The sequence below is a fragment of the Hypomesus nipponensis genome, chromosome 13, assembly GCF_054491055.1.
Source record: "Hypomesus nipponensis isolate SF chromosome 13, ASM5449105v1, whole genome shotgun sequence".
NCBI lineage: Eukaryota > Metazoa > Chordata > Actinopteri > Osmeriformes > Osmeridae > Hypomesus > Hypomesus nipponensis.
This window is the reverse complement of record NC_140373.1, coordinates 2688464-2746765: the sequence shown is the minus strand read 5'-3', so window position 1 is coordinate 2746765 and position 58302 is coordinate 2688464. Positions and strand designations below refer to the sequence as shown.

Sequence of the window (58302 nt, the reverse complement as noted above, 5' to 3'; positions counted from 1 at the left end):
CAGTGTAAATATGTTTTCAAACGTTTGGGAGAACCATATTTGCAATCACTTATTTTTTCATGCTGATATATCAGGAGAGATGAAGATTTGTTGAATAACAAGCAAAAACTACGCACACTAATACTTTTACAGTAATTTTGATATAGATTTCTTTCAATTTAGTTGAAGAAAATAGTTATGTACAATGGATTCCAAAATGGGGTTTGCCGTCTGTTGTGTTGTATCCCGTCAAGCTTTTCCTCAGCATCACTGGGCTGTACATCTGTTACCTTGGTGACCTGGGTACCCACATGTTAAGCCAGAATAACGTCAGTTTCTTGCTCATCTCTCAGATTAGTTATTAATCAAGCAAGCTTGCTTACCCTGTTCAAAGTGTGTTTAGAACTTGCAAAATGGCCGTTGATAACTGAAATTTCTGTTCCAAAAACATATCCCCTTACTGTTTACCTGGAGGTGAACCAAACAGTCTTTGTAACATTAAAAAACCTACTTTTTAAAAATCCAAGAAAATCTTAAAACAACTTAAATACAATTGTTATTTAATGATAAGTTGGAACATTTGTGCTTTGAAAGGTATTCTTTTTTGGTACAAGGAAAGAAGATACGACTGTACAAACTACTTTGATCATTGTTAGATGCAGATGTTAAGAATGTATTTTATTTGTATTTTATTTTTATTTTTAGCCTTGACCACTTAAATCATGAGTTGTGCTTAGAGAAGGTGATGCACTTTTTGGTAGATATATTTTTCCATGCCATGTAGCAAGTTTTTATCCAAATAAAATATATTTCATCAGATGTACGTATATAAAATGTATTTGCCTCAGCTTTTTGCCACCCCATCCTTGAAGTGTTACTACCTCCAATGTGCACGTGATCTCCCCCCATTTTCCTCTCATCTCGTTCTTTGACAGTTAACAGGTCAATGAGACCCCCAGCTGTTCTCAGTAGGAAGTCAAGGTATTACTGTCGACAGTTACAATTCATAACTACCTTTTTCTCGCTCCACACATGCTACCACCTGCTCCTAAGTGGACCTCCCCGGAGTCATGTTGCAAGTCCTTCCTACCAGTTTAAAACCAGGTCAGGGACTGTGAAAATGGCATGTGAAGACAAGGTGCCACGATTAGACGGATGTATCCTGTAGGGTCCAGCTAAAGTTCAGTGCATTATAGAAGTGTGATGTTCAATAGTGTTCTCTGGTGTCCTATGTCTGTTTCTTAGGTATCCGCTGGACTATTACTGCATGGAGCTGAATGAACATGGAGAGGGACTAGTGTCCTATGTCTGAGTTGTTTATGGAACTAGCTTTACAGAATACACAGCGCCTGCTTAACACCATTTGTCAGATTACGCAGGCTGTTGACTGTGGTCTTCTATAACAACCCCAGACACACTGCTAGCTTCCTGTCTTGGTGGTAAGCAAATACATTCAGTCTGGTAGGGTTCATGTTTTTGTTTTAAATAAAGTTGAATAGTGATGAATCAATAAATGGTAAGAGGACACGACATGGGTGGTTTTACATGCATTCAAAACTATGGTTTAGTATGTATGAAAAACAGCACTTTTTGAAAATAAATATGTAGGCTATGTCATAGTCATCTCGTCAACCTCAAGCCAAAGCACAGGAAGTCAGATAACAGCCAGAGGAAGGTGGAGTGTGACTTCATAATGTGAGTCTGAAGTGCGTATTCACAATAGACCAGGCAGCCAGATAGATCTGAACTGTGCTGGTTCTATGTTTAATCACCGTGGAGATGTGCGTTGGCTAGAAACCGCTGCTTTTTTTCTCAACTTCCGTGTATTATGTAGCCATAGAGAGACCAAGTAGGTAACATTGTGCACTTTCATGTCCTTTAGCAACACCTTCGTAAGAGGTCGTAAAATAGAACATCTGCTTCTGAAAACATTCCAGCTGATGAGATGATGTGATCTGCAGTATTCATCTCGCGTGGTGAGTTACCGTGATTCTAACCTAGACCTACTCTTGAGAGACTCCTCACAGAAATATGCAGGAAAGCCAGCTTGAGCTCATAGATCCTCTGTGGGAAACTGCATTTCCTTTGAATGGTTAACAGCTTGGGGTGTAATGTAGCCTACCAATCCACGCTATTCGTTCACTTCAAATTTTAGAGACGTTATTTTTTCTCTCATGTTTGTTCTGCTCGGCTGCAGGTATATGAAAAGAAATGTTTCTTTTGAATCGTTTCCCGCAATAGCTCCTTAGAAGCTCCTTGCTTTTTCCACTAGTCTCTGCCTTCTGCAGAGGTTACATGCGTAGCTTTTTACACTCCCTCTTTAACAGTTGGGACCTGGGGTAACTGAATTCACTTTTGTACCTGACAACATGGGCGTATCTAGCCCAAATGTTTCATTAGCCCCTCCAAATATATATGTATTTTTTTCTTTTATCTAAATGTGTTAATTTCTCCTCCTAAAACTCACTAGAAGACACTTTAAAAGTATATTTTCACAAATTTATTCTGGGGGAACATGCCCCCAGACCACCCTAGTTTTGCTGGTCACAGGAAAAATTATAGGTTTTGTGTAGCGGCTTAGCCCCCCCAAAAGTGGGAACCTAGATTCGCCCCTGCCTGACAATGGGAAACTTCATTTGTAAATTACCCTTTTCACCTTCTCGCATACTTTAGTTTCGGTTTTCAGTCAATTGGTCCAACAACCATTCCTGCTTATAAATGTATAGCCAAGTACATTGTTTCCCCTCTTGATGTTTGTGAGCTGTCTATTCTATGTGGTAGGCCTACGTGCAGGCCCGTAACTAGCATCTGAACTTTAGTAACCTAAGCTAAACACCAACCAAAATCATATTGTTCTGGGATGTTTTATTATTCGGAGCATGGGCAATAAATTATGTAAAGTAATGTTTTACCCATTTATTTTTAAAAGGGGTCCGACATTTTACACATGCAAAAATGTAAATGACTATTATGTTGCCTACGATGTCACAGACAGAGAATTTAGGGGGTTTCTACGGTGATAGATTCTTCTCTTTGTGAAATCTGAGCGGGAAGCTTAGCACAAGTGCTGGTTTCTGTCAGCTTCCGTTCAGCTCAGACACAACATAGCCATCACATTATACAGGAATTCCTGTATAAGGGAGCATTTGTAGCTCTGCAGACCTTTTGAAATAGATAACCCCAATATGTCATAGAGATAATGTAATTTTTCTCTCTAAGATGGAAGAAATAGCCTACACCACTTTGGTATAATATGTTTCGGGTAATTGGTAGACTGCGTTTAATAAGGTGCGTACGTTTTGTCACTCTTTCCATTAGGCGTCTATTATTCCCGCCATTTATCTCAGTTTATCATTGCAGTAAATGCTCGAATACGTATTTATATGCTGATTAGTTGACAGAGTAAACATTGGCCCAAAATATTAGTTCAAGTGCTAAATTTAAAAGCAACAATATAAAGATTCCGTCTTCCCTTGACATTTTTGGTAAACAACTTAAGGGAGTTCAATACATCTGCACTTTAGTTCATTATATTGCTTGAATGAGGCTTTGGAAAAGTATGTCTACATTTCACTAATTGCACAACCTTCTCCAGGAGTGACGGTTGTGATACTGTAGGGCTTTTGTCTCTCACCCTCTGAAAGGGCCTGTCAGAGTATGCAAACATGTAATCCACTTTCCAACCTGACATCTAACCGGAACAACTTTTTACACCTTTGCAGTCGCTCACTAACTTTCATTCACATTTCTTCAACTCACTGAAGGCACTTCAGTTTGGGATTACAGTCAGGCCTATGAGACACGTCTGCTTAGAGGAGATGGGACTGAGGTTCATTTTTTTCCACTAAGAAGGAAAAATACCAGTTTACGTATACATATATATATACAGGGAATACATTTACTGCTCATTACCCATTGCTTCAATGACATGGTCAACAATGGCTCTGTTAAGGTTTCTGCAGAATGGAGCTAATTCACATCTAATACAGTATGTAACAGATTTGCTTATCTGCTATCATGCAAGCAGGAATGGTTTCCCCTCATATAAAGTCCAGGCTTATCATTTGTATTCCAGTCTTGGGCATGGACAGGAGCAGAAGATTGGGATTTATTTGAGTAGGAACAAGTCCAGGCCTTCATGGAGAAAAGCTCACTTTGTGACTTTATCCTGGACCGAAACAAGCGCATCACATGGCAAGGGGACTGCTATGTAGACCTCCAGTCTACACACAGCAATCCCCCCAGAAAAGCAGAGATGGAAGGTAATTTCCTGACTCTGCTGTCACCATGACGCTGTGTCAAAAAATGTCAATGTAGTTGCTGTCATGGATGTGTTCACTTAAAGTCAAGCAAGGTAGTCTAAGCTTAAAAAATATGTTAACCAACTGACAAATTTAGATATAGTACCCTTGAACTATTTTTTACGGTTGTACTTTTCTGATCATCTATCTGTTAATGCCCAATGAGGCGTCCATTATTTTCTGATAATGGACGCCGGGCAGAATATTTGTGTAGTTATTAGTTACCAATAACCTTCTTCATGCTGTGACCAGATGTTGGTTGGATCAAGGAGCACAGAGGACCTCTTTGTCGTTTCACGACCAGACGTCTCTTGGACGGGGCTGTGTCCCACATGCGGATGCTGGAACTGCTCTGTGCGGACGAGGAGACCCAGATCAAGGCAGCAGACAAGCTGCAGGACCAGGTTGACACATTCACCACCATCCTAATGTGCAAGGAGCCCCAGGCTTCTGACGCCCTCAGAGCGTTCATCGAGAACTACGACTCCCGGGTGTCCCAGCTTATCACGATGCATGGTAAGCAGCTGCGTTGCATTGTAGATCGTAGGACTTTGCATCACAAGGTTTTTAGGAAATTCAAGCTGAATAAACTTTCATCTGGAAGTCTTTTAGATAACAGAAACATGTCCAAACTGCTTAGTGAAAGACCAAATAACTATTCTTGATAATGTATGTGTCAATCTCCTTCATGCACATGCAGCCAATGCCGTCTCTCCCCTCGCCTTCTTATCTACAGATGACATGGTGAAAGAGCACAAGGAGGCTCTACAGCATCGTTTTGGGCCTCAGAGTGACGGCCTTACAGCCGACCACCCCGGTCTGAACGTGGCCTCTAGAGCCCTGCTCCTGGTCGACGGCCTCTCAGACCTCCAGCAGAAGGAACACGACCTGATGCAGGTGGAAGCCACGCGTGGGACTAAGAGACACCATATACGGCAGCTGGGTCTGGCCAAGCTCTTGGAACCTCTCTCTCGGATCAGTCTTCCCCCCAGGGTCTCCCTCACGTTGGGGGTGTCTGGTATTGGAAAGAGCACCTTGGTCCGTGCATTTGTTCAGCTCTGGTGCCAAGGAGAGATCTGTACGGATGTGAGCTTCGTCTTGCCCTTGGCTTTTTGGGAGTTGAATGCTTTGGAGAAGATCTCGGCGGAAAAGCTGGTGAAGCTAGCCTTTCCTCACCTACCTGATCCTAGTCTGGTCCTGAGCGGTTCCTGTCGGACGTTGCTTATATTGGACGGTCTGGATGAGTTCCGTTGTCCACTAGACTTTTCGGAGGCAGCACCTTGCAATGACCCCAAGAAGGAAGTGCCCATTGATGACTTGGTCACTAACATCATCCGAGGCAATCTCCTTCCGGAAGCAGCAGTTTGGGTAACATCAAGACCTTCCGTTGGTTCAAATGTCCCTGGTGGACTTGTCGACAGGGTAACCGAGATTCCTGGCTTCAGCCAGAAGGACATCCAGCTTTTTCTTAACAACTGTTTTTCTGACAAGCACCTGGTGGGTCAGATATGGGCCCACTTAGTGTCCAATAAGATATTCATGGTGATGTCTTATGTGCCTGGCATCTGTTGGATATTAGCCAGTACTGCTGGGTACCTCCTTCAGAGTGGCTGTCAGGAAGGACTACCAAGGACTTGCACAGAGTTCTTTTCCCATTTCTGCTCCATGAAGGCTGAAGCGGGAGAGCCCAGAGGAAGAGAGCCTTTGAAGGCAGAACAGCTGCACGGAAACAGGAAGCTGCTAGGAGCGCTAGGCCGACTGGCCTTCTATGGACTCCTCAAGCACAAGCACACCTTCAGCGAGCAGGACATGAGGGCTTATGGAGCGGACCTGCCGTCCACGCAAAGCAGCTTGGGAAGTGGAGTTTTGGTTCGCGAGGAATCTCCCGTCTGTGTTGCCTTCCGTTTCACTCACCTGTCCATCCAGGAATTCTTGGCAGCCACGTACTATCACACCTCCTCCAAACGAGCCATCTTCGACTTGTTCACGGAGAGCGCCATGTCCTGGCCCAAGATCGGCTTCCAGAACCACTTCCGGAGCGCCCTGCAGCGCTCGCAGCAAGCTGAAGACGGCCACCTGGATGTGTTTGTACGCTTTCTGGCAGGTCTGCTGTGCCCGACGGCGGTGCGCCCACTGGCAGGACTGCTGGCACTAGGGAAGGAAGACAACGGAGGACTGAAGGGATGGGCTGCGGGACTGCTGCAGAGCCTCCTGGCCAGCGGGGGCGCTGTGGTGTCACTGCGTTCCGTAAACATCGCCTACTGCTTACAGGAACTGCAGCACACAGAGCTGCTACGGAGCGTAGAAGAAGACCTGAAGAACGGAAGTCTTGGAGGGAAGCTGACTCGGACACACTGCGTGACTCTGGCCTACCTGCTGCATGTGTCCCCAGAATGCACCGAGGAGACGAACCTCTCGTCTTGTATGGACATCGCCACCGTGAAGAGCCTGCTGCCACAGTTGCTCTACTGTAGCCATCTTAGGTAATCTCAGGAGTTTGCAATAGCGTTAAAATAAAGTCATTCATAGACATAGATCCTAATTATGAACACACATTTATTGTATCACACAAGGTTTTGTTCAGTGGTGTCATCTATGTGATTGACAGTATTGCCATTACTTCATACTAGACTACTCCCCACACTATACTGTCTTGCTTGAGCCATATGCAGTTAATATTCATCATAGTCAGAAGCACATAGTGATTATGGTCATATACCACCCCATTTAAAAAACTAAAACAATCATACTTCACAACGATACAGTTTAGTTGTCTGTTAAATCCACAGGTTGGAGAATAATCATTTCAAAGACGATGTGACGGACCTCCTGGGGAGTTTACTCAGTGCCAAGGACTGCCACATTCAGAAGCTAAGGTTAGGATGGCCTTCATGTCAGATTCACTCAATTATTCTCACATCAGACAGCTGCTTTCACTTAGTAGATAAATATACATTTTCTTTCTCTTTATATAGCTGTCTCACAGTTTTGTTAATGTTCAAACATACGTACATTAGTACTATATCAAACTAGCCTGACGTTGTCATACTCATAATTCTAGTCAGAATATGAGTCTGAAAACTCTCCGTTGGGCTGTGACTATGGGGCATGTTTCAACTGAACTCGTAAAACAAATGCCTCTTCGCTCTATTGGATAGACCTACAACCCATCATAGCAACGTAATATGTTGTTTGTTGAAAACGAATTCAACCCAAGCGCTCTTTCGTGATGTTGTTGATTACGTTACTGTTGATCATCTTTCCATCATCTTATAAAGCTGCCCTGGCAATTTCATTGGTCCTCCCAGCTCCTGGTTTTATATAGTTTGTCCCCAATACAAGCCCCTCCAGACCCAACTTCCCGACCAAATTTGTGTTGTGGGCGGGGCTAAGTTGGGCTGGAAGCCAGGCTAATATCAAACATTTGTTCAACTCCTGTAAATGTAATTTAGTTCATTTGCTTTGAGAGGTAGTGATTGGACTAATAATGAAATAATAGGTTAGATTAATTTGTGTGAAGAGACAATTTTAGTAATCACCATTCACGACTGAAGGAGAAATGTCTTGACCCCTTAGCTGTTTAATTACAGTCACAGGATTCAGGTCAGGTTTTATGTAAAGGCCAATATGGAAAACAAAGTAAGAATTAAAAAAGTTTTTTGTCTTTGCATACAGTTGGGTTAGTGTCAGTACTGCAGATGTGTAACTCTATGCATTCCATGTATTCCTCAGTCTGGCTGACAACGGTATCAGCAACAAAGGAGCCAAAGCTTTGAGTCGGGCATTGCTGGTTAACCGGACCTTGTCCACACTTGAGTGAGTCAGGAGCATTTGCGTCACCCAACCATATGGGTTCCACAATCATGTGGGTTTCCCACCATATGGGTTCTACAACTAAAGTGGAGTCAGATGGCTGAGCGGTTAGGGAATCGGGCTAGTAATCAGAAGGTTGCTGGTTCGATTCCTGGTTGTGCCAAATGACATTGTGTCCTTGGCAAAGCACTACACCCTACTTGCCTCGGGGGGAATGTCCCTGTACCTGCTGTAAGTCGCTCTGGATAAGAGCGTCTGCTAAATTACTAAATGTAAATGAGTCACATTTTTGCTGTTGATTGAGGACAGTTAGGAATGGTCTTTGTAGCATATCGTTGGTAAATCTAAGCAATTTATAAGTACAGTTTTAATTTCCCTTTGTTATGGTGTATTTTGCATCTTTTAAGTAAGAAAAATATACTCGAGATGTGAATTGGGATTGATGTGTTGACATTATACAATGTAATTGCATGTAAAAAGCACTATTTTCTGCATAACATCAGTATTTTTCAAAATGGTTCTAGTCTCCGTGGCAACAGGATTGGTGCTAAAGGTGCCAAATTTCTCGCTGAGGCCCTCAAAATGAACCAGGTTTTGGTGTCTATCAAGTGAGTCATAATCATGGAGACCTTTAATCATTTTCCAGGCATGTTTAAATTGGAAATTGTAGTTTGCGTCAGTGGATGTGTGAATTCCTGCCGTGTTCTACAGTTTTCAGAATAATCAGATCGAAGAGGAAGGAGCTCGCGCCTTGGCAGAGGTTCTGCAGTCGAACCGCAGGCTGCTCTCTCTCAAGTGAGTCTCCCTCCTGCCTCACTTTGCCTGCTTGTCACAGTTTGAGACGTTCACATTTTTCAAATTTCAAAGTTTACAGATGCGCGTGTGAGGGCAAGTGAGATGGTAAGAGAGCGAGAGTGAGATAGGAGAAAAGAGAGAAAGATATACAAGGACGGGGAGAAATAAGGAGATGGAAGAGGGAGAGAGAGGGGAAGAAACAGGGGTAGAGAGAGGGAGATGGTAGTGAGAGGGAGAAAAAGGTACATAGTTTGACAACCTGACATGAATGTGTTTTTCTTGCACATCAAGTATTTACTTCTGTGTGCCCAGCATACAGAAGAATTCAATCGGACCAGATGGAGCCAGGTGGATTGCAAATGCGCTGAAGACAAACCGGACTCTTACAGAGCTAATGTGATCATAACCAAATCTTTGGTCATCTTCTCTTTTGATTACTGATAGATTCTTTCCAAAATGTTGGTCTAAATAGAATATAATTTACACATTTTGGAGACAACCCATCAAATTTCTCCAGTTTAACTTCGACTAATAACCTGGTCAAAGCTATTGAGCTCATGCAGTATTTCAAACCGTAACTTAAATACTATTCATGTACTTAAATGTGGTGTTTATACATTTTACAAAACATTTACATTAGGTTTCTGTCCTTATGTTCTTTGTCGACAGCCTGTGTAGTAACCAGCTAGGAGACAAAGGAACTTCAGCCCTGGCCCTGGGATTGATGGTCAACCACAGCCTCCTCTCTTTGCAGTCAGTCAGCCACACAACTGGATTGCATTACAGTTCATCTATTTATAGTCATGTTAAAGCACAACAGTAGACTGTTGTTAGCACATACAATGTTGCAAGAACGGATAATGGAGTAGATTGAATTTTCCCTTTGGGGATAAACAAAGCTCCATCCAGATACAGCAGACTGGAATTTGTTCACGTGTATTATAATTAACCCCTTTATACCTCCACTAAGTGACACTGTATGTAGGGCATAGTTCAGTTAGCATAAAGTGTACCGGCTAAAACGTCTGTCCTCCGTGCTGTGCTTTTAGCCTCCAGAGTAACTCCATCAGTGACAAGGGAATGACCGCGTTGACCAAGGCACTGAGGTCCAACCACGGACTCCTTTTCCTGAAGTGAGTACGGGCGATGGGAGGCGGGGCAGGGGCGATGTTAACACATGCTTGTTGCACACCTGAAATGTTCGCGTTCAGTCTCTATCTACCATGCTGCTTTAGACCTGCTGCCACAGTAAACGTTTCTCCTTGAAAGATCACATTATGAGCTTGATTGCACCACTAGTGGGCGGGTGTATCCTGATTTCTTCCATTTCCAATCATTCTGGTGATTTTCATGGCAAGAATGAACCATAGTACAGCTGTACTATGGGGTGCAGCATCATGACAAAAAACATCAGACCAGCTGTAGTCTAACTACTCAGAAGAGGGATTTCTTGACTTTTGACCAGATGTCTCCCCTCCGTCGACACACAAGTCTTAGTTTGTCATGACACAGCAATTTCAGACGAATCTTCTGAAACTGAACACTCCTTGAACTGCAAGGACTCTTCCGAGTTTTTACTTTTGCGAGTGTACAGCATCTTCGGTTTATGTTGAAATATAAACCTCTATTTATCCCTCTGTCATTATGCCAGCCTTCGAGAGAATTCTATTGGGATGAAGGGGGCGAGAGACATGGCCAAAGCACTGCAAGAGAACAACTCTCTCCGGGATTTGGAGTGAGCACAACCCTCTTCACTGTGTTAAATAACATGCATACAAAAAGGCTGTATTAGGACAGGAGGTTGACAACATAATACAGTAAAAGTATATATACAGTATTCCTGTTTGCTCCTTCTCTTATTTTGCGTGCGTGTTTGTATGTGTGTCTGTGTGTGCATGTGGGTCAGTCTTACAGCCAACCTGCTACACGACGAAGGAGTAAAAGCCATAGCTGGAGCAATTAAGGTCAATCAAGCACTCACTTCCTTACAGTACGTACCGCTCACCCTCCCACACACACACACACACACACACACACACACATGCAGACAAACATAAACACACTAAATGAAACTTCACACTTCCAAGCTTACCTGCCATACCTTTCTTTTTATCAGCCTACAATGGAATTTCATCAAGTACACTGCCACCAAAGCTTTGGCTGATGCATTGCTAACCAACACCACTATGCAGCTCCTTGAGTGAGTGCTGTTATACAATCATATTTACATGGCCCAGGTAACTCCCCTTCATCCTTGTTCTCCGTGTCCTCATTCCCTTATCTCCTATGCCCTTATCTCCTATGCACTTATCTCCTATGCACTCGATCTGTGAACTCAAACTTTTGTTTTTTTCGAACTATTGATCATCAGACAGTTTAAATCTGGACGATTTAACAGCAGTAGCATAGATTATTTGTATTTGTGGTTAAGGTTGTGTGTGTGTAAGTGTGTGTGTATGTGTGTGTGCAGCCTACAGGAGAATGCAATAGGAGATGAAGGTGTGGAAGCTCTGGCAGGGGCCTTAAAGACCAACACATCTCTCTGTACTCTGTGGTTGGTGCCCCATGCTAATACATTCTCATTTTAAATCTGATTATCTCTGCTACCCATGGGATACCTTTCTATTGAAATGGAAAGAACCACTAAGCTCTTTCTCTGTGTGTGTGTGTGTGTGTGTGTTGTTTCATCCCTGTGAAGTCTCCAGGGTGTATCAGCAGGCAGAAGTGGAGCTATTGCGATATCTGAGGCACTTATGGTCAACAAAAGCCTGCACACTTTGGAGTGAGTATTTACAATACCACTACAAGTGTATTTCATATCTCTATGTTCCATCTTTTTGCTTTCAGTGTTGTTTGTCCCCCTTGACTTGCATTTCTGTCACTCCGACATCAAACAGAACTGACTGCCTATGTGGTTTCCAAGGTTTCCAACTTAGCCTTTTAAAGCCAGATGAAGCGAGAATGTGAGTCTGCATCTTGTTTCCTTTTCTTGACTGTCTCCTTGGTTCTCTGTTCTCAGTTTGCGTGGCAACACAATTGGCATGGAGGGAGCCAAGGCTCTGGCCAGAGCATTGAAAACCAACCAAACTCTCAAGTCTTTAAAGTGAGTTATATCGGACCAGTAGTTTGTTGTATGCACAACTGCCATCATGCATGTATCTATTCTGATATTCATATAAATGTTTACCGGTACTTCAATTCACTTAAAGCTGAAAGTTTCATCCATATGCGGTCCATCAACAGCCAATCAAACATATTATGAATCGTGACTACACTGGCTCGGTACTCAAAGTCCCTGCACGAAACAGAATAATGACTAATATTATACACAAAATGGCCCAGCAGTATCTGTAATGGTATCCTTTGTTTGGTTTACACTTTTTCACACACTTCAGAGGAACTGACGTGTAAAAAAATAAATAATAATAAAATCATACCCTCTACAGTCAGAACCCATTTAATGACATTGTTACATGTGAAATATTTGAGCTAAGCCATATGTACAGTAGACTTATATGTTACCATGGCAATGTGTGTCCATCCAATAAATGCAGATAGATTGTGTTTTTAGGTGTGTACAACAACTGTAGTGTTTATGTGCAACCCTTTGGGTAAAGCATTTGACGCCTTTCTCAATCATCCTAACACAATTAGTCTTTTATCATTTCCAATCCAGGTCTGGTAAAAGTCCAAATATACCACTGTCAATACATCACTCCAATACTATGTTTGCACTGACACAATTGTCCTTTGTCTAGTCACCTGAAACAGAAATTATGCAATGAGGATTTTTATAATTGAATGGACACAACATACTCAACACTACTAGATTGTAGAAAAATGTGCCACTCAGTCAGTCATTTTGCATGGTAGTAACTATCTTCAATTACAATTGAGTCTTAAGAGGTAAGTGTCTACCAGCAATGTATATTTTGATTTGGGCACTTTCTTCTCATCAGTATTTCTCTAACTCAGACGAATCAGATGGGCGCTGCTTGTGAGTTGTAGCAAATTTCCAGTCACAGATTTATACAAAGGTCTGGGCTACTTGGACATTCTTGTTCTTTGTTATAAACCACTTCAATCTAGCATTGACTTTGTGTTCGTGGTTGCTGGAATGTGAGACTCGAGGTCCAGCTCTCTATTTCAGTGAAACAGGTCTTCGAGAATCGCCTGCTGTTGCCTCAACCATGCTCCTTTGTGAGAAAATCATTCGATTTTCTGTTTAAAACACAATGGACAATTGTGTAGATGAGTGACTAGTCTCCACTTCACAAAAACGTGTGGGTGGAAATGGGGTACTTAGTTTCTGTATTTGTCTTTTTTTTTTTTTACCGTGTAAATCTGTCTCCATGACTGCAGTCTTCAGGAGAATTCTCTTGGTATGGATGGAGCCATATTCATCGCCACGGCTTTAAAAGGAAACAACCAACTAACTTACATAAAGTAAGTGTGTCTTTCTACACTTACCCACAAATTAAAATCCACACGTGTTTATAGTAAAACTTCCTTATTTCTTACAGCTTGCAAGGGAATGGCATTGGAGAGTCGGGGGCAAAGGTCATCGCTGACGCAATCAAAACCAGTTCCTCTGACTGCATGGTTGAGATCTAACCACTGTCTGCACATGCATCATTGGAAAGAAGCCTGCTGATTACAACCAACTTGGCCACAATCAAAATAATTGTTCAGAGGTTGCTACATAAATTATTCACCAGTTTTAAACAGATGGTAAATAAACGATTTGCATACTCAGCTAAATAATGACAGCAGCAAATGAACCCAGAAAATGAAATTATATAGATGTACACAATATTTATTTTAATAAGTTTCATTATCACTGTACAAATCTGTGTCTGTTAAATGAATATAGAGGAAATGATGTCCATGTAACCAAGTGCCTCTATCCTTACTGCCTAGAAACAATGTGTTTTGTGTATGTATTTTAATAATCAACTGCATATGTGATCAAATGTTATATTGCAGATAATGTTATCAAGGTAAAAAAGTTACAATTGATCATAACGTATTGTGGTAATAAACCATGGGCATTTCCTCAAAGAACAATTTCCCAAAACAGATACCTTTTTGTAGAGTGCAGATGTGATTGCTTATGTCCTTGATTAAAGGCTGAAATGAACTTGAAAAAAGCCATACACACACACACAAATACAGTAGTACATTTATCAATACACATATATACACAGTATAAAATATATATTTGTGTTCATGCACATGAGGTTTAGAAGTCGTTGTCACTCTCCTCCAGGAGCAGGGGCTTCAGAGCTCCTCTGGAGGCCCTCGTCGGCTTGGAAGCAGCAGCTTCCAGACTGTCGTTATCTTCCTCCAGATCGTCCTCCTCGTCCTCCTCGTCGCCTTCCTCGTCATCCTCATCTACATCAATCTCGCTGTCTTCCGTCTGCAATGAGCAAACCGGTCCCATGCGGTTAATAAAGTCTGCAGGGTCGTTAAGCCGTAAACCTCTCCCCAAACAACAGGAGGAGCCATCCAAAATATTATCTTTAATTAAACTAAGTTGAATTTACACTAAATAGGCCCAAACGTAGATGCCTACATTAACTTAGTCCAGGGTGTCTCAGTCACACCCATTGCTCACGGTTACATGTGAGCACATAGTCAGCACATGGAATTTATATGGACTTGTAAGGGATTGCATTTACTAGAAATTACAACTCTCATGCGCTTCAATAGATCCATATTCAAGCTTTAGTTAATTGCCACTGGTGCCAATCCTCCATCACATGGAAGGTTGACTGTGAAAGTACTGTACTTAAGGACTATTACATACACCCTGACCAAACCTTTTATAGAGGGCATTGGAAGTAAGCCATGGGGCGCAACTAGACCCTTACCTAAAGATTGTACTACACAATAATGACTGCTGACTCCTAAGACTCACTATGCAAGCTCACACAGGTTTACTAGTTTTTGGTGCTTACAACCATCTGAGGTTTGAACATGACGCTACATTATACTGGAGCCACAAAACTACAGGACAGCCTATAGAGACATAGTTACTAGATATTGGTTTGGGAGCTAGCTACTTACTAGACATGGGTTTAGGAGTTAGCTACTTACTATACATGGGTTTAGGAGCTAGCTACTTACTATATATTGGTGTGGGAGCTAGCTAGTTTCTGGAGAATCTAATGTCAGATCGAGGGACAATGAGATCAGTCTGCAGACTGGAATATCCTGCACAGACCTTTTTGTTGCGCCTTGTGGGGGCACGAAGGCGAGAGCTGGACAGAGTTGCTTTGGTCTTTAGTAATGCATATAATGGAAAGAAATTGGTGATTTAAGTGACTTTATGTAACAGCTTTTTAAGGAGCTCGGGAGAAAAGGGTAAAAGTAACACGGAAAAAGATGACGAGGAGGAGCAAAAACAACTTCAGATAAAACAGACAGACTCAAATCTGGTTACGTTTCAGTTCAGACCCCCGTCCTTTCTCCGAGTGCTCCTGCATGAGATTAAGTCTATTCTTCTCACACTTTTCATCATTCAATCACCCTCCCCTAGATCAGCTCTTTCTCACTCCATCACAAATCCCTTTTTATACTGCACCAGTATGTCAATCTACTTTAGATCCCCATTCACAGCCAGAACTACTTCAGCAAAAGCTATGTCCACTTAAGCAGGACAAAAGTGTATATAATGCTTACTTAGAGGTTGACACTTTGGACCTGCCAGCATCGTCATAGTTACTACTTTACTGACCTCATCGCTGTCTCCTCCCTGCATGTTGCCGATGATTTGGGTTCCACCTCTTCCTGTTTGAGAAATGTTTGTTTTGTGTTATTTTTTTTTGGGGGGGGGAACCTTAGTGTACAATGTAGTCAGGTGGGTGTTTCACTTATAAATAGACACTGGTTGGTTGAAGCTAATAAATCGGTTAAAGGTTATATTTATTTGGGTAATATATGATTAAAGGTAGTGTTTGTATGGGGGTAATGTTTGGGATGGAAGTCATGTTTAGATGGGATTATCGTTTGGTAGGAGGTACTGTCTGTGTACCCGTTATGGGGATGTTCCGGGTCGGCCTTGGCTTAGGAGGTCTGCGGTCCTCCATGTCACTGTCAGAGCCCTCGTCCTCTGGAATGTCCATGTCCGAGTCCTCATCTTTGGCTGTCGCAACAAAAGGAAAGAAATCTATGACGTTAAAGGATTGTGAAAGGAAAATTTAAGGCTTTCACTTCGTCATGACTGTTTGTGAGGGTTGAAAATAACTTGCTCATAATGCGTGAAGTTGTGTGTGTCGTACTAAAATACCATGTGTTGGATTATTAGTGTGTGTGTGTGCACAACTCACCCCCATTCTTCATCAGTCTCCTCTCCTCCTCTCGTAATTTGTGCTGCATCATTCTCAAGGTGTTTTCTGTCTCCTGTGAAGGAGAAAACCAGTAAGGAGGACAGCGTGAGCGAGAGATTTACAATATCAGCCAAGGGTTCTTCATGTTGGCTACTGTCGTGGTTTATTGATATAGGACAGGGTGGCAGGCAAGGGGGGTCTGAGCTGCATTGTCTGTACAGCAGAAACATGTCTTGAACTAGTCTCAGTAAGGAATGCTGAAGCAGGGAGGTTGTAGAATTGAACAGCCGAGAAAGGGTACCAGAGTAAAGATTGTTGTCTCCGACTATTTTTGATCTTTATCCTTCTGACGAAAAGAACGTATCCACTACCTCAAACCTCTCCTGCTCCAGTCTGTGATGGTCCTCCAGCTGCTGCTCCAGGAACCTCAGGTTACGGAACTTCTCCACGTACGTCTCGTACTGCTTCTGCAGATCCTCCTCGATCTTCTCGTACTCGTCCATGAAAGCCGGTCTGACACACAGAGAGCGAGAGAGAGACACAGATAAAAAGAGAGAGAGACAGAGAGTAAGCGAGAGGCACAGATAGAAAGACAGAGAGAAACTGTGATGAATCCCGTGGCAAACAGGTTCACTGATGAATCCCGTGGCAAACAGGTTCACTGATGAATCCCGTGGCAAACAGGTTCACTGATGAATCCCGTGGCAAACAGGTTCACTGATGAATCCCGTGGCAAACAGGTTCACAGATTAATCGTACCGCACACTCTGTAGCGTCTGGAGCCTCTTCTGGTTCCTCTCCAGCTCCTGTTTTCTCTTCTCCATCTTGGCCTCCAGACTGGCCTCATCTGAGGACACGTTGTTCAGCATGTCTTTGGTCTTCTCAACATTCTCCTGACGGGAGACAAAGCAGATTTATGTTAAAAAGAAAAAGGGAATGAGGCGTGAAGTAGAGATCTCAGAAATTGTCCTATTGTACTGGTGTGTGTATCAGTGTGTGTGTGTGTGTGTGTATCAGTGTGTTTGTTGGTGTGTGTGTGTGTGTGTCAGTGTGTGTGTGTGTCAGAGTGTGCGTTTTGTCCGAGTCTGGACGATACACACCAAAACCTCCTTAATGGCTGCTCTCAGGGCCTTTTCAGTCTCATTAATCTCCAGTGGTCTGGCGATAGCAGCCGTTCTCATTTCCTATGAGACAGACATTAGGGATCTCAATATTATAAAGCCTATAACCTTTAATTATTCTCTTATTAGAACAAAAATCGACATATAATATTGCATGTAGATAAATACTATTATTCAAGACAAAGTTTCAAGAGCCTAATTTTGAGAATGCGAAGAAGTACAGGGGTGTTTCCAAGTCTCTTTTGAGATCTCTCTATATTGAATCTGATTTAAATGAAACAGTAGCTCTCTGTTCATTCGTAGATCACTCTCTCCCCCAACTGAAGCTGTGTTGCTTGTCTCTTCCCAGGAGGCAGTCTGTCTCATTCGTATTCTCAGGCTGGCGGGGGTTTGGTGGCTGTGTGTTCCTCAATCCTTACCCTCAGATCCACTTCCTTTCCCAGCAAGTCAAACAGAGATGCACCCTTGGATGTGATCTCCGACGCTAGTTGTCTAGCTGCTTTCAGCTCTGCAATCTGAATCGGGAAGAGAGCATTGCTTGAGCCTATGGCCGTTCTTTTAGATTATTAAACAGAATGATTTAAAACCGATCTGTATTTAGATGTATTTTTGAAAGATCAACTGATTGTCCTATACTTAATATTCACTTCAATTTTTACTACCTTCTGTTGCATACATTTTGAATTGATGCTTAATACTAGCCTAAACAATAAGGCCAACATATCCAAAGGCATCTTTCTTGCTTATTATTGATTGAATGTGTCTTGTACAGGGATTTAGATAGTTACATAACCCCTCACACACACTTTTGAGTGGTCGCTATTCACATATATTAGTTGTGATTTGCAGTTGTGCTCCTGTCAAACTAAGTTGAGAAATACCTTTCAAGAATCTCACTTATTTGAATGAATTCCAATTTTTCTCTCAAATAGTTACTTCAATAAACTTAAAAGACACTCAACTTTGCATATTATCAGTAAGGAGTTTGGGGAGACCCCAAGCAATCTAAATATCGGGGTGCTTTTATGCTTGTACTGCTCAGATAGCAGTCAGGGTTTTTTGGCTGTGGGGCTGAATAGATTAAAATGACCCATGGGGCTCCAACGGGAAACAGCATGTAACCTTTGCACTGTAGGACTTTTAACTTTTTATCAACCTCTAAGCTACACGGGACCTTTGAGGTGGGCCATGTGTCAATCAAAATGGTTGTCCACTAACTACACTTTGGTCTCGTCATCTTTTGTGGTGAACATCAGTCTTGTGGGGACTGTCGACTAGCGTCAAAAAACAGCATGTGATGTTACCAGCAGTCTCTATGCACATAAAACACACAGATGTCAATCTCACCCTTGAGGCCAGGTCGAACTTGAATTTGCTGTTGTCCTCTGCTACTTTGTCCCCAGAAGCCATCTCCTTGGTGACCATGGCGCTGTACAGTACTGAGGTGATCTTTAGCATCTCTTTCACCGCATAGCCATCTCCCTGGTAGAGGCGCTTGGTGTTCACTTTGATGTGAGCTTTAGTGGCCTGCAAACAAGTGCAATCAGAGGTTGTTACATGTCAAGAGTCAATGCACGCCTCTCACAACCATGTGAAGAAATCTGTTACTACTAGTATATTACTAGTAGTAATGGAAATGACTGGTGCAAGTGGTTGTACCCACTTATGCCAAATTGTGGATACACATCAAAGGTTAACATCACCATGAATTGAGCCACTGCTTTGATGAAGAAAACTCTGTCAGATTCTGTGTCCACATCACTTGGAATGTCCATTTGGGGTTCGTATCTGTAGGAATATTAACACATAGATATTTAAGCAGTAGTACATTAAGGACAGCTTCAAGGTAGTGCCTATTTTTGTTAGTCGACTGTCAAACTTACAGTTCCATATTGCTCACCTTTTCACCAGCCATATTAGAATTTCTGCCACCAGAGAAAAGTTTGGCGTCCTAAAATTCTCCATGGATATTAAACGAGGATAGCCCAGAGCTCGCATCATTTCTGTAAAATCTAAACAGAGACCAAGTAAAGTTGACTGATCTGATTTTACTATGTTGTATAGATCGACTAGTTGGAATTGTCAGCACGAGTTACATCTGAGATAAGCTCATATCGACTTTAGAAAGTCCACACTTACTTCGCAAGTCTCTGAAGGACATCGTATTTTGTATTGTAGTACAGTAGTAGTGCTAACGTAATTACTGTGCCGTGTCTTTGCTTCCCCAGACAAGATATCTGCATTAAGACAATGGGAGTTATTTTACTTTTCCTCTTCTCTTGACTGCAAAAAATGTAATTTAATTATCATTGAATAATTAGGTGAATTTGAGCCAGCTGAGCTAGCTCGTAACGTTACCTAGCATTGCAAGCAAGCACCATACAATATTAAAACATTACATCTACCAAGCGACGTCAAATGTAAATACTTAAATACATGTATGCTAAGTATATACTCTACCCACGGTCGCGGTCACAATAACGTTAAAATATTATTTACCTCATCAAAAAACACCACAGAAACGTTGGAAATTGGAGAGCTACCTAGCTGAGTAGCTAGCTTGTTGATTACCAGTTTGTGGTTGGCATTTGCCCGTCTCTATGGAATCCGTTCACAACAACGGAACCCCGGCGGTGTCAAATGTAATTAGGCAATACAGAAACACTCGTACAGTGACACTCGAACGGCTTGAACTAGTCAAGTAGGCTAGGTCGGAAACTTTCTGTTGTACCATTCCATTTGTGTACGGGCGTTGTAGCCTACCAAAATCAGTGACCTATCGAAAACGCGATTGATAATCGCGTAAAAAATTTAATAAAAATGAAAATCATCAGAATGTATTTTGTGTGTTCAGATGCCCTATGTGGACAAAGTCATGGAACCTTGTGACTACCAGATTACACTTAAAGAGAAGATTTTTCAATCCGTTACATTTGGCCGGAACACAACAGAATCATGTTTGGCCTTCATTTCAGCGCAAAATTGCTTTTTTGAGCTTTATGTAAAATTTGGGGGATCATAAATCGATAAATAAAAGTTTTTCTTTGTACAAACACACAAAGAACCGGTGGATAACCAAGCTAAAATACTAGCCTACTGTAGCCTACTGTACTGTTAAAGTCTTACTAGCTGGTGTATCTTCTATAAAAACAATGCAGGGTTTAATATTAAACACCACGCTACACTTTACTATCCGTAGCTTTTTCATACCTTCAACATGTAAAATGTTTGGCTGAAGTCAGAAGGAGCTTGGTGGGCGCGCGGCTGAAAATGGGGGGGGGGGGGGGCACCCTTGCACCCCCCTGAAACCGACCCTGCTTCTACTGACTATTTCTCAACTCGTGGTATCACTCACGCAGTCAAAAGCGCAGACACGGTTGCATAGCCTAGGCTGTCTTGCAGCAGACAACACCTTCCACTCAGCATCTTACCAAGAACCCTGACTGTAAGTGTCTTTCTTTATTGCATGCATGTAATAAATCAACTACAAAAAATATAATATTTAGCCATCTATTGGTTATTCTGTTTCGCATCGACTACGTTGTATCAGTTGAAATTATGATAATTATTTGGTCATTTTTGTTTGCAACATTATTTTTTGTTTGCTTGCTTGTGTTTGGTTGCATTGTACATTTCCAGTGTTGGGGAATGTTTTTTTACTCTTTCTACATAAGCTTTTTTTTCTCCTCAAAATGTAACGTAGAAAAAAGTAGGCTTTGTTGGATCGTTAACATATTTATAACAAATCTTTTGCACAATCACGCTGTCAATGGCTATTTAGATGCTTGGATGTGAGTCAACACTCGATCTCCATTGACAGGTTAATTAGAAGTGGCTATACACTTTCAATGTTGGAGCAATTTGGGTTCCGTCAATTATCACAGGCTCAGACATTGTTTCTTTAATAGGAAATTGCTTTTGGCTATCGATTGTAAGTATGCGCGCGTGTGTGTTATATATATATTATGTATATATTTTTGGGTGGAGGGGATTGTTGATTTTTGTGACCCTCAAATACAGAGAGACCACTGTATCTAGGAAGTTATGTGAATTCCAAAAGTATTTGCCTTTAGATAGCACCGGGAATTGTTCAAGTAGAGTGTTAAATCGTTGGATGGTGGGCGCTGATGTGAATTCCTATATGTGCCTTAGTTGATGTGTGTATGAAGATTTATTCCTAATGCCAAATCCATGGGATCACATGCATCTATAATTCAGGAACAAAGTTCCTTTCACAAGTAACAAAATATTCACAACCAGACAATTAATGTTATAAAAGTAATTAAGTTAATCTGCTTTGAACACAGTAAATTACTTTTTGTAACTTAATCTTTTGCTCAACTATTCCCTAAATGAGGCAAGGTTCACATGAAACAAACTTTCAATATCTACCCATCATTTAGGTTAGGGAGAATTTATTATAATGATCATTATATATCAGACTTTAAAGATAAAATGTTAACAAATAAGGAATGATTCATATTCCATAAAAAAAATATATTCCTCAAACAAAGGATGCTAATATTTCAGCATATGACCTTCCTCAGAGCACAATATTTAAATATTTTATGTCTAAACTACTCTAGTATCATTATAGTTTAGTTGTATCTCTTTTATGATGCTTTATTTGTTATTTCCTTGGCAGTTTTTTGTGTATATTTGGCAGGCCGAGTATTAAACTTCTTTGAAATACCAGCAAGTGGTGGTGATGAAAATACAATCATTTTGGGGGACAATATATAGTGAATTATAGGTCTGTTTCACTGTGATCTTGAGAAAAATACACAGCACAGCAAGCCTGGTGTGTGAGCAATGCCTGTTGGACATGACTGACACAGATTTCCCTACATCTTACCCCCTGACACTCAATTATGTTGTTCTATAGACATGAACCCACCCAGATTTTCACTCCACAACATTTTTCTTTTTTCGCTGATGGTAGAGCAGGGTTATTTCCCGACCAGTGACATTTACAAGGATTTGACAGAAAAGAAAAAGCGTAACATGTTGCTGTAGCCCACATCGCTCTAGGATCATGCCAGTAGCCTCAATTTCTTGCTTGTGTGTCAGTCAGAAGACCCAATAGGATTTCTTTCCATGGGGACTCTTGCGATTGTCGGCCACAGGCAAAGACTAACCAGCAGCCTCCTGCCAGGCGAAAAAACCCCCAAGTACTTTCTGTCATTCTGATGCGTCTGTGTTTGTCAGCCCAGGAGGCACAGAGATGCTAACCTGTGGCGCAGGCTGCTCCAAAGGCCCAGGTGTCTGGCTAGCTGATTAGCATTGTAGCTGTCCTGTGTGTGTTGTTGTGGCTGCATTGGAAGGCTCATGGGGTTAGCATGAAGTGGATGAACGTGGCACAACCACAGGCTATGTTACCTGACTGTGGCCGGTTTGTGAGTTCCACACATCAAGTTTATCAACAAGAGGACACAAGTCATTTCCCCCAAAGTCCCTTGGGGTGTAACTGTGAACTCTGGCTTTGCCTACACTCTGTTTGGAGTGATAAGAACTGTTGTGCCTTGCAGGAGAGGACATTTGGCAGCATTTTACGAGATGTTCTTGGATTCAAGTCACTCCCAAATGAAAGTGGTTAAAGGTTTCCTTACTTTCCTTAGTTCTTCTCTATTGCATTCATTATTTTACGTTTTCCTAAGAATATATTGGAGCTTTCCCCATATCTTAACTTACCATACAGCTGCCCTTTCTGGGTTTATTTTTGGAGGACTGCACTGTCAATAACTATGGTGGCTTTCATCTGATACTTCATATTGGTAGAACTATGCTTGAGATGAAAAAATATATTTGCTGGCAAACTAAATGACTGTTTTGTGCCTGAGCTTGCTATGTATTGTTACAGACAGGAAGTATGAGCCTCTCATAGGGTCAGACTCCCTTCACTTTTCTACCCCCTCTGCCATCCTTCTTTGATTCTTCATTTCCCAACCTGGGAGATCCTTTAACCTCTCATCATCTCTGGCACATTACCTATCAGCCACAGCTGACTGGTTTTTTTGAGACACAGGATCAGTATTCAAACATCCCTTGTCCCTGGTTGTGGGACATTCTAAGTTCATTTGACCACCTGTCTTGGTTGCAGTTTATGTTACAGTTTGTCACATTTATAAGCAAAGCCAGAGATCCTACACTTCATCCGTCAGGTATAGGGAGGAGGTTATAGATTCAGAGTCAGCTAAGAAAGCTATTTTCACACTTGACAAGCAATCAAACAAAAAGCCTTCGTAACCAAAGCTTGCAAATAATAGTTATTTTAATGGATATTTTCTTCAGGATCTACAAAGTAAATTGGATTATGTGAGAAGGTGCCAATCAATCAGATCTCGAGGGCTGAAACTCTATATATAAAAACAGAAGATTTTGCACAGAAGCAGAGAAATTATATGATAATGTAATCTGATTCCTTAGAACACGCCATGACCTATGCATACAGGCCATCGCTAGAGATTTCAGAGTTCAGGCAGTTATTGCATACAAATGACAATTGCTAGCAACAATGGAAGAAAATTCTCTACTCTATATTTGACCTCTCAACTATGGAATACCTCAGACTTGAAAGGTTGGGGTAGATGAAGAGATCTTGTACTGTACTTACAAGCTCACAAATATAGCATTCTGATGCTGCATTATGGTATTCCATCAACAACTTAACTTCATCGGTCAGCAAGCCAAGATACCGCAACACTGTTGCCTAGCAACTAATACAGGTGCTGTATGAAGTTACAAATGTCCAATACAGCCTCAGCGAGCTCAATTAACTTTAACCCTGTGTTAAAAAATATGCAAGATTCATTTTAGTATGGATGGGACAAGATTTACATATAGACTGTTTGTGGTTCATATAGTTATTATCACACAAAGGTGTTGGCAATTAGGTGAGAAGTAGAATGCTTTTTTTGTTTTTTATTGATATGCTTAATGTGCTGATATCGTTAAAATAACATTGTTGTTTGTCCTCACAGATTGAAGCTCATCCAAAAAGAGTGATGTATTGTAATGCAGAAAAAAATGTCCTAGCCTGCCTATTGATCTTTCATGTTCTACAGGTGAGCATCTAAAACAATAATAATGTCAATGGCAGTTTGTGGAAGGATCTTGTACAAGATCTGGCGTTGAAAAAGACAATAAAATGTGCATTATTTAACATTTTTCTAATAGTATGAAATGGTCTATGGAAAGGTGCTGGAAGAAACCTACCATAAATGGATCCAGTACCGAGAGGAGTGTATACAAATGATTCAAGATCAGCCCTTTCCTCAAGGTGAAACCTCAGTCAATTTTACTTCAAGAATATGTGTTATATAATTTAAAATAGATACAAACTCTACCATGTAAACTGATGCCTTACCACAGGGGCATGGGTTCAAAACCAGCCTAGAACATTTTCTCCATGCCTCCCCAGAACCTTCTTGTCTCACTTCACTGATTTCTGTCAAACTGTGCAGAAAAGTTAGCTAATTTTGACTTCTCTTGTAGGCCTTTTCTGCAACAGGACGTTTGACCGATATGCCTGCTGGCCTGATGGGACACCAGGGGCTTTGGTCAACGTGTCCTGTCCCTCTTACCTGCCCTGGTTTGACAAGGGTGACTTTTTATATAACTCTATGCATGTGCAATGGTGTGATAACCGTGAAACTCACCCTCAAGTATGTAGCAGGCCACCCACGACAACAAAGAGATAGCTTTTGCTTGGCATAGTTGGTAGTGGTCGCGCTTGGCAAATCGGAGGTCGAGCATTTCGAATCCCGTGAGTGGTGAACAAAACCTTGTCGTGACGGAGCGTGGCCACGTCTGTTACATACCTGTCACACATGGACAAGGTTAATTCCAGTAACCATGGAATTCCAGTATCCATGGAATCCATGATGTGGTGGTCATTTGAGTTATTTCAAAAACCCTAAAGCTTTTTGTTTTTAATAAAACTGAATGTAATTCAACATTTCAAACTGAATTAATTGTATAATTTCTTGGAGAAAAGGAAAATGAAGGACACGTAACTTGTGACTGCATCTCAGCGTCAGTCTTTGTGTTCATGTGAGCAAGTGTTTTTTTGTTTTGTTGCGAGTGTCAGTGCATATCTGTGTGGCTATGTGTGTTAACATTCACTAAAATGACTCATACAGCATCTCTGCGCCTGTCCACATGGTTCTCCAGTGTCCCACGGTGTGGTGCTTCGCCAGTGTGGTGTTAACGGACGCTGGGTGCTGAATGAGGACGGGCAGGTTTGGAGAGACATGTCCCAATGCGAGGATGAGCCGGACGTCACGTCTTACGAGGTACATCGAGGGGTCAGACGGCTGAGCGGTTAGGGAGTTGGGCTATTAATCAGAAGGTTGTTGCTTCGATTCCCGGCCGTGCCAAATGACATTGTATTCTTGGGCAAGACACTTCACCCTACTTGCCTTGGGGGCAATGTCCCTGTACTTACTGTAAATCGCTCTGGATAAGAGCGTCTGCTAAATGACTAAATGAAATGAATATCACATCAAGTAACTTGCTTCTCCCAAAACTTCAGATGCATAGCACTCTGCCTTTTACCCCATATGTAACAGCAGCCTAGTTTTCGAATAGTTTGTACTTCTATTAACTAGTAATTTGTCTGATGAAATTGTGTTTTCTGATGGTGGTCTCAAAAACAGTGATGAAGGCCCAGTTCCCCAGACATGAATCAAGCCTAGTCCTAGATTAAAAACGTTTTCAATGGAGATCTTCATAAAATTTTTCTCTTACCCGAGGACTTAATCCATGTCTGGGAAACAGGATAAAAGAGTTTATTGGTAAGTGAAATGTTGGACGGAAATCTGGAAGGAAGTGTCTAGCCACACAGAGAACAGTAACACTGTATTTATTTAGAATAAAGTGATATTTTGAGGCCAAAGCACCTTGTTCGTCAATAAACAGTATTACACAGACATTTTTCATCCAACATAGAATCCTTTTTTTTTTGTTGCTGCTAATCACTTCTTTTTTTTTTATCACAACAACAACATGAGTTGCCCTGGTAACACTTTTGTCTTCACAGCTATGGTTCAAGCAGTTGATGGTGAGCTTCAAAACTCTCTACACAGTTGGGTACACCCTGTCTCTCTGCACCCTGATCTCAGCTCTTATCATTCTCCTGGGAATAAGGTAAGCACTCACCATGATAAATTGCCCCAGAAACAAATCACAGTGTGGACTTCTAAGGAAATTCTCCCAGGAAGCCCTATTACCCACAAGATAAAATAAGCAATGCGAATACTGTCAGACTAACCTAACTGAGATATTCTATACCTCATTCCATTTACATTACATTTATTCATATAGCGGACGCTTTTCTCCAAAGCGACTTCCAAGAGAGAGCTTTACAAAGCGCATAGGTCGCTGATAACAACAAGATAGCCCCAAAACATAGTACTACTCTATGTGTCACCATGTTCTGGCTGAATATTTCATTGTAAATGGATGGCCTCTTAACAAATAAAGAATACATGTGAGAGACATAATTGTGCAGTTTCAGAAAGGGGTACAAATGTGCACTGAGTAACAGTAACAGCTACTCTTTCTGGGATATTTTTCTTAAAGACTTCTTTCATTCAAGTGTGTGAAAGCAGTTCTACCCACCAAACTTGGTCTAAAACACAAACATAATGCCAATGATCAAACATTTCTTTATACAACAGACATTCAAACATAATGTTGAACTCCACGATATTATGTACTCATGTCTAAGAGTAAAACTGACTTTTCAAATGTTGTTTTGCTTCCCTGACAGGAAACTACACTGCACCAGGAACTACATCCACGCCAATCTGTTTGTGTCTTTCATCTTGCGAGCTGTGTCAGTCATCGTCAAGGATACCATGCTGGAGCGCCACTGGGGCAGAGAGATCATGAGGCAGACAGACTTAGGAGAGATGCTAAGTCACCAGGTGGGTTGGGGGTCGAAGGTCATCCCTTGATGATTTAGTTACAGCCTAGTAAAAACCCTGTGACTCTTCTCTAAAGCTTTAAGGTTACTAAGTTCAACGGGTTAACAGTAGGGCGTCAGTATAAGAAACCACCTATGGTTCATTTGCCATATGGCTTATATTTATATAATATTTAATTCTATTTTAGTGTTTTGCAGACATTTACGCAAGTGTAAGAAGATACAGTATGGAGATGGTTTTTCTAGCATTTTGTATTTGTTGATTAATCTTTTATATAATTATAAATGTTCAATCTCTCCAAGGCTGCAATTGGTTGCCGGTTAGCCCAGGTACTGATGCAGTACTGTGTTCTGGCCAATCATTATTGGTTCTTTGGAGAAGCCATCTACCTGTATTCCGTGCTCATTGCCTCAGTCTTCATTGACCACAACAAGTACCTCCCATACATCTGCCTTGGCTGGGGTAAGTGCTGCATTCTCAAACCAAGGTACATTTCTGGTAATTACTGTATTGCACGTCTATTGTATCTGCTGTTTTCATGTCTTCCCAGGGACTCCTTTATTATTTGTCATACCTTGGATGTTGGCTAAACTGTTGAAAGAGAACAATGAGTGAGTGTGTGTTCCCATGTTGTCTCAATTACTTTGTGATATTGATTCTTCTATAAAAAACCGTAGTAAACAAAAACATTTGTGTTCTCAGATGCTGGGCTGTTAATGAGAACATGAACTACTGGTGGATCATTCGTTTTCCTATCCTGTTTGCTTCCTTGGTGAGGATAGCTAGCATTCACTTGTCAAACCCCTTGGATGCTTGTGTATATGTGTGCATGCAAAATTGTGTGCGATCACACACAGAAACGTATTTCCTGTGCTTTTCGTTGCATGGCTTGTGTTGTCTCATGTTGGTCTGTTGGTTTTGAGAGGTGTTTAAAAAAAAAATATTATTCAATAACTTCAACAGATCAATTTTATGATATTCATGAAGATTGTGAAGGTTATACTCTCCAAACTGCGTGCCAGCAACCAGAATGGCTACCCTGATTACAAGTTCCGGTAAGAAATGGAAGCCATAATGATTATTATAATCTGATTTTATTTGCATACGTTTTGCTTTCTGACGAAAAGGTATTACTTTGCATTGATATGTACCTCATCCACAGCAGTTACAAAACGCCACACAAGTAATTGATTGTGACAAAAAGGGGACAAGATCAAATTAGATACCAAGTGCAATAATTGAGGTTATCTTTCCTGTGATGTTATAGGCTGGCCAAGGCTACCTTGACACTCATCCCTCTGTTTGGTATACATGAAGTCATCTTCATCTTTGCTACTGATGAACAAACCAACGATACTCTGCGTTACATCAAAGTGTTTTTCACGCTGTTTCTCAATTCATTTCAGGTAGGTGAAATGCAAGTCTCAATGATGAGGGTGTTATGTTTAGGATGTCAGCAGATTACAGCAGAATTAATTGATTAGTATGCTCAAAAACTAAACCTACTGTTTTTTAGGCCTATACACTGCAGATCATTGTCTCTTGCTAATTATGTCATCAGTACATGACAGAGAGTTAAGGTTTCTTGTGAGAATCCTACAGTTAAACATATTGCAATGGCAATTTAGAGACAACTTTTCTCTCTCCAGGGCTTTTTGGTGGCTGTGCTTTACTGTTACTCAAACAAAGAGGTATGTGTCTCTCGAAATTCTCTGATATTCTCCCTTTGCTGACGACTGAAAGTCGGTCAGATCTCTGGAGCAGTGCTGTCCATCCCTGTTCCTGACACTGTGCCATCCTGTCCCCTTTCTGCCCCACAACTCTAATCTAGTGCTTTGTGCTTCCATTGGAAGTTGCTAGAAAAGAACCTGTGTTGGTAGCTTTCCATCAACCGGTTTGGCCGGACTGCTTATGCCTCTGTCCAGATTCCATTCTGTCCAAATGTCTGTTGGTTTGAGTGGTTTATCTGTTTTGTTTGCTGTGCTGTCAGGTAAAGACAGAGCTGCGAAATAAACTACGTAACTGGAGGATGGATGTGGAGACCATGTGCTGTGGACGGTGACTAACCGGAACGGAATCTCGAGTCGAGCCCTTCTCCATCGCAACCGCCCGAGTGGATAACGTGTCTTCGGCCACGCCGACTCGAGCCATGTCGGATGATTCACTGGCTCCACATGAGCAAACTGTCAGGCAGCTACCTCTGATAATCTCCCATACGCCACGGACCTCTCTACCGCATTGCCCCTCTGAGGCAAACCACGACAACCGCGTGCCAGAATCCTTTCGCAATGAGGCTACAGGGTCGACTCTGTCAATGCAAGTGTCCTTTCTGGTTCACCTGAGAGACCCTGTGGAGCTTCCTCCAAACGTTGTAGATGTAGATTCTGATTAAGTGATGTTCTACTTGGGTTGGCCTACTTATGTCGATGTGTTCTGTTATGTGTTTATCCACATCAAGAGTGGTATATTGTGAATTCTATTATATATTGTTAATATATTTGTATTTACAAGTCGCATGTGTTTGCACATTCATTATTAAACAAAAGATTATTGGAATATGCGAAAATTATATTAAAAGAAAGAGATATTGGGAGGTGTCTTTCTGAATTATTCAGATAACATACATTTATGCTACGTGCCCCTAAGCATTACGCAATGGACTGTATCAACTCTGTAGTCAATTTGATTTACCCAGTGAGAGTGATTAATAAAATTGTCCACACTGGCCGACATCAGTTGCTTTTCAACGGCACGGCCTGGGTTTATGGACGATTTTTTCCCATTGTAAGTCAAATGAAAAATGTGATTCTGAAATTATTTATGAAAGGTTTAAATTATAAATTAAATGCTCAAATGATAAATACATGTTTTCAAAAAAATATTTGCCTACTGGACGGCATTGAAATGACAATGCTATGTAATACTTTACATTTAATTTTGCTACAATAAATGCTTTCTCATATGGAAAAAAAATTGCAAACATGATACTTAGTTTTAACAGTTTTTTTAATAGTTAATGCATCATTTGAGCATTTTGAATTATGACCGGAAAAACTTCCACAGGTGCAAGGTGCAAGTTGATCTCTCGTGAATCTCACGAACTTCATTTCCCAGAGTCATCTTGGGACGTAGTCTACCGACACTGGAAGCGGCGGTGACAGTAGCGGGAGTTCCGAGACATTCTAAAAAACCTTATGGCTTGTTTACATGGAGATGGTTGAAGAAGAGTTTCATGCACTACCCTCGCTAGAGGTTTGGAGTAAAACAAAACCTAAATCTAATGTCAGATAAAACATGCATAGCCTACTGAAGCCTGGCGATAATATTCTGTTCAAAAGCGAGTGCTAGCTAACTAGTTTGTCATATGAGTAACGTTAGCTAGCTATCTGTTTTAGCTCGTAAATAACGCCGTCCAGATCTAGTAAGTAGCTAAGCGGCCCGTTAACACTGTGGTGGCTGTACCTTGAGCTAGCTCGCAGCAACATCCGCCAGTTTATCTTCGAGTCAACAGGTGGATATTTTGAACGCTGATCTCCAACAATGGCCTCGAGAGGTAATGGATGAATATTCAAAGCAGCAGTAACCCTCAACATGTACTCAACTGCACTTGCAAAGTGACGTTTTCTAGCAATGAGTTGGTAGCACACACCTGCAATAGTGCTGCGTTGCTGGCTAAACGTTAATATATATAACTGTGTCATGATAGTGTGGCAGAACCCGTACGTCAACATCTTCAAGCACATCAAGATTGAAGAGTGGAAGAAGTCTTCAAGAGAGGGAGATGTGACTGCTTACATGGTAGCTAGCTAGATACATACTATTCCCATGTTTACAGCAATTTACCAAAGCCAATTGCAAATAATTGTATTTTTCTTGCCAGGACAAAACATTGAAATGCTCAGTGTTCAGAATTCGTGGGTCCATCCCGGCCAGCAACTACATCCTCTTACCCAAGACCAGCAGTCAATCCTTGGGGCTGACTGGACGTTTCATCTACCTCCTTTTCAGACCCAGTCCTGACAAACACTTTGTGGTACATTTGGACATAGCAGCAGAGGTATTTGTTACTGATCACATATCTTCATATTTGTTTTTGTTTTCACATATAGTACATTTAACTTTAAGCAAGTGTTTTTTTGCAGCTGTGTTGTACTGAATCTGTGGGACATAATTCAAATTGAAGGTGACATCAGATAGACTTATAGTTCCCAAGAAGTAATAGATAATTTATACAGCTGCAGTCAATTACTTAGCCTAGTTATTTTTAACAACATGTAAGAATGCAGATTACGGTTACTTGTGTCAGAAAAGATGACCATATCTTTGCCAGGTTTTAGTGATATATCCATGGATTTCAGCATCATCATAATCATGAAACAGTTTTCAGATCTTATCACAAAGGGTTAAGAATTGCAGTTAATGCCTTAATCATATTCTGCACTTGTCTTTGGAACAAATAATTTAATAAACAAAATCCTTAGCCTGTGAAGGAGGCAGCCTGTGAATGAGACAGGCTGTGGTTTGTAAAGGTGCTAAGAGACACGTTTCAAAGATCTTGAATCCACAGCTGTTTATTGTGCACTTCGAAATTACATTTAAATCATAATTGTTCTTGGAAATTAATCGTCTGTCCCTCAGAAAACGTATTTGATTTCTCTTTCGGATTACCTGAGAATGCAGCCACTAGGTAAATACCTGGCTTCTGTTCCTCCAGCAGTGATGGTCACAGAGAAGTTCTGGATTGTTCTTTTCTCCTCAGACAGAGCCTATGTGCATCTATGCTATACTATAATTTTGACATTTTAATATCGTGACATTTACCTGAGCAGGCAGGGATTCAATATTCAGCTCTAATTTCCACAAGCGGCCTGTCAAATTCACAGCTGATCCTACACTGATCCCTGGCACATTCTCACACGATAACAAGCTCTCACTTGTGTGCTCGATTTAGTTCTGCACTTGAGGTGATGCTTGGAGATGTAGATATATTATTTGGAACAAGATTTACATGGGCTTTGTATAACTCTTCTGTCTGTGAGAAGGATCTGATTGACTGATCTGATTGACAAGTATGATAAGGTGCCCTGAAAACCCTAAATGATTCTTATCTTGACAGTGATTCTACTTATCTAACTCTAAAATAGCTCTTCACTTTGGTATCCTTTAGTTTTGTTTCCCCAATAGGCTGCATTTATTATTTCACCACTATAAACTTTCTTGCACTATAAACATGAAACATTTTTGTCTCAAACCATTACATTAGGCATTCAAGACCCAATAATTTTGAACAGTAGTATTATTATTATGTATTGTGTGTGTTCCTTGGGTCCAGTCCTAAACTGAACAGATAATACTATGTGTACCCAACCTACTATACCAACTGAACAGATAACCAGACATTGTATATCTAAACATACTTCTGGCCTCTGTTCTTATTTATTAGGAGAGCCAGGTTATCCGGGTGTCTTTTTCCAACCTGTTCAAGGAGTTCAAGTCCACGGCCACTTGGCTGCAGTTCCCTTTCCTGTGTGGAGCAGCCAAAGATTCTGTGTACGACAGCACCGCCAAAACGGCGAGACACGGTAAGCAGCACACACTGTAAGCAGCGCACACAGTAAGCAACACACGGTAAGCAGCACACGGTAAGCAGCACACACGGTAAGCAGCACACACGGTAAGCAGCACACACGGTAAGCAGCACACACGGTAAGCAGCACACACGGTAAGCAGCACACGGTAAGCAGCACACGGTAAGCAGCACACGGTAAGCAGCACACACGGTAAGCAGCACACGGTAAGCAGCACACACGGTAAGCAGCACACGGTAAGCAGCACACACGGTAAGCAGCAAACTCGACTGTCTGATGGCTCTGTGAGTTGTGTGGAGTTTAACAAAGGAACCTCTGTGCTGGCGTGTTGCAGACCTTGTGGGTCCGGCCCCCCCACTGTGCGTTGGACCTGTCTCATGATGGACCTCCAGTACGTGCTGTCCGTCTACCTCAACCGCCGGCACAGCCACCTGAAGAGCATCAAGCTGTGTGCCAACATGTCCGTCAAGAACGTGTTCACTAGCGACCTGCTTTTAGACCCAGGTGAGGATTAGCAATCTCTGTTACGTATGATTATGTTGATTCTGTGGTACATGTTTATGATAACCAAGATCTTTTAGTACCTCTAAATCGTGTCCGTTCTTGTATGTTTGTGTTGTCTGTGCTAAGTAGATGCAATGGATGTTGCTGGAAATTGATTCAGTGTGAATTCAATGATGTGAGGAGTTTGTCACTAATGCATCATTTATGAAACACAGCGATGAATACAGTTTCTTTCAAATACCTTGTCCATATCTACTGAGGTATTTTTGAAACCATCCAACGAAAGTGCACTTTGGGAAGTTTATCCATGTCGTTCCTCATATGGCTAAAACGTAGTTTTAAAGAGCTTTAGGTCTTTAGGTCTTTAGGACTGCCAAGTCTCCATTGTGGGTCTTGAGACTCCTACATGGCGCCAGTACAAACTTCTCAGCATGAACCCTGAAAATCGTGTCCTCTCTGCAAAGTCTGATGGTGTTCCTCCTGTCTGTTCCTCCATCAGGATTGTCCTTCAGTGAGGCCAAGCAGGCTGGGTTGGTGTCTGCCCAGGGCACAGGCCCAATGCCCAGGGAGATGAGCTTCCCCGTGCCTAAAGGAGGCAACTGGCACGACCTCTATGACTACATAAGGTAAAAGAAGAACATGAAAATGAATTCGAAATCGTAAAGCTTCTCTGTCAAATGAGTCCGAAGGAATATAAGGCGAGCAGCCTTATCACAGTGTATGACAATATCACAATTATTTGCCAATACACAACATGCTGTGTGTGTGTATGCATATTATTATTACGGTGTTTGTTTTTAAATTGTGCAAGATCAGAAAACAAATTAATGTTTGTGTCAGATAAGATTACCAGAGAGGTTTTTAACAAGTTATTCATGGCTCGGAACCAGCATAATTATGAGTGTGATGTGGATGCAATTATGTTTATTTTGGCTCATTTGAAGACACGATCATTTATTCAATCTTTTTGTCTTTGTTTTCAGATATTATCACAAAGGTTTTAATCAGTTAACTTGTGGAAAAAAAAAAAAAAAAAAAAGTTTTACATTTCAGAAAACAGTTTGTTTTCTGAAATGTTGGGTGTGCTTTGTTCAAAAAAAGATGTTGTCCCTTTTGAACAATCCAGGTTTCCCTCCGATGGTTCCAAGATGCCCTTTGACTCAATTCAGAAAGGCCTTCCTAGCCCTATATCCAGTAAGTGACATACAAGGCATGTTACTAAACATGGTCCTTCCATGGAGCCCAACTCCGTCAATACTCATCTTGTTTTGCACTCAGTTCTGTTTACCCCTAATCAAGCACCAGGGGAGAATACATTCTACTCTACACGAAACAGGAAATCCATTCAGCAATCCCTTCAAATACCTTCACAGATGCCTCTTCATTTCTCCACAGAGTGTGCCCCCTCCAGTAAAAGCCCCAGCAGAGAAGTGTCTCGCAGGGTGAACCTCAGTAAACCAGTGCAGGACCGGGTGTCCCTCATCCAGCAGATCACCAGCCCCAAGCCTGTAAGACCGGCTGGCCCCCTGAGGTCACTGACCCCCTGGGTTATGTCATGCCCAGTGTCACGGTGTTTTGAGCATCTTCAAAGGCCCTGTATGAGGCATTTTTAGAGCATCTTTTATTAAGTTTGCTTAACTTGATGGCAGATTTCTGTGTGTGTGCTTTTTGGATCATATACATTTAGTACACAGAAAGCACAAATAAAACATGCACCAAAAACATTGTTTATTAGTAAAAAAAATGTGGGGGGTTTATTAGTTTCTCTTATTTACAGTTTTGTCGTCTGACATTGTGTTAACTGGCAGCTTCCGAAACACCGCACCTCCCTGGTGACCTCCAGCGTTCCTGAGCTGGGTGTGGTCACCTCCGGGCTGAACGCCAAACACTCTCAGGAGGACTGGGGTTCCCATGGCGACGACCCGGAGAAAGGTTGCTGGTCGCAGGCTTCCGGTTCACACCGCTCCGCGTCCCGAACGCCGTCCGCGGTTGAGGGAGGTGTGCATGTGTACGCGCGCCCAGAAGATGACTCTGCCTTCCGTGTAGAAGATGACGATGGAGAGGTTCATATCAAATCGATATTTTGTCAACACACACCACACCACTGTCAGGGTAAAATGCCCTTTTTTCATTGATCTGCTTCGACCACGACAGTTAAAGACGTCTTGTTTATTTTCTTTGATCTCCAGGTTGTGTGCACTGCTGTCTCTCGGCCCATCTCTCTTCCCTCAGTCAAGGAGTCCAGACGCAATGTAAAGAAAAGCCCACACCGAATCCAGTATCTCCTGCTTCCTTCTGCTGTCTGGTCTGATCAAACCCGTTTGTGTGTGTGTCTGTGTGTGTGTGTGTGTATGTATGTGTGTTTCCTTTTTCTATGCTAGAAGCTGTATCCTGATCCCATTCTCCGGCTGAACCGAATCATAGGTTTTGGCGGAGCCACTCTGAAGTGTGTAAGTGTCAGCAGGGATGTGCGATGTGCTTACATTCGCTTTAGTGATCACCCCAAACTTCCGAACAATCCTAATTGGCACAATGGCTGTAAATCCAGTAGTGGCTGACTTGACACTGCAGTAACCAAGACCCCCTGGAGGGTGAAGCGTGATTCGCTCATTGTGTGTTGCAAATCAGAAGTAAACTGTTCTGTCTCTGGCAGGCTTTGTGGACCAAGAGTGGGGACGAGGTGGTGTACCCATGCCACGCCATCATCGTCTCCATGAACATCTCCTCGGGACACCAGAGGTTTTTCACCGGCCACACAGACAAGGTGGGTGTGAAGGGGGACTGCTGGGCGCTACAGCCCTGTCCTGCGTTGAGCCGTGGTCCTCAAGAGGGGTAAACTTCACATCATCGTCCTGTTGTAGTGGAACACACACACGTCACGCGTGCAGTTAGTCTGGCTCGCCTAGTCTGACACTTTGTGTGAGATTTTGTCGCATGTTCAAGATCGTGTTCGATGAAAATTGTTTATCTTCGCTCTATGTCCAGGATATTGTTTTTTTTCGCCCAAGCCCATGTTGTTGTCTTGGAGATGGTCATCTGTCAAATGCTTGAAAACTAGCTACACAAATACTTCTGTCTCTCGACATCCAACAATCAATAAAATCCATCTTGTACTGATGTTCTGGGGCTCCTTTGTGGACTTCAAGGTATTGAATTGATAATTACATGGACATTGGAACCTTTGTGACAATTGAGTGATGTTCTCAACAGTGTGTGTCTGTGTGCGCACGTGTGTGTGTGTGTTCAGGTGTCTGCCCTCGCGTTCACCGGCAACACCACGCTGTTGGCGTCGGCGCAGACAGGAAGCCAGGGCGTGGTGAGAGTGTGGAGCTACGCTAAGGGCAGCTGCCTGGCCATGTTTAAGACCCACGCACACTCTCTGTCCTCAGTCAGGTATCTGCCCCTCAGACGCCCGTATGGGCATGCACTGACACACAAAACAAGTGCGCTTTCCACTACACTAATATAAGGCTCACAGGTACAATTATTACCAGCTGAGTGGGTTGCCACACACACACATACACACACACACACACACACACACACACACACACACACACATACACACACATACACACACACATACACACACATACACACACACACACACACACACATACACACACACACACACACATACACACACACACACACATACACACACACATACACACATACACACACACACACACACACACACCTTACAGTAACTCTGCTTTTGAGACACACTCTTGCACATGAACACTAATACATCATTCACTCTTTTTTTTTCTTGTGTAATCTGACCCTCCAGCTTCTCGTATGGTGGTGGGGTTCTCTGCGGGGTAGGGAAGGACAACCACAGCAAGACGGTACGAACCTCTCCAATGAGCATGGATTTCACATCTCCAACTGGCCTTTACATTTGGACAGGAAACTTCAATTTTCATGATGATGAATTGCCCAGTATGCCCAGCTGCCATTGATTTGTCTACGTGAATCAAATGAAATGAATGAAAAATTAAGGGGAGAAACGAAGGAATGGGGAAAAGCCAATATAAAATGTATCCATCCTCATCTCTCAGCATTGCAGTCATCGTTATTCATCGTTTGCCTGCCAAAATGGTGGCCTAGTTAGAAAAGGTTGTTCTGTGGTCCTTCCCTGTGGCTGTGGATGCAGTGTTTGTGCCTGCTGTCCTCTGCAGATGGTGGTGGTCTGGAGCACGCAGCACGTCAGCAAAGGAGAGGTGACCGTCTTAGCCAAAGCACACACGGACGTGGACATTCAAACCATGAAGATCGCCTTCTTTGACGATACAAGGTGACTGGAATAGTTTCCGATTTTTCCCATTTACGCGTTTAGCAGACGCTTTTATCCAGAGCGACTTCCGAGAGAGAGAGCTTTACAAAAGTGCATGGGTCTCTGATCATAACAAGGAGGTAGCCCCAAACATTGCGGGTAGCCAAAACATGAAGCATACATTGTGGAAAAAACAAATAAGTCCCAAAGGGAAGAACCATAAGATGCATGTCGTTAAACAAGTCACAACTAAAATGTGTGTTCTTAAAAACACTTGTTTGCATTTGGGTTGGTACGTGTGTGTGTGTGTGTGTGGTGTGTGCGCGCGCGCTGACTCCTTTGGGCGTCGTCTCAGGATGGTGTCGTGTGGCCGTGACAACGTGCGTCTATGGCGTGTGAGGGGCGGGGCTCTTCGCTCCTGCCCCGTCAACCTCGGAGAGTACCACTCCCTGGACTTCACCGATGTTGCCTTCGAGGAGGGACAGCGTTCCCACGGCGACCCAGAGGACCGCTCGCTGTCAGTGAACTAACACACTTCACAGAACGCCGATGCGTTTTCCCCCCTCCCTGTCACCGACACTACCTCCTAGAGACCCCTCACTGATTTGACTTTCACCATTTCTTTCGGATGAGATGAAAAGGGTGCTGTATATCTGTGTGAACTCGGTCTGCAGTTAGTGCCTGATCATTTCATGCTTACCTTAAGTAAAATGATCGTAAATAATATTTACTTATTGACAGCTAGCTTGTTTCTATGTTCCAGACCTTTTTCTTTGTGTGTCAGTCAGAGTGAGTTCTCTCTTCCACTCTCTTTCCTGCAGAGCTAATTGTAGTCTTAACAGCATCTACACCTCACACTTATCAACAGAATTATTCTCCTCACATCCCAAATCTAGAAATGTAAAAAATAAAGCACTCAAGGCATCTTCACCAACATGGCCTTTTCTAAACAAACAAAAGAAAGAAAAAAAACACCTTAGAGACCATTCTGTCTTCTTTGGCTCCTGTTTCTTGCAGGTTTGCCAGCAGCAGGAGTGGCCATATCCTCGAAATTGACTATGGGAACGTGTTGATAAGAAACGTCAGGAGACTGCTGCCCGCCCAGCAGTCCCACTCCAAGCGCAGAGAGAAACAGACGTTCAGCACGGGTGAGATGTCAAACCACAGCCAGGAAGAGTTTGAGGTGTTCATGATAAAACAGTCAAAGGCAGAGGAAGCGGGGCTGGTTAGAAACCTGTAAGAAATAGAAAGAAAGATTGAGTGAGATCCTGGCAAGAACATCTTAATTTCCAACATGACTTTTAGGGTAAATGGTCATATTTGACGTGTCGGCGTTGTGGTTTTGGCTGTGTGGATGCATGCTGCGGTCTCTCAGGTCCCGGCATTGCCGTGAGCAGCATCAGCGTGTCGTCTGCGTTCTGTGCCACCGGCTCTGAGGACGGCTACCTCCGTCTCTGGCCCTTGGACTTCTCCACAGTGTTCCTGGAAGCTGGTAGGAACACCAGGCGTCGTTTGCACACAGCTATTCTCACACACTCGTTATTATGTCACTTAGAATGGGATTCATCTCATGGTGAATGGAAATGTACGTTACTTCTCATTGTAGTATCTGGGAAATCTTTTTTTTAATTTTTATACATTGTCTTATTATGCTAGATTAATACTTTTTGCACCTCATGAGTGACAGTTAAAATAATTTACAGAACGACTAAAGCATATTCGTCCCAAAGCGTTTTTAGCAATCAACTCTCTCACAGACTTGTGAGGACGTTTTTTGGACTTTAATTTAATTGAATCCAAAGTAATATTACAATAAATTATTCCACCCATATGAACATAGTCCTTCTGATTGACTGGTTAATGCTACAAGAAATATAGCAGCCTATGCCGATATGACAAAGAGCATTGCCCCCTGTCAGTACATTTGCATAATGAGATTTAGATGTGGAATTGAGGTGCTTTGAATGGGGAAAAAGCCTTGGCTTTTTAATAAAAACTTTTAGGGAATTGTCATGTCTGCACAAACACACACTACACTTCCAGACACACACACAGATCCTCCCTGAGAAAAATATCTCAGCCAACACTGCGTTTGAATTCATATAAATTAATCAAGGTGCACACTCCCACACAGACCTATAGCCTCTCTCTCTCTCTCTCTCTCTCTCTCTCTCTCTCTCTCTCTCTCTCTGTCTCTCTGTCTCTCTCTCTGTCCCTCTCTCCCCTTCGGTCTCTCTCTCCCCCTCGGTCTCTCTTTCGGCCCCCCCCCCTCTCTCTCTATCTCTCTCTCTCTCTGTCCCTCTCTCTCGCTCTCCCTCTCTGTCTCTGTCCCTCTCTCTCTCTCTCTCTCTCCTCCCCTGTCTTTCGCTCTGTCCCTCTCTCTCTCTCTCCTCCCCTGTCTCTCGCTCTGTCCCTCTCTCTCTCTCTCTCTCTCTCTCTCTCTCTCTCTCTCTCTCTCTGTCTCTCTCTCTCTCTGTCTCTATGTCTCTCTCTCAGAACATGAAGGGCCGGTGAGCCTGGTGTCGGTGTCGGCTGACGGCCTCAGCGTCCTCTCCGCCACCTCCACCGGTAACCTTGGTTACCTGGACGTGAGCAGCCGTGGCTACGGCACCCTGATGAGGTCACACACGGACGCCGTGCTCGGCTTCAGCGTGGACGGCGTCCACCGCCGCCTTACCTCCGCCTCCCGCGACGGGACTGTGCGCGTCTGGGACATGGACTCCATGCAACAGGTCCACCAATTGGAAGCATTTAAACTCCCCCTCTGTCCTGTTGGATGGTCACCCCCTTTGCACCCTTTAGCTTTTGGAACGGCTAGCTTCTCTGGTCAAGCTGGAGAGAATGTTTTTGCAGGGAATAGCCACCATTTCTCCCAGTTCTCGGTTACAGGGACGTCACATCATGAGCAGTATCTAGAACACTTCCTGTCGAGAACACTTCCTGTCGAGAACACTTCCTGTCGAGAACACTTCCTGTCGAGAACACTTCCTGTCGAGAACACTTCCTGTCTAGAACACTTCCTGTCGAGAACACTTCCTGTCTAGAACACTTCCTGTCTAGAACACTTCCTGTCGAGAACACCTCCTGTCTAGAACACTTCCTGTCGAGAACACCTCCTGTCTAGAACACCTCCTGTCTAGAACACTTCCTGTCTAGAACACTTCCTGTCTAGAACACCTCCTGTCGAGAACACCTCCTGTCTAGAACACTTCCTGTCTAGAACACTTCCTGTCTAGAACACCTCCTGTCTAGAACACCTCCTGTCTAGAACACTTCCTGTCTAGAACACTTCCTGTCGAGAACACTTCCTGTCGAGAACACTTCCTGTCTTGAAGAGCCTTTAGAGTGGAGCATCAGATCTGGATGGGTTAGTAAGACGATTAGCTCTCAGATGATCTTACTGTTGATTGCCTGATAGGACAATAAAGTGTAATTACATCTTATTTTAGAGCTATTCTCTGTTAGGCAATTAGTGTACCCTGAGAAGATGGGTGGGGGGTGGCTGAGCCATTGGGATTTCAGTCTAATCAGCAGTAGGAATAACTGTCTTTATGGCATTCAACTCCCAGCTGCAAAATCAGTTTTCATTAAAAAAAAGATTCAATAGCTCTCCCTACAAGTTCTTGATTTTGAATCACTGTCACATCAATGACTTTAATATCTCTCTTTCAAACTCTCTCTTTTCTCTCATTCTAACTCTTTAAATTATTTGCGGTCTTCAATGTCATTTCTCAGAAACATGTAGTTGAGTGACATTATATAAAACAAAGACAACCTTGTACGTACAACCAAAAAACCTAGTTCTCCAACCCTCAGTGACCCCCTCTGCCATTGTATCTGTTGTTTTCCAGCTGTTTGACTTTGTGTCGGAGGACACCCCCTGCTCGGTGGCTTTCCACCCCAGCCTCCAGGTCTTCTCTTGTGGATCCAGCTCTGGGACCGTCAGGGTCTTTGACATCGCCAGCTCCAAGCTGTTGGCAGAGCACAGGTAAGGATAAAGAACCCACGACAGGCTATGATTGTTAACTGGGCTTGTACAATTGTTTACTGTCTTTACATGGGAAAAGCCAACCTATATTTATTGAACAGGTTCTACAAAGACATCTTTATTTATCTTACTTGGGACGTCTTTAAAAAGGTATTTTCAAAGGAGTTTTTTTTTTCTTCCCATTCATCATTTAAAAAATAAACACACAGGTTGAATATTGATTGAATCGGCAGTCAGGTCTCAGTGACCAAACCCTGTTTCTAAGTCATCTGAATACTTTTCCCCTTTTTCGAACAACCATCTGCTGTTTTCACCTTTGCTCCCTATCCGGCATCATACAGAGGTGTCAAACTTGTGACGTTTGCTGTCCCCGGATCCTTCCGGATTCTTCCGTCTCCAGAGCCTTCTACTGTGTTTTCATGTATCTGTGATGCTTAATGAGGGGCTTTTTGTGGTGCCAGTGACAGTGATTGACAGTGTTTAAGTGCAAGACCAGCAGTGTTGCTCATAGCAGAGCTCATTAAGGTCCACAGAAGGTGTCGTTAGTGAAAGCCACATCACCAAGCTCTCTGCAGGCAGCAGCTTGGGGATTCTCTGGTGAGGCCTTCCTAGAGAGGTCTCAACGCTACTCACTAACACCTGTACTGTAGGTCATCCAGACACCTCGCCTTGTTTTCGCAGGCAGGAACAGCAGACCTGATCACGTCTGTTTGGTCCTGTAGACGGAGTCAGTAGTAACGCCTCCTGATGAGGAAATATAGGTGTGATCAGCCGTGTTTCCCTGTCATGTGCCTTATGCTTACCCTCTGCACATTTTTTTGTTTTTGAGATATATTTTGGGGGGGATTTCTGTCATTATTATTTATTATAGTGAAAGTGTAGTCTAACAGGCAAGGCTGGTCAGTGACAGGCAGTGACATGCAGCACGTATCTGGTGAGACGCCAGGGCCGCCTCCCCCTTAGATTGTATTTGCTGCTTGTACCACATGTCAGTCTGGATAAGCACATCTGCTTCAAAAGATGGGGGGGGAAAAAAAGAAAGAAAAATAATGAAAAGAAAAGATGTTTTCCTGTGTTCCAGCCAGCACCGAGGTCAGGTGGTGGGCCTGGTCTTCTCCCCAGACGGTGAGTTCTTGTACAGCGTCGGGTCCCTCGGCACTCTGGTTCTGTACAACTCCTCCTCCGAAGACCACCACGTGGTCAGGGTACTGGGTACGTATGTTTAGACAGCATGTGTATGTATTGATTATGCATTTACATTTTAGTCATTTAGCAGACGCTCTTATCCAGAGCGTAAGTACAGGGACATTCCCCCCCCGAGGTAAGTAGGGTGGAGTTAGGCCTTGCCCAAGGACACACCGTGACACACGGGAATTGATCTGGCAACTTTCTGATTACAAGCCCAACTCCCTCACCACTCAGCCATCTGACTGATACATAATCATGTTGTACCTATGGTTTGGTTGGCACTTTCACGATCCGCCCAAAAAGATTGCTAATATTTCCGCCCTATCGCATCCCTACTGTGGTGGTTAATTGGATTTTTTATTTTCTTTAGAGGTTTTTCACAAGCCATGACTCCACATAAAACCACATTTTCTTTCACCATTATTTTTTCATTGTATTGTTGTTCTCATTGTACTCACAACATAAAAATGTAGCTTGTTTTTTTTATTATACAGTATTTTGCTCATGCGCTGTTACTGACACAACATTCCTACAGTGCTTTTTGCTAGTGTAATGGAAGCTTTGTAGTGCATCCTTGACTTTGAAAGTCAATAACTTGTTAAAAGGCCCATTCAGACTTTTCAAATCAAATCAACATTTTTGTATAGCCCTTTTTACACTCAGAGGGCTTCACATACGCCCATAGAATTGCCCCTCAGCCAACTTAAACCCTCAAGGAAGTCAACGAAAAAATTGAAGAAACCTTGTCAGGAGCAATTCAGAGAGGGATCCCCTCCTCCAGAGACGGCTGGTGAAAGAGAGGAGCAGAACAGGCTCATAGTCGTACAGCAGGGAAGTGTCAATGGGTTTAGAAACACCAAAATCCATTGTTCAATTTGTTACATGTAGGAAGGGACCGGGAAACTGGCTGTTGGCCGTCATAGAGACTGGTTTTCCGGTTGGCGACCAGCTCCAGCGTTGGCAGACCGACGACCAGGCAGGTGCTGACAGCTCAAACCCCCCACACCACAGGGGATGTGCGTGTGGAGGGGGGGGGGGGACAGAGAGGGGAGAGCAGGGATTAGAGAATGCCAGGAGCAGCTAACAGAATATTAGAATGAGATCCCCACCGGTCAAGTGTGGACTAGTGCAGCAATTTAGCAGAGCAAAAAAGGGTATTTGATGCAGCCTTAAGACACTAAGACAGCGCCAGCCCCCCTCGGTTGGAACATGAAATCTGTTCCAGGGGAGAGAACTCTAAAATAAGTTATATTGATAGAATAAGGCTGGATTTGAGTCACTTCGAACTTCAGCGTGAGCAAGGATAAAGGTTGCTCTCGGGAGTAAATCTGTCCATAATTGGAGTCACAGGCTGAAAGTCAGCAGGAGGGATCTTCGGAAAACGCATGAATGGTCCATTAGGTGGTCAAGGTACTGACAACTGGTAGTTGCCTCATCGGAAATAGAAATTTCATTTTGTTTTTGACCTTTTGTTCCAAGAAAAAAAATACAATGTTGCTAATTACCTAGGGAGTTGAGTGGCTGAGCGGGTAGAGAATCGGCCTAGTAATCTGAAAGTTGCCAGTTTGATTACCGGCCGGTGCACATGACGTTGTGTCCTTGGGCAAGGCACTTCACCCTACTGGCCTCGGTGAGAATGTCCCTGTACTTACTGTAAGTCGCTCTGGATAAGAGTGTCTGCTAAATGACTACATGTAAATGACCTGGACACCACTCAACCCTGCTGCTCCGTTGCCCAGGTAACGTGGTGGCAAGAGGCACCGATCGGGGTCCGGATGCCGTTGTCGTCAGTAGCGACAGCCGCTGTTTGGCGTTTGTGGGCCCCTCAGAGTACACAGTCACCATCATGGATGCCCGTTCTCTGGACGAGGTACTGTTGGAGCACTTACAAACCTCCCCCCTCCTCCTCCCCAGCCATCTTCCTCTTCACAGCCCTGTTATTGTCCTGTGTGTTATTAAATGTGTCTGTTTGTGGGGAAATGGTCACATGTACAAAAGTCTATGGAAAACTGGTGTCATATACATCACAGTTAAATTTGAAGGCCCATAAGAAGGTTGTGAAGGAGCTCTCTAACGAGTGTTCATTCGTGTCTGTCCAAACGAATTAGCAACATGCGTTGTATCCAGCCCCTCCCCCCCAAAAAAGAAGATAAAAGTAGTGTGATGTTGGGTTCCTGTCAGGGTTTCAGAAAACCCCTCAGAAGACAGAAAAGTGACAAAGCTGACCCACGCTGCGTTGTGTGCTGCAGCTCCTTCGCGTGGACGTCAGCATCCTGGACGTGGAGAGCACCAGGCTGGACTCTGCCCTGAAGGTGGGCTTCTCCCCAGCTTCCACCGCCCACCTGCTGGTCACAACCACCGCCAACAAGATCCTCTGGGTCAGCGCCAAGACTGGGAGGCTGCTGCGCGAGGTGAGCCCTCCAAAACCCCCTTAAGCTTGAGGGAGAGAGAGAGAGACTTAGACGTGTGCCTGTGCATTAGTATGCCCATGTTCTGCAGCGAGTGACTGTTTGCTCACCAGTACTGTTACTGAATATTGACAGCTCTGCGTTAATGTAACACAACTGACGGCTGAGTTGAGTCAGTAGCTGTGTGTCAGTACCTGATAGTCAGTACCTGAGTTTCTTGTTTGGTGGGTCTGCCAGGCCTCCCATGTCCACAAGCACCAGTGCTCCTCTGTGGTGGTGAGTGAGGATGGCCGCTACCTGCTCACTGCAGGACACAACATCATCAAGGTGTGGGACTACAGCATGCAGCTGGACATCAACTCCCAGGTAACTGACCCTGAGACACCTGGACCTCACTCTACCAGTCTGGATTCAGTCTCACACTCTGTATTTCATACTCCCAGTCGTGGAAACAAGATCAATAAGCTTCGATTGGACCTGACATTATGGAGATTTTCTTTACTTTGAGATTTTCTGTATCCCAGTTCCCATCCTTTATCCTATTCCTGAGTGGATTGAATAGGTACATTCAATATGCTTCGATTGGGAATGTAATTGTGCAGATTTTGTATTCCAGTTAGAAAATATCGATAATCAATTTCCAGCGTCTCTGGCTGTTAAATTCATGAGTGTTGAGCTCAGATATGGATTACAGTCTTGTCTTGGGGTAATGATGAAGGCAATCACACTGCCCACTGCTGGATGTCAGATGTTTATAGGACACAGCCAGCCTATCAGCCAGGTGAACTTTACACCCGACCAGATGAGTGTGGTCTCCGTGGGAGACGCCATCTTTCTTTGGGACTTCCTGGCCCACACACGGGATTCTGGGACTTGTAGTCTGTAAGTCTGTGTCTCACTCTAAACTCCATCTATTTATCCTTGCGTCTGGTCTCAAGGCCGTTGCTTGTGTTCTCAATGTGGGCTTGGCACAATATTTACCTCGTACTGAGAGTCGTGCGTGTCGTTTTTTTGCAGTTCGCCACCTACCACAGCCTCGATCACGCCTCATAAATCAGGTAAACGACTCTCTTGAGGACAGGAGTCCAGGTTGCCTGGATTGATTGATGGTCCCTGTGATCTAAGGGGTCTGGTAGGCATCTTGTGATTAAACCTGTTAGTGTGCTCCGTTCCAACAGCAAATGGCGAGCCAGATGTTCACGTAATGCTGCTGTCCAATGGGATGCCTCGAGGGATCGCTCCCCTGCCGTTCTCACACCCTCCCTGTTTGGATATCAGCGCCATTGACGCAATCGGACTGGAAGGTGAAAACAGTCGACTCTTTGTTTCTCATGCGCCGTCTGTCTTCTGTCAGTCATCTGACCCTCGTTAAATCCATCCAGATGCTTGTAGTCAGTGTTAATAGGTTATAAGGCCCTTATAAGATGCTTATTAATAGAAACATGTGTTAATAAGTCTAGATAAGTGTTCATAACGTCTTAGGGTTATTGATATCATAACGTAAGCGTTAGTTAATAAGTAATACGCCCCTATACGATGTTCATTAACATTAATTTGTGTTAGTAAGACTCTCTAACTTGTTAACCTTATGAATGAATGCCTTTATTGTCATTGCACATAACAACAACATTAAATTGCACTTCTCCTTGTGGTGACACATAGTACGACAGGACAATATAGTAAAACATGAATTACAATGACGACAAGCACCTGGCTCTAGAGCGGTGCTTTACTGTGTCGTCCTGGCAACACTCAGCAGACGCAGACTCGTCGTGTCCGTGTGAGGAGATCCCTCGCCACTCTGTCCACTGCCCCACTTCAGGCCCCTCCCCCTGCCCTGACCCCGCCCCTGTCATGGCGGCCGGCTCCTTCCTCAAAGTCACCGAGATGGCGCCAGCTCCAGGCTCATCTCCTCTGAGGACCAGTCAGAATAGAGAGTTGGACAATGGTAGGTACTAGACGGTCTCATCTCCTATAAAAAACTAGGGTGCAAGCTACCGTTACCTAAATAAAGATTTAATCTCTTCTTTGACTTCCTGTGTTTGTTGTGTGACTTCTGCAGTGGAGTCTGAGGAGGAGGAGGCTGTACGGCCTGATTGTTATAAGCACTTTACACCGCGTTTCAAAACCTCCACTCTGGATCAGGTAGTCAATGTGTTGAGTTTCACCTCTGGTGAAGGACCACTGAATGTGCCTGTTGAGCGAACGCGCTTGTTTTTCTCTCTCTCAGACGGCTGGCAACGCCCACCAATCAGAAGAACAGGGCTTGAGCTTAAAAGCTGTGATTGGCTACAACGGGAATGGACGTGGAAACATGGTGTGGAATCCAGATACAGGTACTGATCATAAAATGTATGAAATAATAATATATATTATACGCATATTATACTTATATTAGTAACATATAGTAACTTAACATATAGTGTATATATGTAATGTAATAATAATATATTGTATATTTACGGAAATATTATATTAAAGAAGAAGAAATCTCTTAACACGTTCTGTTTGAATGTTTGTGGCTGTTTGCAGGCCTGTTTGCGTACTCGTGTGGTAGCGTGGTGGTGCTGGAGAACCTTCACACTGGCTCTCAGAGCCTCTGGTGGGGTCACACGGAGGAAATCTCCACTCTGGCTGTTTCCAACGACGCGCTGGTGGGTGGTAGGGAGGAGGACGACCGGACAAGGGGGATATTTTGAGCTTTTACTTTATTTTATTTTTCCACTTCTTCATTTTACATAACTGCACACAGAGGTACCAGAACACTTGAATTTCATTTGGGAACTGTGGTGGAATTGTCCTCAACAGGAACGATCTAAGGAAGTGACTTCATTTTGATACGAACAGGGCTGATGATTGTAATTATAGGTGTGATGGTGACAATGATGGTGATGATGATTATAGGGTTCACAAGAGGGTTTGATGTCAGTGTGTGGTAAGATAGGGCAGTCACGTGACCGGATTCTCCCATTTAGCGTCCTTTGTCTTCACTTTCTTTTCTGGTCATGAATCTGAAGGATCAGCGTGGACTTAAACCACAGTGTGTCAATACTCCCTAGTGAAGGCTGTGGATCTGCTGTCGTGGGGTTAAAACGGGTGTTTATCTGTGTCAAGATGGTGGCATCGGCGGCGGGGGGGAGCGACGGCGCCACAAGCCTCATTTGCATATGGAACGTTCAGGATGGCGCCTGCAGGAATACCATGTCCCACCACCGGGGGGCAGTGCAGAGCATGGCCTTCTCCAGGGACGACCTCCTGTTCCTCTCTGTTGGTCAGTGTGACTGGTTACCCTGGGGGCCGCTTCCTAGGGGCTGGTGGGTTTCAAACTGTGTGGTTTGACTCCTTTGGAGGGGGAGGGTGTTTGCATCATGTCAGGGAGGGAGGGAGGGAGGGAGGGAGGGAGGGAGGGTGGGTGGGTGGGTGGGTGGGAGGGGGAGGGAGGGAGGGAGGGAGGGAGGGAGGGAGGGAGGGAGGGAGGGAGGGTGGGAGGGAGGGAGGGAGGGAGGGAGGGAGGGAGGGAGGGAGGGAGGGAGGGAGGGAGGGAGGGAGAACAGGGAGGGAGGGAGGGAGAACAGGGAGAGGGAGGGAGGGAGGGAGAACAGGGAGAGGGAGGGAGGGAGGGATCTTGATATAAAAAAACTGGATATAATTACAATGCGAGTGGAGTTTGGAAATGTCACGGTCGTAAAATTAGCCAACGGCCAGCCGCAGGTGTCTACACAACCGTTTCCGATCGAGTGTAAATTGGTTTAAACAACCTCCCCCCCCGCCCCGTCCCTCCCCCTCTGCAGGAGACTTCCGCGAGCCAGAAGTGGTGCTGTGGAGCAGCAGGAGCTTCCAGCTGCTGTCCAGGGTGGGCGTGGCTGGGCCGCTCCACGATGTGGCCTTCAGCCCCTCGGCCGCCAGCCAGCTGGCCTGCGTGGGCCGCCTGGGGGTGGCGTTCTGCCAGGTCACCTCCTCAGGCCCAGACCTGGAGCTCCAGGTACTGACCTCTCACACCTCCTCGGGACCAGACCTGGAGCTCCAGGTACTGACCTCTCACACCTCCTCGGGCCCAGACCTGGAGCTCCAGGTACTGACCTCTCACACCTCCTCGGGCCCAGACCTGGAGCTCCAGGTACTGACCTCTCACAGCTCCTCGGGCCCAGACTTGGAGCTCCAGGTACTGACCTCTCACAGCTCCTCGGGCCCAGACCTGGAGCTCCAGGTACTGACCTCTCACACCTCCTCAGGAAACGGAGCGTCAGCTTTGGTTTAGTGTTCCAAATGCTTGTTTCTTTGTTTAATGATAAGCTGTTTATACAGGCGAGGGTTATTGACATGCTTATCCTTGATTAGCTGCTCTATTTTGTACGTGCACAGTTTGGATAAAAGGGTTTGCTGAATTCATGTATTGACACTGGGTTTCTATTGTCAGTGAATAGAAGTCCTTAAGACGGCCCGTGTAGTGGTTAATCATCTTTGTGGAAGTGAAGTGTAGCACACCACCTCATCAGTCATGGAGTCGATGGGGCCTCCATGCACTCACACACGCACACACACACACACTACACCTGAACCCCAGTGGATAAATAGCTGCCCTGATGACGAGAGACCCTTAATCAGTCTCTCGGTGTCTCAGAGGGTCTCATACCTGATTGACTGTCATTACATTAATGATGCTATTCATTCTCAGCTGACACAGCTGTTTCTGCCCGTGTGTTGAGTTGGTCTTGTTATGTTTTTAATAGGCCAGTAATGACAGTTATTATGAAATGTGCAGTGGTATGTGGAGAGCCGTCACTTTGAGGCCAATGGCGGCAAAAAGCTGTGATGCCGGAATTTTAATTATTTGTTTTTCCAGTGAAAAGATATGTAATTGCTCTACTGTCTTTAATCCACCACTGCAATCTTTGCCTGGTTTAGGTGTTTTGAAATGACATAGGTATGAGAGACTGTAGTTTGTTACAACCCAGTGTGTGTAGTATTATGACTTTATGGAGGTTTGTTATCACTAAAACTAGGGGTGACTTAACATCTTCCTCTGAACATCCTCCACCTCCCCTTCTGTCCACCTCCCTCCTCTCCACCTCCACTTCTCTCCACCTCCCTCCTCTCCACCTCCTTCCTCTCCACCTCCCTCCTCTCCACCTCCCCCCCTCCTCTCCACCTCCCTCTCCACCTCCCTCCTCTCCACCTCCGTCTCCACCTCCCTCCTCTCCACCTCCCCTCCTCTCCACCTCCCCCCCCTCCTCTCCACCTCCCTCTCCACCTCCCTCCTCTCCACCTCCGTCTCCACCTCCCTCCTCTCCACCTCCCCTCCTCTCCACCTCCCTCCTCTCCACCTCCCCTTCTCTCCACCTCCTCTCCACCTCTTCTTCACCTCCCCCCTCTCCTCTCCACCTCCCCTCCCTCCTCTCCACCTCCCCTCCCTCCTCTCCACCTCCCTCCCCTCCTCTCCTCCCTCCCCTCCTCTCCTGTCCTCTCCTCCCCCCCTCCTCTCCACCTCCCTCTCCCTCCCCCCCTCCTCTCCCCTTTAGGTGCAGAACATGGCCGTCCCTGAGGAGGTGGGGGAGGTGGAGCTGACGGCGCTATGCTACAACACTAACAACATCCTGTTCACGGGCACAAACGGAGGACACGTGTGTGTCTGGGACTGTGTGAGCCAGAGCTGCTTCATGACCTGGGAGGCAGACCAGGGAGAGATCGGTACTGTGTCACATGCAGGCCAGCCATGTTGATGCGCTTGGATGTGTTGCAGTATCTCTTCTATTGCTGTGTAATACACTACAATAGGTTGTTGTTGTTGTTGTTGTTGTGTGAGTGTGTGAGTGAGTCTGGGTTTTGGCAGGGCTCACCATTGTCGTGTGTGTGTGTGTGTGTGTGTGTGTGTGTGTGTGTGTGTGTGTGTGTGTGTGTGTGTGTGTGTGTGTGTGTGTGTGTGTGTGTGTGTGTGTAGGAGTGCTGCTGTGCAGAGGGAACCGCCTGCTGACAGGCAGCAACACGCGTCGGCTCAGACTGTGGGGGGTCTCTGCTGTACAGAGCCTGAGGCCAGGAGGAGCAGGAGGAGACACTGCTACCACAGAGGACCGGTCTGTCCCTCCCTCCTACCCCTCATCCCTCCCTCCTACCGCTCATCCCTCCCTCCTACCCCTCATCCCTCCCTCCTAGCCCTCATCCCTCCCTCCTAGCCCTCATCTCTCCCTCCTACCCCTCATCCCTCCCTCCTAGCCCTCATCTCTCCCTCCTACCCCTCATCCCTCCCTCCTAGCCCTCTCATCTCTCCCTCCTAGCCCTCATCCCTCCCTCCTACCCCTCATCCCTCCCTCCTACCCCTCATCTCTCCCTCCTAGCCCTCATCCCTCCCTCCTAGCCCTCATCCCTCCCTCCTACCCCTCATGGGACTACTTTGTGATTGTCTGATAAAATAAAATATATCATATTTATTGGCTTGATTTGATTGGTCCGTGCCTCTGTCTGTCAGAGGGGGCCTGGTGCTATTGGAGCAGGAGATTGTTCTGGACGGGACGGTGGTGAGCGCTGCGTTTGATGACGTTCTGGACATGGGAATCGTGGGCACTACGGCCGGCACGCTCTGGTACATCAACTGGGTGGACAACTCCAGCATACGCCTCATCAGCGGACACAAAACCAAGGTACACCCTCGCTAAAAGCAGCGATTCCCAACCTGTGGGTAATTCAGGTTGGCCTCCAAACCAATAGAAACTAAAATATGAAAAATGAAATAAATATACAAAATATTTATATATACTGTTTGTAAATTATTATTAAAATTCTGCTTGGCACGTTGACAGATGACCAACTGTAATTTCCATGTTAACTTGCATACGCCCACTTTAATCCACTATGAATGCATCACTTCATAGTAAAGCATATTGCATAAGCTATGTCAACAACTTCTGTTAGCTAGCAGTTACATAAGTTCAGGCTCAAAAATATTTGATCTATGCAAGTGGGCCGTGCAGTGGAAAGGTTGGGCATGACTGGGTCAAAGGAAAAACTAGAAAAGGTGTCATCTCACTTTTTGAAGGGTGACTACTCCTAAACCTCAGCTCTATAAATGAGTGTGTGTGTGTGTGTGCGTGCACGTGTGCGTGCGTGGTGTTCAGACCATTTTTCTACTCTCAATTCTCTTCACAGAGCTGCCTGTATCAGTGTTGCTAACTTGGACCCCCTCATAATTTCGTTGGCAGGTGAATGACGTGGTGTTCAGGCCAGGCGAGACCCACTTTGCCACCTGTGGAGAGGATGGAAGCGTCAGGGTCTGGTGTTCCCCCAGCAACGAGCTGGTGATGCAGTTCCAGGTGCTCAACCAGGTGAGGGCGCTGTTGGGCTAGTGGATTTCCAAACCCATTGAAAGCGGATGTGTGAATTTCCGATGTCAAACTGATTAATTTAATCACCTGTTAGTACTTAACACAAAGGCTTTAGAAAGACTTGAAACAATCACCCAAACGCCAGTGCAAATCTAGACACGATGAATCTGCTGAGAGCGACATACATTTACATTTACATTTAGTCATTTAGCAGACACTCTTATCCAGAGCGACTTACAGTAATTACAAGGGACATTCCCCCGAGGCAAGTAGGCTAAAGTGCCTTGCCCAAGGGCGCAACGTCATTTGGCATGGCCGGGAATCACCGGCAACCTTCTGATTACTAGTTTGATTCCCTGACCGCTAAGCCACCTGACCATCTGACTGACATAACCCTCTTCCCTCTACACCTCCGCCTGCCTTCCTCTGGGGGGGGTCAGAACTGCAAGTGTATTTGTTGGAGCCCCGAACAGGCTTCGCCTACGGGGGGCGGCGCGTGCGTGGCGGCGGGCTACAGCGACGGAACCCTCCGGATCTTCCACCTGGCGTCCTCTGAGATGCAGCTCAAGCTGCAGCCCCACCCGGTGGCCGTTACCTCGGTCCAGTACTCTGTTAACGGTCAGTGGCCTCTGGGAACACGCCAAAGCAGTTTAGAAACTCACTGCACAGTGAATGTTTTTTCCCCCCACCCTGATTATTTTTTTTTTTTTACATTTAAAAGGAAATGTCAATCCTCTCTTACCCATATACCCTTGGTAAACAGGCCTGGTATATACCTCCTATACTCACGCAACTATTTATCGCTCTTTTGTAGAGTTCTAGTATATATATTTTTAACTCTCTTGTGTATGATCTTATACACACCAACAAACAAAAAAATACTAGGAAAAGTGTGAGAAATAATGTTGTGAGTGTTTGAGATGAACAATAGCAGGCCTTTTTAATCAAGGCCCCTTCTGTTTTTCCTTGTGCGTTCCTGCACGTCAGCACAAGAACAGCTCACGTTTGGTTTGCCACAGTGGTCTGACAGCTGTATGTGAAACCTAGCTTGACCTCTGGCTCTCAGGTCTTGTGCTTCTGTCAGGGGGAAAGGATGGGCTGATAGCGGTGAGCAGCCCCGTGACCGGAAAGATCGTCCGCATCCTTGGTGACCACAAGGGGGCACTCATCACCACCATCCAGTGTGTGAAAAAACAGGTCTGTGTTCATGAACAGCGCTGCAGCTTACACCCAGACACTTGCAGTCCTGGGTGTTTAACAAGCAGGACCAGCCCCACTGTCAAAAAGGAAAATGTGGAGTACCATGAATGCGTTCTATCCCTCAGTACAAACAGTTTGGACTCGAAGGAAACGACATGTGGTTGGCTGCCAGTGCAGACCGACGTGTCAGCATTTGGGCGTCTGATTGGATGAAGGACAAGTGTGAACTGCTTGATTGGCTCACGTTCCCTGCTCCCGCCCACTCCAAGGTAAAGTTTAGCAGGTTCTATTTACTGATGAAATTAGACGACTACTCCATATGTCATGTTGGCTCACTAATTTAATCATGTCTCTCTCTCTCTTACACACACACACACACACACACACATATCAGGACCCAGACAGCCTACCCCCCAGCCTGGCTGCTTTCAGCCCTACAGACCCTGGTCTCGTCATCTACACAGGCTTTGGGGTGGAGAAAGAGCTGTCCTTCTATAGCCTGTCTAAAAAACAGGTACCAACGACTCTCCCTGCCACATCCACATGCTCGTCCCTCTCTCCAAAGCTTTCTTGCTGAACCTTTGCATGTCGTTCTCCCGTGCCTCAGGTTGTTAAGAAGATCGCCCTGTCTCACTGGGCCACGAGCCTCAGTCTGTCCTCCAAGGGACATCTGGTTGCTGTGGGCTCCCAAGGTACCTGACTACTGAACACACCAGGGGGTGCTGGGAGAAAGGGGGTTGTGGTTGTTTTTTTTGTTTTTTTTACAAATGTAAACACATCAACCTTGTGCTGACCTGTAAACCTGTATACCACGGTGGTCTTTGAGATACTGTATACGCCAAGCAGTACTCTTCCTTGATGGGAGTGATCAGAGATTTTCACAGACGGTAATTCTCTGCACGGTATCCCTAAAGTGCTTACGTCAGATGATTGGCCTGTACTAGCTTGCTGTGTGTCTGTAAGAGTGTCTGCTAAATGACTAAATGTGTGTCTGTCTGGCAGAGAGGGTGCTGAAGCTGATCCAGTCCTCCAGTGGCAGGTTCCAGGACTTCCTCCATCACAGCGACTCTCTCCAGACATGTCGCTTCTCTCCCTCGGGGGAGCTACTGTTCAGCTCAGCCTACAATGAGATCCTGCTCTGGGACGTCCAGGGCCTGTAGATCTGGAGAGAAGGGCAGGTCGCCATGCCGACAACATCCTGACACGCTCAGACCTGTCTCTGGCTCTGCCTGTCTGTATGTCTGTCTGTCTGTATGTCTGTCTGTGTGCATACTGATAACGTTTTCAAAAGCTCTGTTTTTATAGTTGGACCAAAGTCTATTTAATTGAAATGAATGATATGGGTGGTGTTGGGAAATATTTGAAATGCTAAATGTTAAACCTCACCTGGAACTGAAGTCAATTTAATAGAATTTTACTGTGTTGGTGGTGATGGCTACCTTGTAGGTTAGCTAAACACCACTCCAATATTGATCTGTTGAAGGTAGGACTTAATTCAAAAACATGGAAAGAGAATTTGCAAGGATATTGTTTACACGTGTGATTGTAAGTCAGTGGTTGTTATTTGACTTTGCAAGAAAATTCTGTCTTGAAATATTTAATTAATTAAGGAAAATTTATTCTGTGATATCTCAGTTGGTTCTTTTAATCTGGGATTTGTTTAGTTTATATGAATCAGTTTTTTAACATGTTTGTTCAATTCAAACTGTAAATTATGTGCTAAATGTTACAGTTCAAATCAACACTTATTTATTTTTGTAACTCTTCTTTTAAATAAATAATTTTAAGACAATATGGATGTAGTTGTCATCAATTGCATGCATTGGTAAAAGTAAGCTCATTTTAACTTAATTAAATCTGTCTTGGATTGGTCGTAGTGACGTTTGTCATGACTTTTCTCTTTGTACTTCTAAATTCCGCTTTTATAAAGGGGAAGTCATGACCACAGGCCAATATGTTTTAAAAGTGAAATATTACACAAGGTATTTGGAAAAATTAAAATGCGTCTGTCTTAGTTGGGGCCGACAGGGTCGCTTCACTTTCCAGTTTCTACTATGAAGACAATTTTGTACTTCTGGATTGTTGGTGAGCAATTGTATTCTTAACTGTGCTTCAAGTGCTGTAGAGAGTCATTAAGAGACCTAACTCTCTTAAAGAATGTTTTCAAGACATACAAGGTTCAAATAACTTACCTTGATTGTTACTGACTGAGACAATTTCAATGAGATAATTCGACAACCCAGTCACCGAAATTCTGCTGTTTGTGTTCAGTCCTTCAGTATTCCCTTGCTATAAGACCCTGCCCTCCAGGATATAGAGGACAATTAAGGACCGGATGCCGTGGTAAGTAGATTATGATTTTTGTGTTAAATCTTGGTCAAATGTAGCATTTTTGACAGGTGACCTCGATGTCCTGAAAATAGCTTGAATACCCAGAACTGTAGCCTAGGGTGATGATAAATACATTTTCACGCAACAGTAGGAACCCAACATCAGGTAGTTTGGCCAGATGCTAGTCATGTTCAGCCACACTTCAAAAATGTTCCATGTCTGTATAAAAATAATTGGTCCAATATTAATTTCTAAATAATTATGAACTTTATAAAAGTTAAAAGTTATTTTCAGTCATTTCAGTCAGTATTTTGCATTTATTGAATACTCAAAATGATTTTAATTTGACCTTCCACCCTATCGGACAACCTGTATTTTCTTTGACAGATATTGATGAGTGCAAGGAGTCTTTCACCATCTGTGGAGAGCATTCAATATGTTATAACACAATCGGTGCCTTCTCATGCGCGTGTAAAGCTGGGTTCCATTCAGTAGATTTCAGTGGTACAAAATGTGTGGGTGAGTATGTGTATTATTCAGAGATTGCAAAAGTACACATCCGTCACTCAAGTAGAAGTACCAATAGTTTATTTTTATCAACTTAAAAAAAAATGTTATTATGTTAATATAATTATGAACTTAATCAAAGTTAAACGTTTTTTTCAGTCATAGTATTTTGCATTTATTGAATACTCAAAATGATTTTAATTTGACCTTTCACCCTATCGGACAACCTGTATTTCCTTTGACAGATATTGATGAGTGCAATAATTCTTTCGCCATCTGTGGAGAGCATTCAATATGTTATAACACAATCGGTGCCTTCTCATGCGGGTGTAAAGCTGGGTTCCATTCAGTAGATTTCAATGGTACAAAATGTGTGGGTGAGTATGTGTATTATTCAGAGATTGCAAAAGTACACATCCGTCACTCAAGTAGAAGTACCAAGCTTTTTCAACCTTTTGAAACTTCTTTTCAAAATAATTTTTCCAACCTTTTTTTCCCCCAAAAAAATAATTTTTCAACTTTTCAAAACTTTTTTAAACACGACACATAAAAGTTGTTTTTTTCTAAACTTGTTTTCCTTGTTGCCTTGCTCCGTGGTAGCTGCGAGAACTAGCTTCCGATTGTTGTGCGTGATAGCCAAGAAATGACAAAAGTCACCCAATGACAATAAATAATATTGATCATGCTAAAGTCATGAGTCTGGTTTTAAAATGCAAGATATAAAAGTACAGATAATTGTGGAAAACATTTAAGGAGTGAAAGTTGAAAGTAGAAAAATAAATAGTCAAGTAAAGTACTGATACCAGAAAAATCTTATTAAGTAGGCACTTTGTTACTTATCACTTCGTATAATTTGTAGCTGTGACCAATAGTTCTATAGCTCACTTAGTCGGTTCACAAAAATGTCCCACCATCAAAAGAAACAAAATTAAGTGTGAGGGTAGGAGGACAAACAACTCCGAACTGTCTCCAATGATGCACTGCTTCCTCAATTGTCTTCTTATGATTTTCTAAATCGTTTAACAGCAGTTGTATGATGTACTTAAACTAGTTTCTGAAATTTATGTTTTTAGAGCTGAACTGTGACCTGGATAATACAACGGCTTCACATGTACAGGTGAGTTCTTTAGGAAGTATATTTTGCACTACATTGCCACCATTCTGTTTCACTCACAATTTATCTTGCTCTGTCTCTGCCTTGCTTTCCTCTCCATGTGCAGACTTTGCAAACAGCTTTTGGAAATATCTTGTCTCTGGTGAAAGACAGTTGTTTGAGTACAAAGTTACCGAAGAATTACGAAGTAACAAAGCAGTTGACTGGTGAAAGACATTTGCAAGTAAGTCCACTTACCCAAGCCTTTAGTCTACTAAAAATTCAACAATGAATGTCCCATCTTGCAATTACGATACTCACTCTCTTTCTTCTGAAGGAACTACTCAACATTACTGAGGTTTTCTCACTGGGTCTTACAAGGAAAACTGACAGGGGAAACACAAATGAAGTCACCGTGTTTCTGACTGTTGTTGAAAACATTGTCAGTCTGATTGCTTCCCAGCTGCAGGACAACGTAACCCGTGTACAGACAGACAACACTGGTAACACACACTGGCCACACGACAAACAGTACAGCACATTCCTCGATCTGTTCGCACTGTACGTCACCAAACGCTTCACACACAGCCTACACACAGACACAAGTCATCTTTATCTTACACTCAGTCAT

General features: G+C 43.7%; 4 protein-coding genes and 1 long non-coding RNA gene across 7 annotated transcripts; 4 read left to right on the top strand and 1 right to left on the bottom strand.

Annotated features, from left to right (window-relative positions):
- The first annotated feature begins 1718 nt into the window (after window positions 1–1718).
- nlrc3 (NLR family, CARD domain containing 3) lies at window positions 1719–13969 on the top strand. 2 transcript variants are annotated; one of them, XM_084670046.1, is made up of 19 exons: window positions 1722–1955; window positions 4055–4241; window positions 4533–4796; window positions 5017–6763; window positions 7070–7156; window positions 8013–8096; window positions 8618–8701; window positions 8805–8888; window positions 9201–9284; window positions 9558–9641; window positions 9938–10021; window positions 10540–10623; window positions 10795–10878; window positions 11005–11088; window positions 11359–11442; window positions 11587–11670; window positions 11908–11991; window positions 13251–13334; window positions 13412–13969. In XM_084670046.1, exons 2-19 carry the CDS (start codon window positions 4118–4120, stop codon window positions 13500–13502), a joined length of 3405 nt encoding a protein of 1134 aa, XP_084526172.1. In that variant the 5' UTR covers window positions 1722–1955; window positions 4055–4117; the 3' UTR covers window positions 13503–13969. The 2 variants fall into 2 exon arrangements, 1 of the variants encoding a protein (XP_084526172.1); XR_014729512.1 differs by lacking the exons at window positions 11908–11991; window positions 13251–13334; window positions 13412–13969 and having other exon boundaries at window positions 1719–1955; window positions 10795–10852; window positions 11587–11637.
- An 89-nt stretch (window positions 13970–14058) lies between these two features.
- ift38 (intraflagellar transport 38) lies at window positions 14059–20034 on the bottom strand. Of its 2 annotated transcripts, XM_084670050.1 has the most exons (14): window positions 19840–20034; window positions 19480–19577; window positions 19241–19352; window positions 19044–19128; window positions 18688–18867; window positions 17760–17855; window positions 17320–17403; window positions 16979–17112; window positions 16591–16732; window positions 16220–16292; window positions 15925–16035; window positions 15628–15680; window positions 15115–15171; window positions 14059–14307 (listed from the first exon to the last, which is right to left on the bottom strand). In XM_084670050.1, exons 2-14 carry the CDS (start codon window positions 19499–19501, stop codon window positions 14131–14133), a joined length of 1326 nt encoding a protein of 441 aa, XP_084526176.1. In that variant the 5' UTR covers window positions 19502–19577; window positions 19840–20034; the 3' UTR covers window positions 14059–14130. The 2 variants fall into 2 exon arrangements, with proteins under 2 accessions (XP_084526176.1, XP_084526177.1); XM_084670051.1 differs by lacking the exon at window positions 15115–15171 and having other exon boundaries at window positions 19840–20017.
- A 4299-nt stretch (window positions 20035–24333) lies between these two features.
- On the top strand, window positions 24334–29827 carry LOC146259465 (glucagon receptor-like). The gene is made up of 13 exons (XM_084670309.1): window positions 24334–24404; window positions 24517–24619; window positions 24835–24942; window positions 25513–25634; window positions 26381–26487; window positions 27113–27269; window positions 27572–27731; window positions 27820–27880; window positions 27972–28041; window positions 28233–28324; window positions 28537–28675; window positions 28919–28960; window positions 29260–29827. The coding sequence occupies exons 1-13, from the start codon at window positions 24345–24347 to the stop codon at window positions 29329–29331; spliced, it is 1293 nt and encodes a 430-aa protein (XP_084526435.1). The 5' UTR covers window positions 24334–24344; the 3' UTR covers window positions 29332–29827.
- A 581-nt stretch (window positions 29828–30408) lies between these two features.
- Window positions 30409–55523, top strand: wdr90 (WD repeat domain 90). Its single transcript, XM_084670297.1, is given in 44 exon segments — window positions 30409–30822; window positions 30976–31067; window positions 31150–31326; window positions 32713–32851; window positions 33192–33209; window positions 33212–33361; window positions 33861–33987; window positions 34488–34555; window positions 34757–34869; window positions 35170–35424; window positions 35551–35613; window positions 35743–35811; window positions 36015–36125; window positions 36609–36754; window positions 37155–37212; window positions 37546–37661; window positions 37996–38157; window positions 38658–38788; window positions 39016–39132; window positions 40137–40372; window positions 41492–41628; window positions 42710–42840; window positions 44556–44686; window positions 45066–45227; window positions 45462–45590; window positions 45973–46106; window positions 46242–46282; window positions 46385–46528; window positions 46981–47172; window positions 47287–47369; window positions 47455–47560; window positions 47757–47878; window positions 48339–48495; window positions 49016–49206; window positions 50744–50912; window positions 51163–51295; window positions 51688–51859; window positions 52418–52540; window positions 52981–53158; window positions 53607–53737; window positions 53866–54009; window positions 54135–54254; window positions 54348–54432; window positions 54743–55523. Coding segments are annotated over 44 exon segments (5634 nt in total). The 5' UTR covers window positions 30409–30809; the 3' UTR covers window positions 54901–55523.
- Window positions 55524–56457: 934 nt separating this feature from the next.
- LOC146259463 (uncharacterized) lies at window positions 56458–58014 on the top strand. The gene is made up of 4 exons (XR_014729522.1): window positions 56458–56590; window positions 56824–56955; window positions 57652–57695; window positions 57799–58014. It is a non-coding gene; the product is annotated as an uncharacterized LOC146259463 (long non-coding RNA).
- The last annotated feature ends 288 nt before the right edge of the window (window positions 58015–58302 follow it).

Bases quoted from the DNA above. Each gene is read 5' to 3' on its own strand.
- LOC146259465 (XM_084670309.1), top strand. From the start codon at position 24,345: ATGTATTGTAATGCAGAAAAAAATGTCCTAGCCTGCCTATTGATCTTT. The intron at 26,488-27,112 runs GTAAGCACTCAC...CTTCCCTGACAG, and splicing joins ATCATTCTCCTGGGAATAAG to GAAACTACACTGCACCAGGA. The intron at 28,676-28,918 runs GTAGGTGAAATG...TTCTCTCTCCAG, and splicing joins TGTTTCTCAATTCATTTCAG to GGCTTTTTGGTGGCTGTGCT.
- nlrc3 (XM_084670046.1), top strand. From the start codon at position 4,118: ATGGAGAAAAGCTCACTTTGTGACTTTATCCTGGACCGAAACAAGCGC. The intron at 10,879-11,004 runs GTACGTACCGCT...TCTTTTTATCAG, and splicing joins CAAGCACTCACTTCCTTACA to CCTACAATGGAATTTCATCA. The intron at 11,089-11,358 runs GTGAGTGCTGTT...GTGTGTGTGCAG, and splicing joins ACCACTATGCAGCTCCTTGA to CCTACAGGAGAATGCAATAG.
- ift38 (XM_084670050.1), bottom strand. From the start codon at position 19,501: ATGTCCTTCAGAGACTTGCGAA. The intron at 16,036-16,219 runs GTGAGTTGTGCA...TTGTTGCGACAG, and splicing joins GAGACTGATGAAGAATGGGG to CCAAAGATGAGGACTCGGAC. The intron at 14,308-15,114 runs GTCTGTGCAGGA...TGCTCATTGCAG, and splicing joins CCACAAGGCGCAACAAAAAG to ACGGAAGACAGCGAGATTGA.